Genomic DNA, 72,089 nt, shown 5'->3' with positions numbered 1-72,089 from the left:
AGAGCAATGTCAGCCCTTGTCAAACCAATAACAAGATTTGACATCTGTTAAATCATTAAAGATACAAATAAAGTGTTAACCAAGACAGTTTGAAGGGCGAGTGCTGATAGCATGTATTAGTACTAAAAGTAAAAGACCAGAAAAGAGGTGATCAAATCATGGATTTTGGAATATCACTACAGCTTGTTGGCAAAACTTTCCCAAGTTTCAAGTCACTGGCAACTACTTTGGTAATAAAAAGACTATGGAAATCTGTAATAGAATGGCTTTGGGGGCTTTTAACACTGATACGGCTGTTACCACAATAAGTGGGTATCCCTTAGTTCTTCACATCCTCATCTTCCTGCGGACACCTTGTTTCAATTCCATGACATGTATTTCTCCCCGACCTCAAAGAGAACTTTGTCCTTGAACCAGTTCCATAAGTGCAAAGCCAAATAATGGCCTATAGCACTCCACCTAGTTTTTACACCTGATTCAACAGTAGATTCTACTTTCTCTGTCATTTGAGTCCAGGGGCATACTGGCCTTGGTGTTTCTCCAGCACAGAAAAGATAAAAGTTTCCCTTTAAAACTTATGACAGACAGAAAGCTAGGTAGTCATCAAATTGTTTTATTTCCTTTTTCCTGGGAACAAAGAAATGCTACATTTCTCCAGATTCTTCTGCAGGTACATGGGGCTTTGGGGATGATTTCTTGCCAGTAGAATGTGAACAGAAATTACAATGTCACTTCCAGGCTGAGGTAATTAAGAACAGGTGCACTTTCTCTATACTCTTTCCTCCCTTTCCACTGCAAACATGGAAGTCAAGTTCCATGGAAGTCAACTCCACAAAAAGGAGTTCCATGGAAGTCAGCTCCACAAAAAGGAGTTAACTTCTGGGTCCCTGAATCACCAGTTGAAAGAAGGATGCACAGAAGAGCCACCTGATTCACTCGGCTCTTAAGTGAGAAGAAAACTATTGAGTTATTCCACAGTTATTCAGGGATTGTGTTATATTGCGGTTAGCATTAATTTTGATGACTAATGAATAACCGCTAGAATGTTGATAGCTTCTAAAATAAATAATCCTAAGATTTACAAGATAAATGTACTGAAAATCTACCATATAAAGATTTAGATGATACATTGATGGGAATAAACATACATCCAATTGAGCTCAAGGAAACCTAACTGGCCTGAAGGGGAACAGAGATCAGCTTCCATGTGTCAATACATGGAGATTCCTACAGCTACAAGGGGAGGTACAAAGGAAGTACTATTTCACATCATACCCCACCACACCCTTGGACCTGGCAGTCAAGGAAAAGATCTTCAGCAAGAATAGCCAGAGTGCGTTAGCTCACTGAAAAGGACTTTCACTGCTGTGTGGGGATGGGGCTAGGAAAAGAGAAGCAGGAGAACCCAGAGCAGGAGGGAAAGGCAACAAAACTGGACCACTTTAGCAATGCCTCCGACATGCAAGATCCAAGCTTGTACCCAGGCTCAGCAATGGGAAATCGGTTTGACCATGGAGATGGCATCAGTAACAGAGGCAACAGCAAAGTTCAGCCACTTGGTGGCATTCAGCAGTAGCAGCAGAAGCTCCAGAAGCACCAATCTTCTAGGGAAAAAGTGTGTGAATTCTGGGCCAGCTGGCTTAGGCTGAGGCTCTGGGTTGGCTACAGCATAAAAGGCTGCTTGGGGGAACTTCAGTTTAAGGTGAGTATAACGGCCTGATGGAGGCAGGGCTGCAGTCCCAAAGACCTCACTGGTAGAAGGAGTTAAAAAAAAAAAAAAAAAGACTCTTCATAGGGATTTATTGTATCTTCTCTTAGCAGTATTACTCTAAAGATCTAAAGAGCAGTCTACTGGTTATTCTGGAATCCATTACAGAAGAGGAATCTAGAGACATACATTTCAAACAAGAGTAGAGCTGTCTTCTCACTCCTTTTTTAAAAAAAAAATCTCCATTTCCCTGGGAGAGTTTTACAGAGTTGGCAAATATGGACAAAGAAACCATGCCACAGGAACAGGCAGGCCTCTCCGTCTGCCCATACTGGGGACTAGGAAGACACAACTCAATACCCACTACCTATCTTCATCAGATGAGAAAAAATTTCCCCCCATGTGTCTTTCTCCTTTCTGCCATCATAAAGCCTCCTTCTTTTCTGCCACATTCTATACATTAGCTAAGGGAAAGAGGTGAATAATTGTTCTAGACCATTCAGCCTGTACCCTTCAAACAAAAATAACAAGCACAAGCATGACTGTATATATCCTGGCTGACATGGAGACAAGACAGTAATACTTGACAGAGAAGGAGCCTATGTGTGCCAGTGCCCCCAAAGTCTAGCTGTCTGTGCCAAACAATGGGAGAGTGTTAGCTTGCTCTCTAATTATTTTTATTTTTTTGAAGCAGGGTCTTGCTCTGTCACACAGGATGAAGTGCATTGGTGCAATCATGGTTCACTGCAGCCTCAACTTCCTCGGCTCAAGCGATCCTCCCACCTCAGCCTTCCGAGTAGTTGAAACTACAAATGCATGCCACCACAACCAGCTATTTTTTGAAAAAACAGAGACAGGGTCTCACTATGTAGCCCAGGCTGATCTCCAACTCCTGGGCTCAAGCAATCTTCCTGCCTCAGGCTCTCAAAGTGCTGGGATTACAGGTGAGAGCCACTGTGCCCAGCCATTGCCCTCTTTTTAAATCAAATTAGTGTATGTTATAAAGGGTCAGATTTTATTCACTCGAAACTACTTATTGAGCACAGTTGTGCAAAACATGGAGCTGGCTCTTTTGGAAACACTGATGTAGACACCTGTCCTGAACTCATGGGGCTTATGCCTAACAGAGAAGATAAGAAATAGTTTGCAATCACTATAATACAAGGTAGGAGTGCTATATCCCTTAAAAGACGAAGACAGAAAATGCCATGGCAGTTAATTCAGAGAAAGATGAAGTCAGTCTCAGCTATAAAGTGGATTCAGGACCATAAAATGTTGGTGCTATGTGTCACTATTGGGATCATCCTGTCTAAATACTTCAGGTAGAAGCTCAGGATGTTGAGTAGTTACTCAAATTCATAGAGCCAGTGACAGAGCCAACAAGCCTTGGGCACCCTCTTCTGACTCCAAGTCCTTGTCCTCCCTGCTATGTCATGTGGCTTCTTGGAAGTTTAGTCATGGGGCTGCATCAAGCTGAAACAAATTATCTGCTGTTCTAGATTTGGCCAATCAGTACATAAACATCATGAGGTTTCTGACCTTAGGAAGCTTACAATCTACTAGAATACATCAAACATGCACATATACTTCTCCATACTTTTCTAAGATACAGCTAACCTTGGGAAATATAATATAGGGTCTTAGATACACTGGATTGATAGTTAATCTATTATCAACCCACAAGTTTTTGCAGGAAGAGAAGGGTAAGAGTTTAGTGGATGCTTAGCAGGTGAAAGAAGGGAAGACAGAAGAGGAACAAAAACAGAAGACCTCTCTGGAGGCCAATTGCCTGGATAGTCTTAGGTGATAGATCCAGAACAGAGAGCTCATCTCCATAAAACCTGGCACCACTGCTGGGTCTTAGCAAGTACTCAGTTTAAAAGCACTACACAGGAAGTGGCAGGATGAGGAAGGATGGTGGGAAGAGAGTGTGACCTTTTTTAGGCTCCCCCAAATCCCCAGTACTGAATACTTTAAAAGAATATTGACTTTCTGTAGTGACATGCAAAACCTCCCACTCCAAAATAATATTCTTTACCTTCTTTTGGATATACTTACCTCCTTTTGGAACTAATTCATGCCATGACTTATCCCAATATTAAGGTGATTCAGCTAGCTGCCATCCCCACTGGTGACTAGGAGTGGGGCTGCTACAGAGAGCAGTCAGGGACTGGCCCACTCCTGTACTTGCTGATCTAAGGCACATCTTACCAGCACTCACTGCTCTCTCCCAGAAACTGGCTCCACTCTTTAACCACTACAGACAAGCAGGGAGCGTGAGGGAGCTCAGAGATCTTGCTCATCTGTACTGACAGATCTTGGAGCTCAAATTTTAGCATTCTCCTTTGCTCTGAGGTCCAAAAGAAGAAGTACCCTTGAATGCTATGAAATTGTGAAAAAGGGAAAGGAAACTAACATTTGTGGTACATTGATGACAATTAAAACAACAATAATAGCCTAACACTTATAAAAAGTTTCTGACATGTCAGGCTATAGAATAGTCTCTCTTTCAGCTAATAGGATAGATTTTTTCCATTTTAATAAAAATATGGGGTCTCAGAGAGAGAGTGAGAGAGAGAGAGAGATGAAGTGCCTTGCCAAGGGTTACAGCAGAGCAGGAAGTCGGCACTCAATCCAGGTCTGATTCCAAAATTCAGACAGCAAACTGCCTCTCTATTATAGAGAAGCAGCTTTAATCTATATGTAACAAAGTAAAAATAGCCCAGGAAGAACAGCTGTGTGTGTTGAGGTGAGGCAGGGACAGTTGGTTTCCCGAACAGAGCAGCATGTTAAACATACTATTGCTACTGCAGCAAATATCATATCGTCGTCATCATCATCATCATCATCATCATCACCACCACCTTAGGGAATATATTGCTTTCTGTAAGTAACTGATATAATTTCTTCTTGTCTTTTGATAGGGTCATGTTTTGCTTTTTACTTTTGCTGCTAGGAAGCTCTGAGACAAATTTAAAGTTCCTCTTTAACAACTATCTAGTATTTTCCATGCATATCAGAGTTCTTATTTTCTTCTAATCTTGACTCTGGATTGTGATTTCAGTTTTACCCGGTTTTAATCATTTACTCACCATTTACATATTTATTATATGTATTCTCCAGAGACTCCTCAAAACCTTAGTGGAATAAGGTAAGGTATGCATGACATTAAAAAGAAAAGTAATTTACCTGGGTAGGGCTTTCATCTGTAGCATCACACAGATTCTTTAATCCTTTTAATTCTATTGCTAAAAAAAATTCTGAAGAAAAATCAAGACACCATCTGGCTGCCTTTGGAAAGACAGAGGTACTTCGGGTCTTTGATCTGTTCTGCACATGGACTGGGAGAGGGAGAGAGGACCAAATCTCCCTGACACAGACAATCGTTTGCTTTATTAAACAAGTGTCTTGTATTACACACAGAGAGTATGCATTATGTGGATGCACACAAAAAAATATGATGAAAAGTAGATACTAAGCATACTGAGTACTTCGGGTTTTGAATCATTAACATCACAGCTGTTTCTAATAATTTTTCCCTAAATGCAAGCTTATTTCCACAACATGTACTAATGTAACTGTAACTGCCCCAAAATGTTTCATTTTGTAAAAAATGAAGTCTTAGAAATAACTATGCAACTGAGAGTCCGTAAGCACTTTAGATCACCACCCTATATGCCTTTACTTTGCTTTTTTTTTTTTTTTTTTTTGGTCAGCTATCATTCAAGATGGGGGCAGTTTAAAACAGTTGATTTACTGATAAACTTGTGAAATGTGCCTTTCTAAACAAAAAAAAAAGTGGGGGGGCAAAAATAACTTCACTAATGAGAGAAGTCAAAGAAAGTTACAGGTGGAGTGTCCTGGGATTTTAAATGGAAATGCAATGGAGGAGTTGCTCATTCATCCACCACTATATGGAGCGATGATAACGGTAATGGGTCTTGGGAACTTGACTGGGAAATATCCCTTAGCTGGCCAGGGCTTGAGGATACTTGGCATTTTTGTTTGTCGGTTGGTTCGTTTGTTCCATTAAAATTCTGAGGTTTAGACAGAAATTCATAAAATAAAATCTGGGGTTATCTCACACTCAAGCGCAAAGAACATTTACGTTAATATTCCTTTCAGGTCCCTCCTCCTAATTACCTTTTATTTTTAATTATTTCCCTCCATCCATGTGGTTGCTCGCTTTTCCAGATGGCTTCATATTTTTGTAAACGGTTGGGAGACTTAGAGTCTATCTCGCGGAGGTTCGGCGCACAGAGGCCAGTGCCTTCTTTAGGTCGCTTCTGAGCGACTCGAGACGGCCTCCCTCGAATCCGCAGCAAAGAGCAACAGACAGGGCTTCCCTTTCAGTCTGGGTTGCCATGGGGCACAGCTCCTGCTCCGGCCCAGAGTGCCAGAGTCTCCCAGGGCTGCTGCCTTCAGCCAGGTGGAGGGGTCAGCGCGGAGCCAGGTACAGAGCTCCTCCGAGCCTGAGGCGGCGGGAGGTGCTCGGCTAGGCTGCGCCTCCCCAGGCAGGACGCCAGGCAGTGCGGCGGACGGTCCCCAGAGGGCGCCACGTGCCCCCGCCCGGTGCCCGGCGGCGCTCACCCGCCCGCAGCCCGGGGAGTCCAGCGGAACCTAATTGCCCATGAACCCCTTTCTGCGGGGTCTGGAGAGGGGGAGCAGGCCGGGGTCCGAAAACCCCCCACCCCACCCCTAAATCTGGGCGGATTGTGAACAGCCACACAGTGGGACAGTTAAGTGTCTCTGCCAAGCTCGGTCCTTCCCTCACCGGGATATATTATCCCGCCACCATCCGGCAGGCCGGCCGGGGATTATTATCCCCGTTGTAACGCAGAGGAAGTTATGGCCGGGACGCGGTCAGGGTCACGAAATAAAAACATGTGGACCCACGGCGCGAGCTGAGCTCTGCCGGCCTACCCCGCCCCCGAATCCTGTAGAGCCAGGCGAGGCCCAAGGCCCAAGGCCGGGGCGTATTTGGGTTTACGTCTGCGGGAGAAAGAGGTGGGTGGTGCGGCTGGCGAAGTCAGTGAGGGACTGGAGACAGCCGGGCCTGGAGAGAGCCGGGACCGGAGAGTCGGGGCGCGGGCGCCGCGGAGGCTCGGAGCCGCAAGGAGGCCCAGGCTCCCCGGGACGCGGCCACTGTACCTCCATAGCCAAAGCGGCGGGCGCCCAAGGCCAGAGCGCTACCGACGAGAAAGTCGGGGCCGCGCCGCCCGGGAACTAGAGCTCCTCGCGGGGACTTTTAAGTTTTCACTCACTAGGCTCTGAACCTATTTTTAAAAAGCAATTCTTTATTCAGATATGTAGAAGACTATGAATGACAGCTCCTTCTCCCCAACACCATTCCCGCCGGAGCTGCCCAGGTACTCCACACCTACCGCCTGAAGCGAATCTGCGGGCGCACGCACGCTCGCCCGTCGCGCGCAGTCTCCGGGTCGGCTTCGCCTCATAGGCTGCCGGTGCAGTGCGGGAGCGCAGCCCGGGACACCGTTTGCGCGGTGGTGCGGTCTTATAGGTTCCAGGGTTTCTGAGGCTTTTGGTGAGCATTACGAGTTCCCCTTAGAGGAGTCGGGCGCCTTGCGGGACTAGTGGCATGTGTTGGCCGTGGCTGCGCGCCCTTCTCGGCCGGCGCTCGGAGGCGCAGGCGCGGCGCAGACGCCCGCACTAAGCTATAACCTTTGACGGGCTCTGAAACGCAGGCAGCTGAGAGGCGTTTTCGAGACAGCCGCCCCGGGAGATGATGTATTTATTCTTCGCACTTACTGTGCACTTAGCACCGAGAGGGCCGTACTTTGCACTTATCAACAGAAACCCGCGTTCCGCGCTCCCTGACTCCCAGTGGCCGCCGAGTGACGTGCTGCCGCCGCTGGCGCGGTTCTTGGGCCTGGGCTTTCCAACAGGTGGAGAGAGCTGGAAGCGACCGGTCGGACGAGCCCCGCTTAGCCTGACACCCACGCCTCGGGGGTTCGGGGGCGCGGCCGGCCAGGTCTTTCCAGGAACGGGGCGCGGGCTGGGCTGGAGCCGGGATTCCGGAGCGGGGGCTTACACTGGAAAGTGAATGCGCAGGCGGCCTCAGAACTCCAAGAAGCCGCGTTGTAGAGCTTCCCTAGGCGCCGCCTTTGATCTCTCTTAAAAAGGGTATCATTGTTAATCGCTGAGACGAATCTCCTTTTCTAGTGACTTAAGCAATCAGAGGGACTCGTCTGGGATCCAGATAAGTTGGGAATTATTTCGCCTTCCTCAGTGCTTCCCACCCAAGTTTGCCTCCCAAGTCTTTTTTGATTTTACACGCACACACACACACACACACACACACCCCACTGGAGAATTCTCGATGATGAATTAATTAGGAGGTCGCTCCTGCGTGGGCTTGCCTTTCTCTCCCAACACGCCCTTTCCCCAGAAGACTCCGAACCCCTGGCGGAGTCCGATTCCTGCCCGGGCTCCCGCGACGGAGCCCCGCTCTCTCGGACTGGGCGAACCCAGAGGCAGCTGAGTGCACCTCCGAGCGCTCAGCGTCCCGACGCCACCGCGACGCTGATTTATGGTCCAGTCGCTCGCTTGAACCCCAACGCTTTGGCTGGGTTAATTTTTGTCGATTGTTCCTCATCACACTCAGATAGTTTGTAGCTTGAGACGGATTTTATTTATCACCCTGCACATGTGAAATACAGTCAGACATAAAAATAACTGACTCTGGAACTCTGGCACAATATTGGAGCCGTCGGGGAATAATTTGGCTAAGCGATTTAGACGTTTCACCTTCTAAACAGAAATGCAACTCTCAGTCAAACTGTAAATCAGATTGTCTTCGGCAATGTAAAAAAAAAAGAAGAAGAAAAGAAAAGAAAAAAAAAAGCACCAAAACCAGAAAGAACGAAAACTAAATGAAAGAAAACGCAGATATTGCCCAAAACAATATGAGCTTCAGAAACCCAGACTGGATTTTAATTTCAGCTGTGGAACTTAGTATTTTACCAGTGGGAAATACGAATTCCTTAGTATTTTACCAGTGGGAACCGCCCCCAGGGATTTTAGGGTGTCCCCGGAAACTGGACTGACTTCTTTCTTTTTACTTTATTGAGAGTTTTGTTATTAAATAATATCAAGTAATAAATGCTACATAAAAAATTAATAATCCCGAACTAAGCTTACTCTCGGATGGAGTCAGGTTGGGGCCCCCTTACAAAGTTCTAATTATAAGTGGAAACAAGGGGACGTGGAATGGCCTGGACAGGGCAGGACAGGAGCTCAAGAAGCAACAAAAACTTGGAAAATAAAAAAATCAGAAATTTCTGCAGCGCTCTCCTTGTTTCCACCTTTCCGTAGGCAGATGGAAAAGAAGCTGATAGGTTTTTCTGCGCCTCATTCGTCTCCCACGTCTTTCTGGAAACCCATAATATGAAACGCTCGATTCCTCACTGTCTCACAGAGACCAAGTGATCCAAAGCCTGGCCAGGGGGAGCCCTGGGCAAAGCAGGAACTGGGAAAGAAGAGAAAACCAATACTGGCGACCACTCGATTGATCGCAAAGGGGAAATTCAAAACACAACCAAATAAAACTTCTGCCTGGGTAGGGAACATTTGCTGTAATTTTACATTATTCTCCCCTCAAATCCGTTTCATTCTTCTACAACAAAGTGGAGACCAATCTTGCGTGTTTCCCTATGCCTCCACGATGGAAATCTAAAGATGGTTTTCTTGAAGCGAACTCACAGCGAACTTACCTGTAGGCACCTGCCTACTTTCAGGGTATTTATTTGTTTGAACCCATTTTTGACCAAGACCATTTAGATAACTTGCTTCACAAATTTCTCCAAATAAACTGAAACAAGAGAGCTCTGACTCTTAAAATCTACAAAATTAAATGTAAATTTAAAGATAACAGGGTGCTACAGGTAGAAAATTAGAGTGATTTTTTTTAATCACTTTGAAGGTGAAGGGAAGATGTCTTGGTAGTTGATAGTACTTGATATCCATTGATAATACTGAGTATGTAGTATTACATTATTATTGCAATCAAAATGTTTCAAACGTGTTAAATGAAATAAATTGAATATTTTGATGGAAAATAAATCAGCAAGCACTTGGAATTTTTTCTCAAAAGCAAGTTTAATTGGTGTGTTTTTGACATATGCATGGTCCAGATCTTAATCTGATGGTTTTTATATCAGCCCCGAGCTGGCTTTCCTCAATTGATATCTCTGCTTCTTTGTATAGGGAATTCAATATACAGCACGCCCTGCTGACAGGTACCTCCCGTGTTGTGAGTAATTATTTGCCAATAGATGGCCTGATGTCCTTTTCAGTATAACAAGCTGAGAAATAAAAGAAAAATGTTTGCCACTCCACATATTTATTTTTATTTGTTAGGGTTTTTTTCTTGATTTTTAAAAATACAACAAGATAAGTTCTTTATCTTAGAATCTCAAACCACAAATATCTCAAAAAACATATATTTCAAAAATTAAATCTACAGATGTAATACATACTGTGAACCCTATAAAATGCGTTTACAATTCTGACTTAAAGAAAGAAATTTATAACTTTCATATGTACCTTCCTTGTGCAATAGGCAACTGCCATATGTTTCCGACTTCCATAATTCAGTTTTCCTGGACATCTGTAGCAGGTAGTGAGTGCTTCTTAAAGTACATTTTATGTAATTTGAGAAGGAACCCGCACTGAAGACTAGAGGTGAACATTAAAAAGCACAAGACTTTCTAGAAATGCTAGTTATTCTAAATTTACATCACCTGTTATGCATGGCCTGCGATAGGTTTTTTTTCATTCCCTTTTCTTCATGTGACTGAATTTGGAAATTCCAAAACATGTTAAGTGTTTTGGTAGAGTTCCTCTCATGGTGACTACTCTTTAGCCTTTTACTTGAGGATTCTCGTTTGACTATTTCTGAAAATTCAGCTTGGAAATATATTCCAGTATGATTATTGTATTTGAAATAAATTTTAAGAATTCTATATTGAAGTGGGAAAAACCCTAAGCTGTTTCATTTTTTAAATTTTTTCTTAATTGTTTATGATACACTTTTTAAAGGACACAATGGTTTACACAATTTAAAGTGAAGAAAAAACCAAACCAAAAGTCATGCTGAAAAGTCATAACTTCTTGTCAAACTTTTGCTCATGTGTTTAAATGCAGGGTTCATTCCTAATGCTAATACTCTTTTTTGATTTTTCAATAGCATATTTCTTTTTGCATAATTCCAGTGCTGGCTTTAAATTAATCCATTAAAAATCCTTTCATTCAGCTGAAACTGAAATGCCTCATCTGTCAGTACAAAAATATGAATAAATTCCAGCCACGTTTTTCATTGTTTATACTTTCAGCAGATTATATGAATGTGCACAAAATTTCCACTGTTTAAGAACTGTCGGTATCTACAGATGTAAAATATGAGAACAGGACCTAATTTACAGCCAATTAGAGGGTGCAATAATTTTTATTAAAAGCTAAACACTAAATCTAGTGACTCTTAAATGGGGCCTAAACGGGAACATTTATTTCCATTTTCAATTCATTTTGTAAAACCAGCAGACTCAAGGTAACTTTTTGTCTATAAGGAAAAATAACATTAAATATTTAATTCAAAGAATAGGAAGCTGTGTATTTTAAATATCAATTCAAACATGTTTTTATATAGCATAGACTATTAAAATGCTCATTATAACTAATTAGAGAATATTAGTTAGCTTCCCTATTGAATAGTTTGCTTTATGTCCAAATTGATCTGTTGCAATGTTGATATTAGCAATGTCCAGCTAGGCATCTTCGGGTATTCATTTACATCTGGGTGTTAATTTCAGTACTTCCTTCAAGCCATCTTACATGTCACATATTAGTGATAAAGACAAGTGTGGCCTTCTTGAACATTTCTGTTACTGATCCCTCAACACTGTAGTTTTGTGGGAGGAGTGTGAGTCAATAAATGAGGGAGATAGGGCAGCGGTTTTTCACCCACGGGGTGAAAAAAAATAATTGCAGTGTTGTTTGGAGGTAGAGCAGATACTGCTGGAGATACACCAAGCATGAATACGGAAGCTCATTTTCCCAGAGGGTGAATTTTCTTCTGGACGCATCACAGATTCATTACTTCCTCAATGTCCCTCGACTTGGTGGGCCAGAAGACCCCTTCTCCCCTTCCTTTCTCCAAGCTGGAAAACGGAGGGGGGGAGGGTGGAGAGAGAGAGGAATGAAGACAAGCTTACCCTGGGAGTATACTCTCATTTGACACTCCAGAAACCGAGCACCTCCCTGGAGCCCCAATGAGAAATGATCATTGATTTTAAAAAATCAGCGCTTAAAGAGATACCCCGCGGGCTCAGACCTGATTCTGATTCTTCTACCTGAGAACTGCGGAATTGTTCCGTGGGCTGCACAGGTCCTTTGTAGAGGGCTTCAGTCTCAGCTAATCGGAATTGAGAAGGACGAATTGTTGGGGGAAGAATGGAAAACAGTCGCCAACAAGTGGGGAGGCGATGTCTGTGCGTGCAAGTCAGCCACAGGAGTGAGCAGGGAGGAATTGCAGCTCCGGATCGCTTTGTTCACGGGGCCTGGGTTTGCATCTGCAGCACCAGACCCGGCAGAGAAATCCGCAAGAGTGCAGTCCTTGAGCCCTGGGACGCCTGAATTTACTACCGTAGGCTTTATAAACTTGTACAAGATAAAATATTTTCATTAACCCAGATCAGAAGGAGAGGCGAGAAGAAAAGTATGTGCAAAGAGAAGAAAGAGAGTGGGAAAGAGTAGGGACAGGAATCGCGGAAACGGGAAGCCCTAGCCCATTTGTGCGGCGCTGCCTGGTGACTCAGCGTAGGCTGATGTTCACGGTCTCCAATTAGGCTATGGCTCCTTCCCAGATTAAACTATAGAGGAACGCAGCCAAATAAGTACCCCTCTTGGTGTTTGGATTTGGCCGTTGCCCACCCATACTCTCTGTCCCATTTCTGCTTCTAGCTCACTTCATCTTTTACTAATAATAAACTTCTCTATGTGTGGCAAAGAAGTCTGGGTCCGGATTATTTGGAGACTCGGGGACCATTTGATGTGCCCTGAGATCAGGGGCAAAGAACCGATTCTTGTCTGAACAGACTCAGGGCTTACCTTATCGAGTCTGAGAAATTAAATATAGGGGTTAAATACAGCGAGTGTCAAGTGTAAAAGAAAAAAATTCAGTCTTTCGAAGGAATGAAGACCGGACGCATAGAGCTTTAACAATTATAACCTAAAAAAGAAAAATTGTTTATAAATAAAATGTAAGTATCTTATAAATCAGGTAAGATGAAATAGCAAACTATACACAACTGGCCATGTATCAATGCTATGTAAACAGGCTCCAGGCTAAAAAGCAGAGTGGAAGCCGACAGAGAATGAGTTTAAAACAACAACAACAAAAAAGCACTATTTCGGAACTGTCCAATTTTAAACTGCACCAAGAAAAATAAAGAAGAGACCGGATATGCTTTTTAAAAGTCCATCTCCCGCCCCTGCACGCCCCCTCCCACCAGTTAGTGTTGCTGTCCGGCAGGACATGGATTCCACTGTATATCGTTGTCCCAGATCTGGGAGCTCAAGGATCTTTTGCCCTTCTCTCTCTCCCCAAGTCCTTGAGACTGATTCATTCTGACAATATTCTCCTCTGGCTGACTTTTATTTAACATAGAATCCGGCTGGTCTTGAGAGAGGCCTGACAGTTTATTTCAGTTTTGTTTCCTCAATGTAGCTCAATACTGGGAAAAGACATTTTAATCTCCTAAAGCAACAGAAGACACACATTCTCAGGTACTTAGACCCCAACTGCCAACAGACACATTTACACTTGAGCAGGTGCACATGCTCACGCACACATGCAAACACAGACACGTGCACACGCGCGACCGCACATTGCGATTACGCGCCCTGTCCCCGCTTTCTTTGCTCTCTTGACTTGCAAAGTGCGAGGGCCTGGCGCTCTCCTCGAAAGGGCATGCCGCGCTGTTGGTAAAAGGCCTTGCTAGGACGAGGCTTTGCTGTCACTCGTCACTCTCAAGGCTGCCACTCCGCCCAGCCAACTCGGAATGTCTTTCCCTCCCATGCCCAAGAGAGATTCGACGCCCCTTCTCCAGGAGCCGAGGTTGGAGTGGGCTGCAGTCTGTGACACACTGCCCCTCGGGACCTGAGTTAGCTGGTCCTGCTCAATCCAGTAGCCTGAGCCGAACTTAACGCAAGTTGGAGGCGGCGGCAGCAGTGGTGCGGCTCTACTGCTATGATTCTCCTTAGCCAGTAGCAGGACTAGGGGGCAAACGCCTTGTCCTGTCCTCGGCGCCCTACTCACACTTGAATTATTTCTAAGGGCCACGTTCTAGAAACATCGTGGATGTAGACGAGGCTCTGCTTTCCAGCCTTTCGGCTATGCGGACACCAGTCCCCGGGTGTCCCCGCCTGCTGGGGTCTGCTGCCCAGGGTGAAGGCGAAAGACATAAAGAAATGGCAGAGGAAAAGAAGAGGGCGTGAGGCTGTATGATCCCGAGAGCGCCTTGCAGGCCTGTGTATCCCTTTCTAAATCAGTTGGAGCTGCAGGACATATACAGGGAGAACTCCTTTGCAGAATAGGCTTTGCGTCAGCAAACAGTGTTTGTCCCTGGCAGTTTCTCCCAGGGTAGGGGCTCCCACTACCCCTGCTGAGCCCCAGCAGGCCCGAGGGCTCCGACGACTACACCCCTGGGCAGCAGCAGAGTCTCCAAAGCTGTAAGGACCGCTCGGAGAAGCACCGGATATCTCCCTTCTTGCGGTCCCCGAGAGCCTGGGATTGGGGCGGGGCACCTTAGCTGAATGGAACTTCTTACGGCGTCTACTCCTGCTAAGTTAGCTCCCGCCTTGTCCCACTCCCACTCCCGGCCCAAACTCTCTAGGCGGCCTCTCAGCTCTCCCTGCCGGCGCCCGCCTTCGGCTAAACTTCAGAAATGGGATTTGCGCTTCTTTTTAATGATGTAATACCGGCCTAGGGTGCCCCGGAGCTTGGAGACCCACTAGGGACCACACAGCTCTAAATCGGTCGCAAAGCCTTCATTTTGTAAAATGCAAAACACCTCCTCCCAACTGAGTTTGTTTCTCAGGCGTCTAAAAGAGGCTTCCTCCGCAAGGATATTACAAAATCATTTTTGACCTCAAGGCTGCCAGGTTTGGCTGGGCGGCTTGCTCGTGCCTCTGCTCATCGCCTGCCAGGTTCCTACTCCCGCTGTGGTGTCCGGCCTCCAGGAACGGCGCGTTCTCTTCTACAATAAAAGGATCAGTCTCAGTGGCGGATCTACCCCCAAATGCTACTCTACTGAAAGTTTACAGAGAAGTCAGAGATAAAAGGGCAGCCAACGGTTGCGGAGATTGAATTAAACGAGGGACGAGGGAGAGGAAAAAATTCCTTTGTTTTATATATATATATATATATATATATATATATGTATGTATGTATATACACACACACATATGGAGAGAGAGAGAGAGAGACAGAGACGGAGTCTTGCTGCGTCGCCAGGCTGGAGTACAGTAGCGCGATCTGGGCTCACTGCAACCTCCGCCTCCCGAGTTCAAGCGATTCTCTTGCCTCAGCCTCCCGAGTAGCTGGGACTACAGGCGTGCACCACCACGCCCAGCTACTATTTGTATTTATTTACTTATTTAGTAGAGACGGGGTTTCACCATGTTGGCCAGGATGGTCTCGATCTCTTGACCTCTTGATCCGCCCGCGTAGGCCTCTCAAAGTGCTGGGAATACAGGCGTGAGCCACCGCGCCCGGCCTGCCGTGTATTTTATACAAAAGATGGAGTAATATGCACGATTAATTTTATTCCACAAGAGATTTGCTCTATTTATACCAAACATATATATATATATTTGTTAATCCTAACAAAAAGTCGAGTTGAAACTACAAAACAGATTGTACAAACAAATATATATGGTGTCATTTAATTAAAAAGCACTGATTTTATTAAATTTGTTTTAAATAAATCAATGGACTCCTTAAAAGCCTGAAGTAACGATCGTAAATTGTCAAAAGTAGGACAAATATAAAGTTACTTAAATCACAGAGAAGTTTTTCAAATGGGGAATTTTATTGCGTCTTCATACTTATTTCATTTTGCGAAGTTTTAAGGGGTTTTAAAGTTGTCCATATCGTTAAAGACGTACAGAATGAAAATCCCATGACCTACGTTTAAAAATAACTACCACTCTTTGAAAGAAAAGGGGGGCTGCGGAAAGGGCGTGCTTTTTCTGACATTTATATGACGGACTGAGCGTTAACGTAACATTTTGCACTCCTAAAGAATTTACATATTTCTTAACCTGGTATCCCCTAAGAAAAAAATCACGGAGTAAAGTTTAAATAAGCCTAAGCCATATCTGGCGCAGACTGAGTGCAGGAACATTTAAATGAGAAAGGAGGGGCCTGCGAATTCTTCCCAGCTTCCCAGTATTCTGAGTTGTAGCAACATTATGCGATACGGAAGTGGGACGGCAATTTACGGAACCTTGAAAGATTCCTGATTTTCTAACTTGTTGAACGTCTAGTTTAAAGCCGGGAACTTCCGCCTTTCCAGGTCCTGGTGAGGAAAGCTGGAGACTACGGGGCTGGACTCAGCTACGGACGTGAGAGACACAGAGTTCAGCGTCCGTGTGGTTGGCACATCCAAGCCAGACGGCGGCGCTTTTCACTCCTGGTTTTTCGCTACCTTGTAAGGAAGTGGGCGCGGGCTGCGCGGAGTCGGCGCCTCCTGATTGGCCGGCCGTCTGGGTGATGGACAGGGACCCGGGCTCCGCCCCCGCCGCTTTATTGACACTAATGAGCAAGTTCTTCCCACCGCTCTCCTGCCTGGAAGTGCTGACAGATCAAGGCAACAAATTTCAATTACAATCCCTAATTTGTGTCCACAGAGTGTTTTTTACCCATGTTAGTCCTCTCTGGCGCATCAGTTGAGGCAGACCTCGGAGCAGCAGGAGGAGGTGGAAGGGGTGGGAGCAAAGGAATGCATCAGTGAGAGAGCGCGCGAGAGAGACCCAGGAAAGGAGACTTGGCCGGCGCGTCGCCGGTTCCTCGGATCCCAACACAAGCGAGAAAGCGGAAACGCCAAATCTGTTTTTTGCCCGCGGTGGGGAAGGGGGCAGATCTCGGGAGGCCCCGAGAGCCTTTTAGTTTTTGGTGGGGGAAGAGCGAGAGCGCGCGTGTGCCCGCGTGAGTGTATATGAGAGAGGGGCGGGCGGGCGCGGGGCGGGGGGGATGGCCGAGAAGCGAAGGGGCTCGCCGTGCAGCATGCTAAGCCTCAAGGCGCACGCTTTCTCGGTGGAGGCGCTGATCGGCGCCGAGAAGCAGCAACAGCTTCAGAAGAAGCGGCGAAAACTGGGCGCCGAAGAGGCGGCGGGGGCCGTGGACGACGGAGGATGCAGCCGCGGCGGCGGCGCGGGCGAAAAGGGTTCTTCTGAGGGAGACGAAGGCGCTGCGCTCCCGCCGCCGGCTGGGGCGACGTCTGGGCCGGCTCGGAGTGGCGCAGACCTGGAGCGCGGAGCCGCGGGTGAGTGGGCCCCTTCCTGCCTATAACGTCTCTCCGGCGCGAACCTGAACTTCTGCGAGTCTGTGGGTGTGCGTGCGCGCCGCGTCCCTACATGGCCAAGGCCACTCAGCCACTAGCGCATTGGCCGTGTCAGTCGCAAAGCTCGCTGCACAACCTGGTCACCCTCCAGACGGTTCAGATACTGCTTCCAGCCTCGCCTCGCGGGCGGCCGCCGCCCACTCGGCGACCCGCGCCTTCGGCCGCGGCTGTTTGCTGCGCCTAGCGGTGCAGCTCTGTGCTTCCTGCATCTGCCTCCCTTGGGGTTCCAGCCAATGGGTGCTCTTTTTTGTTTCCTAACTTTTAAAAGCACAGTGCGGGGAGGAGGGGAGCGACGGCATACCCCACCCTAAAACCGGAACGAATGCCCTAAACCGTTTGTGCAAACCAGGAAGAGGGCGGCGTATTTGGAAACTTGGTTTCCCGAAGGGTAGTTGAGCGGTTCCCTTCCCTTCTCCTCTTGATTTCTCTGCCAAGGCCGACGGCGACCGCGGGCTTGCTTTTCACACTTTTCTCTGCTGGGCTGGAAGCGCAGGGCGCCGGGAGTTTGGCGAAAGCGGGGTCTGAAGAGCCTTCTAGAAGATGCCTCTGGCCCGGCCCAAAAGGAGGCCCAAAACGAGGCGCCGCAGACACTTATGGCTTAAGGAGGCCCAGGCTCTTGGGACCAGAGTCCGGGCGCTTTTGCTGCGTGCGCTTCGAGGCGCAGGTTGCGTCGGAGTTTGCACTGGGGACTCTGGACCCGGGAGCTCCTCTGACTCCGTCGGGCAAGCTTCCCAGACCCCGGCGGCGGCGTGAAGCCTTTTCTGCTGGGGCCTTGGCCCTGCGGAGGCCCAGCGGGTGGGGTGGACGCTGCCCGCGCGCCTCTCCCGGGCTTGGGACTTGGGGACCAAGCAGGCCACACTGGAGCTCTGAATGCGCCCCTTCGACAGGCAGAATGTGGGTGTCTATCGACTGGCTTGTTCTTTAGGAGGACCTGATGGCACCAAAGCTTCCCCTTTTCTCCCGGTCATTTTCCTCTTCTCAGCCACCCGGTGGGCCCGTCTCCGCGGCTGGCTTCCCCTCTGTTTCCCTCACCAGTTCCCTTTCTCTGTCCTTTGCTGTCCAGGCGGCTGTGAGGACGGCTTCCAGCAGGGAGTTTCCCCTCTGGCGTCACCGGGAGGCTCCCCCAAGGGGTCCCCGGCGCGCTCCCTGGCCCGGCCCGGGACCCCTCTGCCCTCGCCGCAGGCCCCGCGGGTGGATCTGCAGGGAGCCGAGCTCTGGAAGCGCTTTCATGAGATAGGCACTGAGATGATCATCACCAAGGCCGGCAGGTAATGGGCAAGCTGGCGTGGATGCCCCTCCCTACCCCAGACCCTGTCTTCACTCACCTCTAGCTCAATCAGGAAGAAGGGCCTGCAGCTCGGTGGGGGTTCTGGATAGCAATTTCGGTCAAACGGGACCAGGCCCCAGACCGTGGTTCACTTTGGAGGCTAGCTTTGTCTACCCACCACTAGTGCAGTCGGTGCACAGTCCAACTGCCCTCTGGTTGAATGCCAGGGAGAAAATTACTGTCGCCGCTGATGCCACAGCTGTCGCGGTTGATGTTCTGCGTTCAGGGCGGTTATAAATTTGAGGTCATATTTACCCTTGTCCAGGTATTTAGGCTCTAGTTGTCAGTTCTGGAACTAGGAAACATTCTTTTTTTTTTTCCTTTCTCTTTTATTTTTAAACAGCAGTTTACTCCAGTAAACTATGATTTGCTTTTTCAGATTTGAAACTCCCAGGCAGATTGGTTCTTTATCAGAAGATATCCTGGCAATTTGATAAGATGATCTGTCCTGCTATTTCATATTAGACTAGGAGGAAAAGTCACTGGACTCACCCACAATACATGTTTAATCATGTATAGGTGCAAGAATAATTACCCTGATTTTTAAAAAGCATCCTGTTTATAGATTTAGAGTACCTGGTTATTTATTTATTTATTTTTGTCCTAAATGGAATCCAACACAGCCTGAATTTGCTGAGGAATACTTAAAAAATTTTTATAAAAAGGTACATAGGTTTTTTAAAAAGTGTGAAATTTTCCCATCCATTGGTTAGTAAAATAAATGGATTTGTTGGGCAGATCATATTAATTTGAGGTAGGCACATGAATATTTGCATTTTAAAGTTTTCAGTTTATTTAGTGCAGTGAAATCTATGAATAATGAGCTTCCTTAAACGGAACTTTAGAAAGCACACACAACTCTTTCAGGGAGTACACATGGTAAAAACCTGGATAGCATAAAAAGTATCCAAACTTATTAGAAATTACAAAAAAACATATTTTATTGAATCCACATGCTACCTTCTACATTTTCACAGAGCTTTTATTAATGATCCAAATTCAGTCTTCACCAACACAAAGCAATAGTTGTCTTATAAAGGATGTAGTTAAAGACCTTTACTCTTTATCTTACAGGTGCACTGAAATAATACTAAAACAGCCAGCGTATTAAACTGTTCTCATACCTAGTTAGGAGTAATAGACTTTATTTTTTTCTAGAAGTAGTCTTTCATGGTATTTTTGTTATAGAAAAAAATTTGGTAAATAACTACTAAAATTTCTGTTATAAGGTTAAAATTAACAAAAATTAGATTTCCTTGGAAGGGACTTAAACGTAAGTCATTAAATGATATTTAAAAATCAAACTGCTGTATTTGTTTTTTATATACAATAATTTACTGTTGTATTCTTTGCTGCTGTGCCTTTTTAAAAGGATGGGTGCATTTACTCTAGCATCTCCTTTGATATGCATCTTTGGGAAGCCAGGATAAATGCAAATTTTCATCTGTTTTAATTAGCAAAGTTTTAAGTGTGGTTAAGTAAGAAAACATTTCCATGGTATGGCGGGGGAAGAAATGATTTGGTAAATATACGTTGTGTTTAGTTTCTGCTTTCAATAAAGAAGTTTTACTATACCTTTCAAATTTAGAGCAACTTTTGCACTTCACCTTTACCATGCTGCAGACAGGAAGTCCTGTCTCAATAAAGAACATATTGTTTGGTTATAGCATGGCACATTGGCTCCTTGTGGTTTTTTATAACCCTTTAAAAATTTCACATTATAATGTATTTTATCACTTTCAGAGATCCAAATTTTATATTTCTACCATTTGTTACATTTTATTAGTTGTATTACTAAAGTAAATATGCTTATCAATTTTGTTTAAAAAATAAGATGCTTTCTTTTGTGCCATTACTCCCTCAGTGTAAAATTATTTTACTTTTAGCTATACTGACATTTCAGTAAACACAGAACACATGTACACAGGGTGCAACAAATTACATTTAAAAATCTCAGTTCTGATATGTTCTATGTCCTGACTCCTTGAATTACATTGGCAAAGTGAATACTATAAATTTATCCATATTAAAAATAGAGATCCAAGAGGTTTCTTTGCTTATTCACGCTCCATCCTTAGTCACAAACAAAAACCCCAAACCCTCTTTCTCTTCGCCTTTTTAAATAGGCGCATGTTTCCAGCAATGAGAGTGAAGATCTCTGGATTAGATCCTCACCAGCAATATTACATTGCCATGGATATTGTACCAGTGGACAACAAAAGATACAGGTACAGTGATTAGATACTGAACAATTAAAAAAAAAAACACTAGGATTTTGCAGGCTAGTGCCTGTTTGATCTGTGAGGACTGTGATCTTTGCTTCCAGAAGTCTGTAGAATTTCCAGATCCATACTCTAACGCCCATGGGTGCCAGCGGCCCAGATGGTGCCTTTTCTTGCGGCAAATGTGGAAACTTAATTTTTGTTTTGTTTTTAATAGATAGAGAAATGTTTTCAAATACTGAGAACTTTTTAAAGGGGATAATTTGGTGTTGCCAAACTAAATGTGTCTTTTATATTGACTTACACTTCAATTCGAATTTTGAGAGGAAATGTTATGTAATGTTTATAGATATAAATTATATTAAATGGAAAGTCATAATTTCTTTGTGATCTTTTGGTCATGTAAATTTCCTTTATCTTGTTACATACAAAACCATCAATGTTTGTAGGCTTTTTTTAAAATTTCAGAATATTATTTAAGGTTTTCTACAAGTAAGAAAAATTAAAATCTTCTAATTTATGTGATATTAAGACATCACTAAACTGGTAATAAATTTTTACCTTTCTGTTGTTTTTTTGGTATGTGTTATAACTTTTAAAAACTTCTAATATTTGGATTTTGAAAGAGGACATATTTATGTAAAGATCAAGTAAATTTTGAAAATATACACGTTCTTCAGTTTCAAACCAATCTTTACTCTTTTTTTTTTTTGCAAGAAAACAAATCAGGAATTTTCAGTGACAATGCTTTATATTTTTCTGAAGAGCTAAAAACATTAACATTTAAATAAGGAAGTTTTGTGTGTTTGGAACATTCGAAGATACTGTTTTAAATTTTGCTTGTCTTCGTTTCTTTCTCGCTTTTTGTTGTTGCATGGGACAGAGCTTTTAATAAGTTTAAACAAAATCAGATTTGTTTTTTATCACTTCAACAATTTAAGGAGTCGCTTTTTTGAAATAGCCTACTGGTATCAAAAGTACACAGATTTTAATTAGTACATGGACATATGGAATATTACAAAAAGGGGTAATAAAAAAGACAGTCTTATTATTTGTTTTGTGTATAAGTTATTTTAATTAAATAAGTCATTAGGGAGTTTTGCTAAAATGATCTACCACATGACAGAAGCTAGAAAACATTAAAGTTCATTTTTTAAATATACTTGATTTAAAACCCATATTCCAAATGGGGTTTTGTGCTGAGGAAGATAATACAATTCTTAATAAGCTTAATAATTATTCCTTTTTCTTCTAAGTTTGTCTCCTATTTATTTTCCCAATGTCTTCCCTACATTTTGGTTGGTTTATTTTACTTAATTGATTCAAATTTACTCTCATAGAAATAAAGAAATTTCAGAAATTAGTATTAAGATGTCAGGTTTTAAAAGATCAAATTGTAAAACATAATTTGTTTTCACTTATATTGCTTCCCAAGAAGAAATTTGTTTGTACTATTTGTATTTAGAATGTTTTACAAAGAATGTGTAACTTGTAGCTTTTATTTTGTCAGTGGGTGTGGAGTTTTGACTATTCAAAATGCATACTTTTTCAAGGTTTTGTTAGAGCCTATTACTCTTTGTTTTGGCAGTAACTCAATTCATTTCCACAGTGTAATTTTTCTTGAATCTCTAAGATTTTCATTTCATTTATCAATGTTTTCAGCAATATTAGGAAAAAATTTGGCTTATTTTCTAATGTTTGAGTGGTATTTAGTCAAGTTAAAAATTATTGTCACTTATTAGAATGTAAAATTAATATTCACAAAAGCCCACAGTTAGGAACTTATTGAAATTACATCATACCAATTAAAAGAAAAAGGTTTCTTTTTCTTTCTTTCTTTTTTTTTTTTTTTGAGATGGAGTCTTGCTCTGTTGCCCAGGCTGGAGTACAATGGCGTGATCTCGGCTCACTGGAACCTCCGCCTCCCAGGTTCAAACCATTCTCCTGCCTCAGCCTCCCGAATAGCTGGGATTACAGGCGCTCCCCACCACACCCAGCTAACTTTTTGTATTTTTAGTAGAGACTGGGGTTTCACTATGTTGACCAGCCTGATCTCGAACTCCTGACCTCATGATCCGCCTACCTCAGCCTCCCAAAGTGTTGGGATTATAGACATGAGCCACCGCCTCTGGCCTAAAGGAAGATTTCTGAAAGACTATCCCTAATTTTATGATTGTATATGTTTTCCCAAGAAAAGAAATGAAAGACTAGAAGGCATATTGAGCCCAAAATGAAATATGTGACAAAGAATTGAAACAAAGGGCCTCATCAGAGACATTCTGAAAATATTTTATGCTCTTATAAAAAGAAATGTGTATATAACACAGGTAGACTTTTCTGAGACTATTTGCAAATTATAGCTTTAAATTGTATGCTAATCTTAACACACAAATGGAAGGAAAATATCTAAGTATATAATTTTATTTTATAATTTTTTCTTCATTGTTATACTAGTTTCTAGTTTTTTAATTAGCTTATTTTAAATTATTAATAAATGGTAATCTTAATATAGTTAAATATTAATATTTCTTACTTGAGGCATTGTTATTCAAACGTATTATTCTTACTGAGTCAATATATTTGTCATGTAAAGAAATAGAAAGGATGTTTTGTTTCCTAATTAGAAAAGTAATATTAATTAGATATACCATTATTTTCAAAGTTTATTTTTTGGTTAGCAATATTTGAAAATGATTTGAAAGAATTTTTTATAAGGATCAAGAAAGAAATATAGGAGATGAATAAGGGGCTACATTTTATGATAATACAAAATTTTCCAATTAAACTGAATACTTTGTCCTCAATATATAGTATCATAGTATTAGAAAAAATACCAAATGATAACAGATAAAACATTTTTTCCTATTAAAATAAAAGTTTCTAGAACTTCTGACTATTTCCTCTTGCCTTTCTACTGTCTGTTCCATAAGCCTTTACATAGTCTAACATCAGAAATGATCTTGAAGGAAGCGGGGCATTTTAAAATGTAACTCTCAAGTATTTTTGAGATTTACTTAAAGGTGAACTTGACAAGCTATTTGTTTTTTCGTGTCGATGGAATATTCAGAAGAAAAGTGGAAAATATCAGAGATGGAATGTCTAGGGTGAATAAGTGTCATTCATAAGAATGAATATGCTTGCATTTATGGTGGTGATAGTATGCATATTTTTCACTAAGCCCTTAACACGCCCCTTAGTCTGAATTATCAGTAGGCCACTGCTGCCTCAGAATGGTTTGGAAAAGCGCTTGAAATTTTATTTTTAGTGTAAAGAGGAAATTGATTTATTTTAAAACTGAAACAAAATAGGCACACATTTTGTCTGATTCTACTGAGTTGGACATGCCAAGATAAAAACAGTATACTGAACGCCTGGTCATTGCCTTCTAGGTATGTTTACCACAGTTCGAAATGGATGGTGGCAGGTAATGCTGACTCACCTGTGCCACCCCGTGTGTACATTCATCCAGACTCGCCTGCCTCGGGGGAGACTTGGATGAGACAAGTTATCAGCTTCGACAAGCTGAAGCTCACCAACAATGAACTGGATGACCAAGGCCATGTGAGTAGATGGCCTCTCTAATGTATCTGTAGATGGCACAGCCACATCTACACTGTGCCTGACTAAAGGAAATGGATGCTTCTAAGATCATAATGTTCATTGCCTGATTGATTAGTATGTACACTGTCTGTGCAGAATCAAGTTTATATTGCATAGACTGTGCCTGTTGCCAGAATTATCCGATGAGGCATTTAATAGGTTAAAACTAGATACTGCATTTTTATTGGAATGAAAGTACTGGAAGCAGAGATGTTGTTAGGCAAAACATTTGTGTGAAATCTCTTGAGGTGCTAATTATTATACTGTGAATATGAATACTTTGGAGTTGGGTTAATAAGGATAATGATTTATTGTGTCCTGCCTGCATCCAGCTTTGTCAGCTGAGGCTCATTGCTTCTCAGTAATTGTCTAGGCTTATGCTGTTTGTGTGTTCCATCTGCAAGTTCCCAGTTGTTTTGTAATGACATCTAATGTGTCAAAATGTTACAACAATCATTCCTTTTATTCTTAAAACTGCTGAAACATGATACATAAGTCAAAGTTCAGCCGTTCCAATAATGCAGTCATTTTTAACACCTTAGTAATTTTTATGCAGTATTGTTCCCAGGCAAGATTTCTACACTATTATTTTAATAAATAAGTAACTGGATACATGCTGATTTCTGTTCAAAGCCAGCATTTTTAAAATTAGGTTTCTGTTATTTAAGATAGTTTTGATTGAGGCAGGATTAAAATGCCTTTCGAAGAATATATCATACATAAAAGAAATACCAACTTGTTTATTTCTCAAAGGAGTGATATAAAGATAGCATATTTATGAGAATATCTTTTAAAACAAAATGCAAGTTGTCATAAACTAATAATATAGTGATGACAGGATATGGTTTGGAAGTTGCTAAACAATGTCTTAAGAAATTGACCTTAATGAGAACATTCCAGTACAAATTTCACTGTGATACAAATGCAGTAGGTGGATTTTTAAGATGCAACTAGTAAGATCTCACACTGCCAGTGTTTTTGTTTCTTGATTGTTGCCTTTTATGACTTAAAATGGAAATAAAAAAGTAACATAGTAGATTTCTTTTCTGTACCCAACTTCATGTCCTGTATTTTAGTGCATTACTCCTTGGCTTTCCTTATTTTTATTCCTTATTTTTACAATTTAACACAGTCAAGTTGTAACAATTATTTTTCACAGGAATTCAGTGAAATAACCGATTTCTTCTGTGTCCCTGAGGCAGCTGACTGTGAAATATACTCAGCACATTCATTGAAGGACTTTTTTTTGGAATAGAACATTTTAGACTTAATGTTTTTAGTGTTACTTGTTATCAAAACCTTAAGTACACTACCATTTTTTGTGAGTTCTACAGTTTAAAGAATGTATGCTCTAAAGAGATAAGTGGGGATAAAAACTATATACCTTCATGTATATTATAAACTTCTTAATAATTTAAATCAATATAATCATTTTACAGTTCTAGTTCTTTCCGTTCAAATTACTGGTTTTCTATCTAATATCTAATGTACTAAATATTAGATATAGATCTAGTAATTTATCAACCTATATGATATTAACTTTATGATTTCAATAGACTTTATTTAAAACAGCATTCTTCAGAAAATAGGGTGTGTGCATGTTTGTGTGTGTGTGTGTGTAGAGAGGGAGAGAGAAAGAAAGAGAGAAAAACAGACACAGAGAGAACAATTTATTTTAAGGAGCTTACCCAGGAAAATTTGGGTCCTGACAAGTCCGAAATCTGCACAGCCACCTGGAGACCTAGGGAAGAAGTGATGTTGCAGCTTGAGTGTGAAGGTAGTTTTGTAATAGAATTCCCCCTTCTCCAGGGATTTCAGTCTGTTTTCTCCTACGGTCTTCAACTGATTGGATGAAGCCTACCCACATTATGAAGGGTAGTCCACTTTTCTCAAAGTCTGCTGATTTAAATGTTGATCTCATCTAATAAATACCTGGCAGCAACATCTAGACTGGTGTTTGACCAAGTATCTGGGTACTGTGGCATAGCCAATTTGACACATAAGATTAACTGTCACATAGCATTTGTTTAAAACACAAAATAATAGATTACAAATGAAATTCAGTTACTTAAACCTAAATAATTATAATATTTTACTATTAGGGAAATAAATAACATAGCAGAAAATAGGCAAAATATAGAGATGTATATTGTCTAACTGCTGAAATTTTTCTTTTAAGGTTGTAGCAGGATGTACTAGTTGAATAAATACAGGTACATTAACATGTGGGGAGCAGGGAGAGAGATGTACCTGTACAATTTGGAAGCAATTGAATTGCCTTTGGTAATGGTAAAAATGTACATACGTATTACTTGATACTAGAGGATGATGTAGGAGGGAAAGTGCTCTTTTCCATTATTCATTTAGAAAAGATACTTCGGAAGATGTTATCCTGTGTGGTAAAAGATGCAAAGCTGGGCACGGTGGCTTGGCCTGGGCATGGTGGCTCACGCCTGTAATCCCAGCACTTTGGGAGGCCGAGGCAGGCAGATCACCTGAGGTCAGGAGTTTGAGACCAGCCTGGCCAACATGATGAAACCCCGTCTCAACTGAAAATACAAAAATTAGCCAGGCGTGGTGGTGTTTGCCTGTACTTCCAGCTACTTGGGAGGCTAAGGCAGGAGAATCACTTGAACCCGGGAGGCAGAGGTTGTAGTGAGCTGAGATCATGCCACTGCACTCCAACCCAGGTGACAGAGTGAGACTCTGCTTCAAAAAATAAAAAATAAGATAAAAGCCATGATCTCTGCTTTCTGTGAGTTTCTAGCCCATGTGGGGAGAGAAGAAACCATGAACACAGATTATCATCCTGACAGCTCAGAGAAGTACAGATGCCAGTGTCACCGTATTCCAGCCAGGAAAGATGGGAAAGGCTTTATGAAGAAAGAATCTGTTTATTTACTCAGCTTGATGACCCTAAATGAGGCTAGATTAAATATTAGGAATTTGTTTCTGATTTTATTGTTGATTGTGTTCAGGGTATAAGAAGACAGTAGTATTGTTATGGTAGGACTTTCTAATTCAAGTCCCTTTGCTGATGCAGAGACCTCTTGGGAACTTACCCCTCTACCCTTACATAGTTGAGGTTCATCCCATCTGCCCCTGCCCACCCTCAGCCCTCAATTCCAAAAGAAGTAACACTGATCTCTAATTAGTAAAGCTATTGACTCAAATGAGAGGTGATTTTCTAGCTTGCTTTCTAAATTGCTTTTTTTTTTCTCTTCTCAGTTCCTAGTTTTACTCTGCCAAGTCTGTGCAAGTGTGCAGCATAGTGACTTGAGAACTCCTTAGAGACCTGGGACTTTATTAATTTAACACAAAATGATTGCAGGAATCAAATCTTTGCAGTGCTTTGACTGGACGTAGGAGCACATGAGACATGAGATGATGTGACATTGAGGTTTTCCCAAAAGTGACTTTTCAGTTGTTCAAATATCATGAATTATTTGGAGAGGAATAGTGGTGAAATTCCAGAGTGGAAATGTTCCAGCACTCCACAGCTAATTTTTGAATGTTTTGAAGACCTTAATCTCTTCCTGATCCTTGGTGAATCCATAGCGAGCTTTATGCTGGCTTTTATACAAATGAAGACTGGTCCTTGAGCTACCCATATGCAGAAGAGTTAGTATGCTTGAGTAGGGTAATTCCTTCCCATCATGTACATGTTTCCCAATTCCTCTGGAATTTTCCATCTGAAGGAAAACATTTAGTTGACCATTTTTATTAAAAATTAGAAGACATTTAGCAGGTAGTGGTGTACCTTAAGCCTCAGAAGGATTTGTACCCACGGTGCTGTGGTGCTTTGGAAGGAAGCATGGCCAGACAGCCACAGTGGGACCTGTGGGAAGACCTGTACTCCCAGCTGCTGAGGACTCAGTGATACTGATGCCTTCACTCTTTCTGTTTCTCCTTGAGAATCAGGTGTGGAAGCAGCAAGTTATAGGGGAGGTTGCTGAGGTCTCCCTGGTGGAAGGACCTTGCAATTACTTAGAGGTATGACACATTTGTGTTTGTTGGCAAGTCACTTTCATTCTCTGAGGGTTGATTTTTCTCATGGGTTATATTGGAATCAGAGAACTTAGGGTGAACTAAATGAGCTAATGAACTCGAAAGGACGTATTTGTAAAGAGTCCATTATATACAGCATCATGCGTAAAACAAAAAGAAGGCTACCTTGCTATGGAGTTTGTGATTCATTGTTACAGCCTTGATTCCTACCATTTAAAGGGAGTCAGTACGTGGTGTTACCAAAAAATGTAGGGAGCAAGGTTTTTGTTATCTGTTTCTTGTTGGTCCTTTGATTGACTTATTATATCATGGGAATTTAGGTCATCTGGAAAATTTCCAGTCAGCAGGGAGTGTTTTCTTATTGAGCTATCCTGTAAGACTAGACACAGTTGCCTTTCTGTCAGATTTCAGGCTCTTTCGACTCATCAGATGAGAAATAAACAATATTATGCTTTTTTTTTTGACTCAAATCTAGGTGTCCTTAAAGTAGAAAAATGTGTATTAGCCTGTACTGCGAATGCAGTCTGTATTTATGGACTTCTGTGACTGTAATACTAGCTAAACCCGAAAGAAAATAATCATTCTAAACAGATCAGAGAGCACTGAACATTACACATCACATAGAATTATTTGAAATTATTTGTGTTTTGGAGATGGGCATCATATCATTGTGGTCTTCTTGTTTATACGACCAGTGGTTCTCCTGGTTATATTTGCTCTATTAAATAAGCAAACTTTTATTGAGCATTCGTGATTGTAAGTTTGGTAGTTAATAATCAAATGGTTCATCCCCTGTGCCCCTGCCCACCTCAGAGCCCCCAATTCCAAAAGAAGTTAACACTGATCTCTAATTAGTAAAGCTGTAGACTCAAATGAGAGATGATTTTCTAGCTTGCTGTCTAAGTTGCTTTTGTTTCTCTCCTCAATTCCTACTTTTACTCTGCCAAATCTGTGCAAGTGTGCAGCATGGTGACTTAAGAACTCCATATAGATCTGAGACTTTTATTCATTTCGCACAAAATGATTGCAGGAATGAAATCCTTGCAGTGCTTTGACTGGACGCATGACCACATGAGACATTAAAAAGCACATAATGCTATCATAAAAAGAGGAACTGAGGCTTGTTTCTCCATCCCTAAAACATTCCAGGGATACATAAAGTTCTTATAGATAATACTGAATACATATTATTTTTCTTGAGCAATCTTCAGATTACTATTGATAGTTGCTTCTTAACATGCAAACAAAGACATACATCAGCCATTTCTGTATCCTACTCCAATATACCCCACTTGAAGTCTTTTTTGAAATATGGTAAGGATATTTTGAAAAGTAACCTTAAAATATATACAACTATATGGAGAAATCTGCTTGAGAGAACAGTCTTCATAAAACAAGAACCTGCTTTTCATTGACTAGTAAAAAGAAACCCAAATGAATCTTTGTTTCTTTAATTACAACTCAGTCCAATCTTCTGAAATTGGCTATGCATTTATTTTTGTTTGTTTAATGTAAAGTAACTTTTCTCCAATTTTTCTTCTGCTTAGAAATTTGTTTCTAAAAGATATGCTAATTCTCCCTGGGAGTTTATAAATGTCATTGTTTTGTCCCTTGTTGTTTGCTTACCAGTGGCATTTTGTTTCTTACCTTGGAGAAGAGGAAGGGTTCTCCCTTAAACTCCCCTGCTCCCCAAAATATCAAGTGAATCTCACTTTCTAATGAGATAAATTAATTAAGAAATAAAGAGGGAGGGGGAAAAACAGAGTTAACATTAATGGTTGCTATGATATGATTGGTCATTTGCTGTTTTATATTTATATTAAAAGAGTGTGTTAAAGAGTATGTTAACTAATGAGACACCAGGTGGGGCTTAATTAACTGCTTCTATAGGCTGAGACCCTTTTTTGTGTTTCCTTTGTTGGACCTGGCCCTGTGATGATGCCTGCCCAAAAAATACGAATTTATAATGAATGCACATGAACGTGGTGGTGGGAGGACGAGCATGGGCCAAGGGACCCAGCTTCCAGGTTCAGCCTTGAGGATTCAGAAGTCTCTTGCTTGTGTAGACCTTAGTTTTCTATCTGTAAATTGGAGTATTAATGTCAGTTTTTTCAGACTTAAATATATCTAATGTAATGTCACACAGAACCCTGCATATCAAACAGGGAAGGGAAGCACCTCTAATTGGAGGGCGGTAAATAGACCTCAGAATCCATCTTGCCTACTCCTTTTTCCTAATGTAGTTCTGAAAAAGAATATCTACTGGGTCCACATGTCTGCAAGATACCTTTCAACCCTGCTGAGATATTGTGCTTCCAAGAACATAAACTTAGATTTAGATTATGCCTTTTTTTTTTTTTTTTTTTTTTGAGATAGAATCTCGCTCTGTCACCAGGCTGGAGTGCAGTGGCATGATCTCGGCTCACTGCAACCTCCGCCTCCCGGATTTAAGCTATCCTCCTGCCTCAGCTTCCCAAGTAGCTGGGACTACAGGCACGTGCCACCACGCCCAGCTAATTTTTTGTATTTTTAGTAGAGACAGAGTTTCACCATGTTGGCCAGGATGGTCTAGATCTCTTGACCTTGTGATCCACCCACCTCGGCCTCCCAAAGTGCTGGGATTACAGGCGTGAGCCACCATGCTCGGCTGATTATACCTTTTTAAATGAGGATTAGTGAACATATTACTCAGGTAATATACAAAAGAAATGAGAAAAATATCCATATTCACCAAAAATCTGTTTAGAGTGTGCTGATCATTAGAACCATTAGAATTAAATGTTGCTTCTGTGTTTTTCAAACTTTCTACCTAACAGCAAGTTATATATTTTATTTTCTACTTTATTTTGTACTTTTATTTATTTAAAAAATTTCTGGTTGCAACCCTTCATGTTGATTTCATAAGTCACTAATGGGTCATTAAAATTCTTCCCTTTACATAGAGCAAAGAGAAATTTCCAGAATTTCTAGAATTCTGGAAAGAGAATTTTCCTGAGATTGCAGATTTGCTTGTGTCCTCAGGTGATGATGAGGGCTGTTTTCCCCTGTTGTCCTTTCCTCATACTCATGCTTCCTCTCCTAGTGTGTCTGGTTGGCATGATCATGTGCTATCTAGGCATTTCTTTCACTGATAGAAGGAAAACTGCAGGGTAAAAAAAAAAAAAAAAAAAAAATCTTAGCCACAGCGCTGCCAGAAAGTAAAGAATCTTCTTGTGGCAGCAAACACACTTTCCAGATATAGGACAATCTGTGTTTGGGCTGACCAAATATTCTGAATGTGTCTTATTAAACTGCCCACATCATAAACACAAGGCAGGCCAACCACTACATTTCCCTAAGACTTTTCTGTAAACATTTGTTCTATAAATTCATAATGGCTCAGAAATTGAATTCAAATCTTATAGCTCAGGAAAGATACAGGTTTCTCAAGGAAACTCCTTAATGAGTACCTGAATATGGAATCCCAGCAGCAAACAGAAAATCCCATTGGATGAAGCTGTTTCTTCACCCTACCCCATCAGCCTTGAAAGCATAGAACATACAAAGAAGAAGAAAAAATTCACTCACAATTCCATCATCTAGAGGCAATCACTGTTTATATCTTTCTATGGGTCATTTTTACTCTATTTTTATGTAGTTTTAACAAGCTTATAAACAATTTAGGTCATTTTTTAAATTTAAGATTTTAAAAGTATTATTTCATTATATGGTAAAAAAAAATAATGCTGTATTTCATTGTGTGGATTTCATTCACCTAACTAATTTACTCATGTTGGATATGTAAGTGGTTTATAGTTTTTCTACTGTTACAAATAATCTGATGCCCGTCTTTGTACATGAAAAGCTTTTCTGAATTTGTAATATTTCCTTAGGATAAATTCTCAGATGTGGAATCATTGGGTAGAAGGTAGTTGAACCATATTATCAGATTTCCCCAGCAGCATCTGAGAGGGCCAGCTTTTCTGTTCTCTGCAGTCTGAGTAATGGAAGCCTCATTGTGATAGAGGCACAGATACTGGGCGCTCCCAGCAAACCAGAGACTTTGTGAGCCACACAAAAAACAGATGCTGGAGTGTCCTTAAAATTCCCTTTGCCCTTGAATAGACATATGTAGTCACGAACTGGGGAAACATTTCCTCTGAAAAAAACCTTGTCTGTGAATACTTATTTTTTAGGGGATGGGTGTGGTGCAATTTAAATGATGATTTCAGTCTCATTTGTAATTTTATTGGTTTGGACTCTGTGTTCCATTGGGCTCATTATAAATAAAATGCTTATTAATTTATTCCTGTGTTTTTAGCAACAGAAAATTTGATATTAAGTTCACATGGTTGTACACAGGGTTTCACTAAAATAGTGCTTTTTATTTTGTATTTTTATGTACATTTTACAAATAACTTCTTAGCCTTCCTTCTCCAGTTCTGATATTTCTTATTAAATTGACACCTCTGCATCCTTGGAAATGATTTCCAATCAGAATTGATTGTACACATTAAATATTTAGTCAGGTTGTTGAGGTTGGGCAGAGGCTTCTGATAAATTCGGCTTTTCCTTCTTTGATATAGATTATTCTTCATTCTATGCACAAATACCAACCGCGAGTGCACGTCATCCGTAAAGACTGTGGAGACGATCTTTCTCCCATCAAGCCTGTTCCATCCGGGGAGGGAGTAAAGGCATTCTCCTTTCCAGAAACTGTCTTCACAACCGTCACTGCCTATCAGAATCAGCAGGTATTGTTCTCAGAATTGGAATCTTTGTAGACTTTTCATTTCAAGTGAAGAGAGAAAGTTAGCTATCCTTCTCACTCTAAATATTATGAATTATAAAGCATTGCCATATATGACATTCAAAGTGTATATATATGAATAACAGTTCTTTATCCATGATTTTCCAAGTAAGTCTGCTCTAATGTTGACTTCTTTAGACAAACCATGTCTTGTGACCGACAGTGTAGGTTTACTTTCCATTTTGAGCTTTTGAATTATGATATCATAATTAAAATTAGAATGTATTTTTATTGCCTAAAAAATAGACATGTAGAATATTAAAAATGAATTGTATCATAGAGCATGGGACTTGATAGCTCACTTTATTTTTAAACTACATTCTTAAAATAGTTCAGAAACATTTATCCTGTATAGTCATTTTGGTACATATACAAAAGGGCTATTTCTTTCAAGATATGCTTTAATTGTGATAGAGGATGATAAACTTGCTTATAGTCTGAGAGATCAGCAATGGTAGAATACTTATTTCATAAAGTTAGAAATAGTTTGAGAAGTGAAATATTTCCTTTCTATATGGGTAAATATATATATTTCTCTAAGGCTATGTTTATATGTGTCAGTTAGGTAGAGAATTGAATCAGAGGCAATATGTAATCCATGCTGGAATTCCAGCTGGTTTTCATAAGAAATATCCATGTAATATAAGCCGATGTGGCCTGTGGTAGATTTTTTTTTTTTAATTTCAGTGGTCAGCAGAATTGTTCTGGGTCTCCATTTCTCTTTACATTTATATACATTTCAATTACAAATTTAAGGCTTTTAAATCTCTCTGTTGTGGTTTCTGTTGTTATAAAGCTTCTTAGAAGATTTGGATCCTATCCCATGTGTTCTTTGGGCTGAGAGGCTCAATAGCTCTTATCCGTACGGAGACATCAGTATCACAACCGAAGCTGTCCTGTCCTCTCACACTCATGTTGCCACTCTTTTATAAGCTTTTAGGAAGGAACATGAAATGTAATTTTTAAAAGATCCATGGATAATATATTTATTATCTATGCTAATAGATATAATTTATTATCTATGCTAATAGATATAATTTATTATCTATGCTAATAGATATAATTTATTATCTATGCTAATAGATATAATTTATTATCTATGCTAATAGATATAATTTATTATCTATGCTAATAGATATAATTTATTATCTATGCTAATAGATATAATATAGGACCATGCTAATAATATAATTTATTTATTATCTATGCTAATAGATATAATATAGGACCATGCTAATAATAATAGGACCATGCTAATCTTCTCTGTATTGTTTCAATTTTAGTATATGTGCTGCTGAAGCAAACATATTTAATATAGCATATTTAACGTATTATATATAACATATGTAATATGTTTAATATAGTATATAATTATAATGTATTTATAATTTTAATATATTTAATATAATAAATATATAAGGTATATATACATTATATAAAATATATTTCTAATGTATGTAATTATAAATAAATGTATTTATGATTTTAATATATCAACTATATTAAAATTATAAATATCAATATAAATATATAAATAGTAAAATATACTGTACAATAATATATAATATATGAAATGTTATATAATATATAATTATAATATACTTAATATAATTATATTTAGTATATTATGAGATATAATTATATATTTAATATATTAAAATATATTAGGGACAGAAAACGATTTTTTGGGAGAAAAAGTAATACATGAGAAAATAGCAGAGGCATTTAGTATTCTTTTAACAATCTCAATTCGTCGCCTCTTTCTGTCTCTCTTCCTCTCTTTTTGTCTCTCTCTCACAAACAAATTAACTGTGCACTTTGCATATTTTCTTCCACCCTCTGTGGTACAGTAAGTGCAATGCAGTCAGCTTTTGGTACATGTTGTGACTAACACAAATTAGTGAACATTGAGAAGTTGATTAAGATGATGGACAAATTAGAGGAGAAATTGATAATGATAACATGCAATCACATTTACTTTTTAGTTTCCTGGCTACTATTTTTAAGAACTTAACGGAACATTGTTAGCAGATTAGTGGTTAATAGCATGAGCTCTGCAGCCTGTGGTCCTGGCTTACTTAAGCTTCAGTTTAAAATAAAACACAAAACTGAGATAATAGCTATACATAAGTTGCTCTAGTAATTAAATGAGTAGTATGCCGAAAACTTAGCACAGTGTACATTTTATGCACTCAATACATATGTTAGTAATAAAAATGATGATAGTAGCAATTGTGTTATGTCTCTGTTTTAACAAGGCACCATTATATAAATCTGTACTTTTTAAAAAACAACATTTTAAATGAACATTTACATTGCTTAATGTTTTTAAACATTATTAAAATAAACAGAAAATTGAGCTATATTGATCTGTAAAGAAGAATTCCTTCAATGACAGAGTGGCAGACATGATGACTTAATTAGCAAACCCTTTCATTATATCATTTATAATGTAGTTTTATCCACATACTAAGATAACATCATATGGAACACATATGTCTTAAGTGTTGCGTGGCTGACTGGAGGGCGTGCACAAGCAATGTAGGGGGACTGCAGATGACTTTTATTTAACAGTTTTTGTCCTTAGCCAAGATGGTGCAATTAGAAGTATGTTCATTAACTTTGTAGAGTTCATTAAGCCCAGGAATTTAGAAGCCAAAACATGATGTGTCTCTTAGAAAATAGTCTGTAAATTCCTCTGGGCAAAGTGGAGATCTGGTAATAAGCAGATGGGATGGTATTTATTAGTGTCAAGTTCAGGATGGCATAACTAAAAAGACTATTAATGGAGATAATTAAACCATTTGTAAAAAATTTCCCTCTTAATCTTGGTGTCTTAGTGAGCAAAAAGTTGGTTATGAGTCAACAAATTAGAATTCTTGTTAAAACTAAAACATCATATATAGGAACCATTTCACTACCTATACATATTTCATAGTATGTTGTGTACCTCCATATAACACAATACAATTTATTTTGAAAGAAAGTTAAAGTGAAAGCATCATTTATTTTTACTCCATTTAGTATGAGATTTGATGTCATTAGAACCTTCAAGTAGTGGTTACCTCTGGTTAGACATTCACTGTAGTGCTCTGACCAGGTTAGGACTCCACAGATAAAAGAATAAAACTTTCAGATAAAAGCCACAAAGAATATTAAAGGAGAGACAAAGAAAAATACAGAGACAGAAAATTAAAGGAATGTGTACATTATTAGCTAATTTTAAAGAAGAGAAAGCTGTGTAGGAGCTTAACAACATTTAAATGGCTGTTAAATAAAAGTTGGATACAAGTTATTCCTCATTAGCTTTATTGAGATAGAAACAGGATTAAACCACATCTCAGAGTTAAAGGGAAGAACTTCAGTTCAGAGGGAATTGTCAATTATAGGGCACATTACCAACAGATGATTCAGAATCTTTTTTTCCAGAAATATTAAAAAACAAAACTAACTTATATCTATTAATGCAGATTGAAAAGGAGTGAAGTATCTTTTTTAGAGCAGATGAATGTTCTAGATGATTTCTGAAATTTTCCTTAGCTTTACTGCTAGGATATTAAAATACTTGGGGAATAAAAGAGGCGTATACAATAGAGTCCTCTAACAGTTAACTTTTGACTCATTGTAGTTTTGCAACCAAGTAAAAACTTGCTTGACATTTATATAAGATTTGATATATTTTTTTCCTACTCTGCAGATTACTCGCCTGAAGATAGATAGGAATCCATTTGCTAAAGGCTTCCGAGACTCCGGGCGCAACAGGTGGGCCTTAGTGAAGACCATTCCGGTTATGATAAATATATTTGATATTTTATTATGAATTTTCTATTACAAAGTAAATGGCTAAATTTACTAATACGATATTGAAATCATTTCTGATGAGGACTGTTGTGCCTCGGAGATAACTTATTTTTGTAGTGTAATGGTGTGACCTACCCTAAGATGTGCGCTGCTGAGCTGAAAATCGAAGCTCTCAGGATGTACACTGCATGCTGTTTCTAAAGGGGCCTTGAAGAAACCTGCCCTTACAGGCACAGAGGCTTCAGTATCCTAATTAAATATCCTCTCTGCCTCTACTATTGGTTTAGAATTTCTTTAGTGATGATGCGACTATCTATTGATATTGTCTGTGGAGTATGATAGGGTCTTTCGTTAAGTCATATTTCCAGCTGGAATATGAAACTACTCTCCATTGCCAAGAGAGGTGATGTTCTTTAGTTTCCAAATTTGTCTTGGCTCTGCTGACAGCCACATACTTGTTTATTTTTTCTGTTTCACGTTTTGTGGTGTTTGTACTAAGTGGTAGAGCCACAATAATGAATTCCACTCTTACTTTTATCAAAAAGCAGATCACCTAGTCTATGTGCCAAAGGGTTTTTGAATTTATTGATATGACTCTACTCCAATATAGTTCAGTACAACATTTTCTAAAGTAACTGTTAGTAAGTAGTAATAGAGAGTAATAATAGACTACAGTTCTGCAAATGCCTTTTCAGAGTAAGGCTTCTACTTAAATGTTTTTAAAAGCAGCTTGTTTTTAAAAAGAAGTATTTGAACAATCTTTATGACTTTACTCCTGAAATTATTCTAATACTCCTTGAAAATCCCCAATTATTTTAGAGGCAGTTTCATTTGAAATTTTAGAGGGAAAACAATCCAGATTCTTAGTTCTTTCAGTTGATTAATTGAACAAGATGGGTGACAGAGACCTTTTCTCAGAATACACTCAAGTTCTTGCAGAGATGTGACGTCATTGTTATATGCAGTGGCATCATTGAAACACCACGCAACATGAGGACTGAAATGCAGCTAAATTGCACTGAGAGTAGAGTAGCCTTCAACTTAGTGCAGGTAGATCAGGAAGACTAATAGCAGGGCTTCCCTCTGAAATTTTTCACTCTGTAGGAAAGTTTGCAGATATTCCTAACACATGAAAGTTGTCTGCTGTATTGAAATTATTTTGTTTTTTAAATGTGTGTTTCAATGTAGAGAAAAAAATTGCTTGTCTTTTGTTTTGTTACATTAGCTCCTGGTTAACCTTGTTTTTCAGAGGTGTTTCTGAAAATTAAAATGCAAATTGAACCATCATTTAATAACTGGAGATGGCCACTTAGTGAGGTGACTGAAGAGAACCTTTGGGATGACTCCTATTCTACCTTGGCGAATGCTTTGATGGAATTATTTTGTGATTTTTGTTATAGCAGAATAGTATTTGTCCATTTAAGAGTCTTGTATTACTTTCAGTTTTTTTTTTCTTAACCAGAAAAGGAATTTATTAAAACACTGAAATTCCAGGAGAGAAATACTCAGGCTTGAAGAATATACAACTAGCAACTATGTCCAAGCTATCAATTACTCTAGCAAAGTCTTCACTGCTACTGACTCAGGGGTCACATGCTTGTAAATAGTCCATTTTTGAAGGGATAAATTTAAAATATTTGAAAAATACTTTATATTTTGAACAGATAATAGTGAACAAACCTCTACAAGAAGCGAGATGACAGATACATATGACAAGTTTTCAGGAAGAATTCTAGATACTCAGCATAATGAAAATACATTTGGATACTTAAATTTGGTCAGTGAAAAAGACAGTGGTGTTGTTGAATATAAAATACTAGGACTATATTGTTTGATATGGTGAGTTCAAAATGCTAGCTTTGATATGGATTTTTCTATCCCTTTGGCTATTTCAGGAGTATGTAAGCCTGACATCCATGGTGCTTGTTACTATTTCTTCCCTGACTCTAAAACTTTAAAAATTTTGGAGGAACATACAGAAGACAGTGAATTATGTTTTAATGCTTTTAAGATTTTGTTAAAATTTAAAATTTTTATTTTGTTCCAAGCGTTTAAACAATATTATAGTACATGAAAAGCACATTGAGCCTATATATGGCTTTCTTGCTAGTGAAATAAAGTTTCAACTTTTTTCCTTGCTGAAACTCTCTTGCTTATTATAGACAAGCTATTTACTAATACTTCTTACTTTGGAATGCTAAATATCTATAAATCATTATTCCTCTATTTAAAAATCTGATTGTAACATTTTCCGTTGACAAATGCAAAAGACACATTTGGAGAAGAGATAATTCAGTCACCTGAATTACATAAGTGAGCATTTCTAACTTGTGTATTAGTTTCCTTTAAAAAAGACCAAGTTATATGTAAGATTTGGTGGAGGGCACGGTTGTTTGGAGAGCATGGGCATGAAGGGGCATGATTTTTTAATTATATTAGTAGAGAAGTAAAGCTATGAGAAAAAGTTTAACATATTTCTTTATTACCCCTGGTTCTATTGTGCTGTTGTTAGTGGTTTTTAAAACAAATTCTATTTTTATTTCCCCGAGCCTGTACATGAAATATACAAATTGACCAGGACAAGAAATAAACATAGACTTGTGATTGTTTAAACTTTATGAAACAATTTGCCTTAATTAAAAATTATCCTTTTCTGGCTATTTATGGCTGCACAGCCTATTTTACAGGAATCAGTAGCTTCGGCCCTTAAGAGCTCTCCTGCAAGACATTTGCTATGTGAGAGAGAATTTATGTGCTGAGAATAGTTTCATTCTTCAGTTAGGCCTTAGGTTTGACCCTATAAAATTTTTTACTCAGGAAGGTACAAAAATTTCTTCTCTTTAAATACTTCGGGAAAAACATAACCATTTTACTAAATAAACTTGGCCATTTGATAGCATAAATTAGGGCAGTGATAAAATGTGGAAATTGTTCAAAGGCATCTTGTATAAATTATCGCCTTGGCTGCACTCCTGCAGGAGGTGCCTTTTATCTTTTCTTTAACTAGCCAGGAAAGGTCTCCATTACTGGAGAAAATGAAGGCTTTTTTAAAAATGTCCAGATTCAGCTAATAAACATTTTATAACTGTTTCCTGCAAAATATCTAAAATCCTTTCTGGAACTTGTAGTGTGAAACAGCAGCCTCAGGAAAAATATCGATTGCTCCAAATCAGATCACTTGTAGATATGTCACCTTCAGAGCATCTCTTTAAAGCTTAGGGTTATATATTTGTGATGATCAATAACTTCTCCCTAAGAATTTAGTTTATGGATTTGTATTTGAATCATAATAAAGTTTACACTGCTAAAGCAAATAATGCAGTAAGATACATCTCTGTAGTCAGTTTCTAAGTCCAGTGGTTGCTTGTTAATTATCTTAGTAAACTTCCCTCAAGACTGCTCTATAATCGCTTTAGTATTTTTAATATTTAAAACTACAATTAAACTCATCTATGTGGTAGTAAGAAGCTGTTTTATATTAAGCTGTGTCTTAACATTCTTTTGCATTTAAAATCGTTGTATTTCTGGAAAGTCACAAAATTTAGTATTGGTATAAATTGAATAGAGGGTGATCAGCTAAACAGGACCCAGAGTTCATTAGTCCAGTGTTAAACATACCCACAGGCAACATGGGGTTTGGAACTGACCAGGTCTGCCAAACTGCCCAGAAATCAATGCGCTAGTACAGAAAATACTATCAAGTGGCATGAACTTGGATTTGGCTTGTAGTTTGGCCACAGATATGATGACTGGTTTGGAAAAAAAATCTCTTAGAATGAAACAATGTTAGGATTAATAAGGGTTTCAGACCTTTTGTAATCTCATCCTCTCTTTGTGAGAAACTGAAGTCCAGGGAGATTAGCAAATTTGCTTAAGGTCAGACAATGAGTTTTAGTGAGTTGCAGTGCCAATGCAGTCTTTCTGACCCCAATCTAGTATCCTTACCACTAAATAATTCTCTCTCTGTGGCACATTGATTACATCTGAAGCCAGATTCTGTTCTCTCTCAGGGTAGGCCAGGTGGAGCAGGTGCAGGTCCCCTCTGTGCTCTGCTCTTTTCTTTGGCAATCCTGCACTATCCCCTCTGGGGCTGCAGACATCTCTTTGAAGTGCCCTCAGAGCTGCACCCCCAGAGCCTGTGACTTAAGAGATGAGTCAGGCTTATGTGCAGCCTCATGAGGTGTGTTTGTGCATGCAAGCCTGTGCATGTATACACACCACCCCTCCACACATGCATAGCTACATCATTCTGTCACTAAGATGGGGTAGGCATATTCCTCCAGAGTGAGTACAGAAATCAATTAACAGAGACTATACCCTGAACACTCTAAGGAAGTAAATTCTGTGTGTGAAGCCTTGGAACAGATGGACAAGTAGTGTAAGATAGTTTTATTGGCACAAATCACTTACCTCTGGTGTTTAGAGAGCTTTCACCATATTGTGTATGTGGTATGACTCTCTGGGGTGGATTCCTCTAGTCTTAGTTTGCAGGTTATGACTTGGGGTGCAGGGACTCCGGAGGTGGTAGCACCTTGAGTCAAACTATTAAAGGAGATGTCTATTATTGGACATCCCAGGAAGCAAGTATTTTCTACAGTGGAGCTACAGGTTTCATGAAAAGTGTAATGTTACCTAGATCAACAAATTACTTAGGGCTGAGGTGGTTGAAGGAAGAGTGATGAGGTCTCAGGTGTGGCTGTCTTGAGAATGATCTAGTTGAGTGAATGGCCTCATTCCCAGAACCCAGAGGACTTAGTCACTTGATATACAGAGGGGAAGTCTCTGAATCATTCGTGGTAGGAGATGGTTGATATATGTATTTAGAGTAGTTGCCCTTGTTTTAAAATATATGTATGTCATGTAAGTAGTCTATATGAAACTTACCCTGTCTCTTTAAGTATCCATTCATTAAGTGTATTTCAGGGTTTTAAAATAATTTGTGATTTAATAGTAACTCTATATACTAGATAGCCCTGTGAGGTCACCTTCCTGCTCTCCTCCCACACACTGCAGGGAGAGGCCAGTGCTGTTTCTTCATGGCCCTCCTGTTGCTGGTGGGAGCCCAGCCTGGCTACACTGGGTGTAGTAGAGATTGTGCTCCTGAGAGAGAAGTCAGTCTTCTTTGGAGGTGTGCTTCCCTGAGCTGGCTGCTGAGGCACCAGATGATGGGCAGTAATGACCCTTAGAAAAGAGCTGGTTTTCTAGGAATGTGCTTTTGTGGCAATGCCTTCCTCACTTAGAGGGAGAAGTAACAGGACAAGGAGAGTGGGTGTGTTCCAGATCACAGCAGAGCCTTGGACTCACAGCAGCCAGGAGGGACTCTCTTCATCTCAGCTCCTTAGCCCAAGGGAACAGCTTTTCACCCCTCAGGTCAGCTGAGTTTTCCTGAGAACATTAACAGGCATCTTGGGTGGGTGATTTCAGTTCTCTCCTGCTGCTGGTAACAGGATGTTGTTAGCCCATTGCTGAAGCATTTCTTCTTGCCAGTGGCAAGATCCTAACTGGACAGTGTGGGGGTACTGTCAATACCAGTGTTGTTTTGAGATGCTTGCTGCTGGTGAAAGATCCAAATGCTCCTAACTAGACTTCTTTTGTCCACCCCTATCCTGACCCTTTCCATTTAGAATGGGTTTGGAAGCCTTGGTGGAATCATATGCATTCTGGCGACCATCACTACGGACTCTGACCTTTGAAGATATCCCTGGAATTCCCAAGCAAGGTAACTCACAAAGTCTCCTGGGTCATATATACAGCCCGTTCCTGCCTAGAAACTCAGGCACTAAAAGTATACAAGTCATTATTTATACTTACAATAATGACCTCATCACCAACATTGTCCTACAGATTCCATCTGTCTTCTGCATGGTATGGGGATGGATCAGGAAAAAACGGCTCTCATGGTCACAGATTAAATCTTAGATGTCTTAGGTTGTTTATATATTTCATGACCTTTACCTCATCCTTAAATCTCGTATTAAAATTAGAGGTGCTCTGATGCCAGGTCCTGTTCACAAGAAATTGTTGATGGTGCCCCCAGTCCACCCTTTCTTCAGATCTTGTTTGTTTTGTTTCTTCAGCAGAATTGCCTCTGGGTAGGGTTCTCCTGTTGGGTTAATGATGAGGAAGGTCAGGCACATTCAGGCAGACCCTCCTGGGCTCATCTCTGAATATTTCTCAGCAGCCCAGGGCTGATTTCTTCTCAGAGGGAACTGCATGGAAAGCGATGTTGCTTCCTCTCTGGTCTGCTCCATAGGTAACACTCTCAGCTCACTTCTACATTCAGGCTTTTTACCATCATCCTGCCCAGATTCCAGTGAGAATTTGCTATGCTGGGTTTCAGATAATTATCATTGGTTGGATTGGGCTTTTGGATTATTTTGAGACACTATATAAAACACCATCAATACAGCAATGAAGGTTTTACAACCTGTCCAACCCTTTGGAATTCTCCTCTCCCCTTAAGTTCTGTCAAGTTTGCAAACATCAGTCTGCCAGCAGATCCAGAGGGGGCACCATCACTGCCATTGGTTGGACACAGGGTTAACTACCCTCTCTAAGTTTCACAGGACTGTTGATTTGTTGGACCTCTGCTCTTGTATTAGCATGTGATTCAACAACTTGTTTTCTAATTGGAAATGAGATTTTTCAACCAGATAATTCCTTGAAAGCTGAGACCATCTCCTTTTCATCTCTGTAGCATTCCTCCAACCCTTGCCTTGTAACAAGCTGTGTCTAGCTCATATTTACAAAATTGAAAGGAAAGGATGACTGTGGAGTCATTCTTTACATTTCAACTTCTTTTGTAGGCAATGCAAGTTCCTCCACCTTGCTGCAAGGTACTGGGAATGGCGTTCCTGCCACTCACCCTCACCTTTTGTCTGGCTCCTCTTGCTCCTCTCCTGCCTTCCATCTGGGGCCCAACACCAGCCAGCTGTGTAGTCTGGCCCCTGCTGACTATTCTGCCTGTGCCCGCTCAGGCCTCACCCTCAACCGATACAGCACATCTTTGGCAGAGACCTACAACAGGCTCACCAACCAGGCTGGTGAGACCTTCGCCCCTCCCAGGACTCCCTCCTATGTGGGCGTGAGCAGCAGCACCTCCGTGAACATGTCCATGGGTGGCACTGATGGGGACACCTTCAGCTGCCCACAGACCAGCTTATCCATGCAGATTTCGGGAATGTCCCCCCAGCTCCAGTATATCATGCCATCACCCTCCAGCAATGCCTTCGCCACTAACCAGACCCATCAGGGTTCCTATAATACTTTTAGATTACACAGCCCCTGTGCACTATATGGATATAACTTCTCCACATCCCCCAAACTGGCTGCCAGTCCTGAGAAAATTGTTTCTTCCCAAGGAAGTTTCTTGGGGTCCTCACCGAGTGGGACCATGACGGATCGGCAGATGTTGCCCCCTGTGGAAGGAGTGCACCTGCTTAGCAGTGGGGGTCAGCAGAGTTTCTTTGACTCTAGGACCCTAGGAAGCTTAACTCTGTCATCATCTCAAGTATCTGCACATATGGTCTGATGAAGCCTTTAAGTTAAATGACATTTGGATCTGTCTAACATATTTTCTTTTTCTTTTTTAAAAGCTATGTGGAAAGAAACTCTCTGTGGTTTATAAAATGTACATATAATAGAAAATGAAGGCTCACTGGGTTTTTTGACTTTATCATGGTGAGATTGTAATTATCTATGGTATATATGTATGCTGTATATACATAGCACATGGAGTATCACGGCCCCTATTGTTCCCCTGTTTCATCCAGTTGCACAGAGTATTGGCATGTGTGTAGTATGTTTAAGCAAAGTTCTCAGACTCTTTTAAAAACAAGATGGTAAACTTAAAACTTGGCAATGATACTATCCAGAAGAACACTTATAACTTAATTTATCAGAAAAATGCTCTAAACGGTTTCATACTTGATGTGTTGATAACCAGCAGTAACCAGCATGTAGAGTCTTGTGATTTCTGTTATTCTTGGACACAGTGTGAGAATCTAAAATACAAAAGCCAGTTGAAGTCTTAGTGTTAGTCCTGAGGTATTTGTAATCATGAAGGATCAGCTTTTTCATTCCTGCTTGTTATTTACCACACATACCATATGACCTTGGGTCTATAAAAAAATCATAACCCATAATAATTGTTATTTTCTTAAGGAAGGTAAAGGAGAGGCTTGTGATTTTTTTTTACACTTTCCATTGGGCACATAAGAGGTTCTTATTCATCTGTAGAGAACAAATTTCCAGTATTTTTGATTTTTTGCTTATTTTATATATCAAATAGACCATTAAAGAATGTTCTATAAACATTTTTAAATTCCAGTTTTCACCAGGGGAGGAATATGTGATATGAGTGGAATGGCAAAAGGAAAATAAATCCACCTCAAATTCATTGATTCCAATGAGAAATGTCTATCTTTTAAATCAAGAGTAATACTATTGTTAACTATACCTTATGTTTTTGTATAGTTTGTTTTTAAATTTAGAATATTTTTTCCATCTTGCTCTGAGCTTCCTGACCGATAGTATATAAGTAAAAAAAATGCATTTATGCTACTTATTTATATCTTGTAATTCCTACACATTGAACCCTTTTCCCCTTCTTAACCTTGTCCGTCTGCCTGGGTCTTTCCCAAAACAGATAGTTCCTAGGCCTGTATGGTGTTAAATAACGCGGTGAGGAATTTCAGTAGGTTATCTCCAGCAATCTGTCTTTTGGGAGCTATAGTGCAAAGGCCAAAGCCCATTACTATAAAGACCCTCTTGGAGGACTAAGAAGGAAGATACTAATTATGATAAAGGAACTATAAAACTTTTAACCTCAACAGAATTTGTAACGTCAGAACTGGAGAAATTAAAATCAGTATTAAATTTTTTAATTCCTAAAATAATATATGCATGGTTGAAGAGTTAAAAACAAGTAACTTTGAGAGCACAGTATGAGATAAATAAAAAAGGCTAAGAATACATGATGAGGCACATTCCCCTTCTGAGGAGAAAGTGAAATAACATGTCTGTGCATTGACCCATTCATTACATTTCATGTATCTTAAGCAAAAGAGCATGATTTTCTCTCATTGCTAAAAAGAGTTGCTTTAACTCATCCCTGGATTTGGTGGGGAAAGGGTACAACTCCTGATTTGCTGTTTCACTTTCAAACAACACAATTTGTTAGATACGTAGGGAGATATACTGTTGAATTTGCACAGGATGTGACTCTGTTTATACATATTAACAAATTTCCTTTTGGATTCCTTAGCAGTTCATCAAATTAGTATTAAATTTTTAAATTTAAAACTAGCATGAAGGGACATGAAATATTTGCAGTAGGTGGATCTATGTAAGATGTTTGGGTATGGCATTAATAGCTAGACAAAGATTTGGGGAAAGGTGTTAAGAATGAGTCCATCTCAGCCAATAGTGCTTGGTGTATAATTCAAGAACAGAGTTTTCCATCTTGAAAAAACATGGAAAGTAATGCTCTATACCCATATGTATTAATAAGAGCATTTTCCTTCTTGCTGTTGATAATTTCAGATGATACCACAATATGAGTATAATTTTTTATTAATCTTTTTTCTGGTAAAATTTTAGCAATATTGTACAAATGCTTTTTTTAGGTTTTACTGTAAATATTAATCACCATGTCACTTCAGAGACTAGCCTTTTATTGCTGAATTAAATGACATGCATACATTGATAATTATATATCTGTATTTTATTAAAAAGTACTTAAAATTATATTAAAATGTGTTATTAAACCCTTTTATGATTTTGGAGGGTAATCATTTTAATGTCTAAAAATATTGATCCAAGAATAAGCACACACATGCATACCCCAAACGCAAATTCTGTACCTCTCAAATACATGGCAGAAAGAAATGGGCCTGCTGTTCATGTTTCATGTGTTAAATGTAATTTCTTGGTGTGTTGACCATGTCATTGAAGGTGAAGGCCCTGACAAATGTTGAACACATGAAAATTTGAATGTGAGAGGAGAGGGATGGGGTGGTATGTTTTGTTTTGGGTCCAGGGGAGAAAGGCAAGGTTACAAGAATGAGTGGCTTGCACCACTGACTAGTGATGACAGATTACTTCTATGCCCCTTGACTAGTAAACATTCCAAGGGACATCACGATGGGGTGAGGTTGCTGCTATCAAGACCAGTCACATTTTGAAAATTAACACTTGCTTCTTTACAAGCTGCCTTCCAGAGGTCAACAGCTTTTCACAAGTGAGGCACCCAGTTGCTGACCCTTGATTTCTGGAATGTAGGGGGTCAGGAATCCTTGGTGGCCCCCAGAGAAGGTTGGGGCACAGTGTAACCTATATAAGGAAGGATCATACTCACTCTTTACATCAATTAGCAAAATTTTGAGGAAAAATAATCTCACTTTTAAAATGTAAATAGCTCTTCATCACCCCTCCAGACTTAATCCTACCAGTAACTCACACCTTAGTGTGAAATTAATAAACAGCAGCTTTGGAGATAGCTGGAGGTTTGACTTAGAGGAAAAAGTAATTTTTGTAGCAGGACAATTCTGGGAAGATTTGTATGGGAAGGAGAAGGTGCAAGAAGAGAGATCCCTAACTAAACTCTACAGTGTCCCATGAAGTCCTGGTGTAGAGCATTAAAAATAATCATTTCATAAACTTCTTTCAGGAACCTTGGTAGAGGTGGTGGATGCTACCTACCCTGATGCTGTCTCTAATTAGAGAGGTTTGTAAAGATTCCTTTGTTGCAAAGTGTAACACAGTGTTATTTCCTCATGAGAAATTTATTGGCTCATCTACATGAAGGTTTTTCTAAGCTTTCCCTTAAGAATTAATTGTATTAAATTATTACCATGTTGTGTTTTAATCTCATTGTTCATCCTTTCTAAAAAGAAATGCTCAGATAAGTTGAGAGTAAGGTTAAATATATGAGCAGTTAAGTACTCATACATGATTACAGCATTCTAAGAGTTCAAACCTTAAAAATTATCAGTGCTAGAAATTGACAAATATATTCAAGTATACAAACATTCAACAGATATATAAACTTAGTATCCCTCTACATGCTGATATATTTTCAAATAATGTGCTTTCTTTTCATTGAACTTTCGTATGATGAGAATAACATGTCCTCGGGAATTAGAGAACTTAGTTTGAGACTATGGATTTCTCAATCATGATTTTGGGTAAAAAAATTAGCTGCTTTATGTCTCAGTTTTGCTATGTGTGAAAGGAATGGATGGGATGATAATTGTTAGTATTCCTTTTAGTTTCCAATTCATATGGTCCTATTATATAAATATTTAGCTTAATATTGGGAAACTAGTTTTATAAAACTATTATATCTTTTGGAATACATTCTGTTTATTTTTGGATATATATATATATACTGTATCTGTGGCTTTACAAAGAATATAACACTATCAGTATTATTTTCAACTTGTTGAATTATGTGAAATTTATCCTTTAAATGGAACTGTGCTTTAGTTTTACAGGATAAATTTTAGTATTTTAATATCAGAAGGAAGTTATACTTAGTAACGTATTTGCTTTTATAGTGAATAGTAAAAGACATTAATAAAATTTCTTTTTCATGATGCTCTTAATTGCATGGCATTAAATTATTTTGTTGTGAAATAAGTATAGCAGTCTATTACAATATATGGAGATCATTCCAAGTCCATTCAAAATACATTTAAATCCTCGAGAAAACACTTGTGTCTTTTTGAATAATTTTATTCCTACTGAGACTCAGATACAATAATATGAGGCAGTTTATTACTCTGCAATTCACTGAGTTTATACAAGGCTGAATCAACACACACATCCTATGTCCATATTTTTAAATCATATTAATTACATCACTAGAATTACTTAATAAAAAGACAAAGAGATTTTTCTAAATAACACCTATATTGAGATACAATTAACATGCCATATAATTCATCTATTTAAATTGAACAATTCAGTGGTTTTAAATATGTTCACAGAGTTGTGTAACTATCACCACAATCAATTTTAGAACATTTTTATCACTGCAAAAAAACTCCGTGCCCATTATTAGTCATCTTCCTTTTCCCTCCATTCCTTCCTTATCACCAAGTCCTAGACAACCACTGATCTGCTTTCTGTCTTTATAGATTTGCCTGTTCTGGACATCTATGTCAAGGGAACTATACAATATGTGGTCTTTGGCACTGACTTCTTTCACTTAGCATAATGTTTTCAAGGTTCATTCATGTTGTGGCATGTATTAATATTTCATTCCTTTTTAGTGCTGAATAATATTTTGTTGTGTCAATTTACCACAATTTGTTTATATCTTCGTTAGTTGATGGACACTTGGGTTGTTTCCACTTTTTAGCTGTTATGAATTATGCTGCTATAAAAATTTATGTACAAGTTATTGTATAGACATACATACACTTTGATTTCTCTTGGCTATATAGCAGTGGAATTGGAAGGTTCTGAGGTCACCTTTTGAGGAACCACCAGACTGTTTTTCAAAGCACTTGCACCATTTTGCATGCTTACTAGCAATGTGTGAGGGTTCTAGTTTCCCCACATCTGCACTGACTGTTGTTATTATCAGTCTTTTTTATTACAGCCAGCCTAGTGGGTGTGATGTCTCATTGTTTTTGTTTGCATTTCCCTGATGACTCATGACGTTGAACTTATTTTTCTGTGCTTTATTGGCCATTTGTGTATCTTCTTTGGAGAAATATCTATATAGATCCTTTGACCATTCTTTAATCGGGTTGTCTTTTTATTATTTAGGTGTAATAATTCTTTATATATTCTAAATACAAGCTTCTTATCAGATATATGATTTGCAAATATTTTCTCCCATTCTTTGAGCTGTCTTTTAGTTGTATTGATTATGTCTTTTGCAGCACAGAAGCTTTTAATTTTGAAGAGGTCCAATTTATCTATTTTTTTTTTAATTTTGTTGTTTATGTCTTTGGTGTGAGGACCAAAGCATTTTGATGAGCTCTTTCAATCAGCCTTTTGACATTCCTAGTAGTAGTAGTAGTAGTAGTAGTACTAGTAGTAGTAGTAGTAATATAAATGTATTTTGAAGGCGCTTTTCAGGTGTATAAATTTAATAGTACTTGATAAATTACCCCTCTTCCCAACACACCTGAATAGTCTTGGAGAAATAAATGATTCCTTCAGTATCTTAAAGGAAGACAGAAGGATTCCAAAGCATCAGAAACATTTTATTACCATAAGAAATGGTAGGCAATTTCAATATTTATTAAATTAATAAATATTAAGTATTGACTATTTCCTTGGCATCATTTTAGTCATTTGGGATACAATAGTGAAGAACACTGTTGGTATAACCAAACATCTTGTAAAAGCTGATTTGCTGGCAAAAAACATGTGTATATATATATATATTCATACTGCAATATATCACAGTTGGCAGGAAAAAAAAATTATTTCCTCTTGGCTTTTCTATGAGTTGGTGCCCTCGCCCTTATTACTATGTTACATATCCCAGATGGTCACTGCAAAATGTTTGCTTCTGTGCCAGGGTACAACAGGGATGCATTATGACCTTAACTCTGAGTTTGTTTTGTGGTTTTCTTTGGAAACCCTAACATCGTTTAAAATTCATTTTTTTGAATTTGGCTGTTTACAGCACTGTAATAAGATATTTCTCTATTAATAGCAGGAAGTGAAAACCGTGCTTTTTAGGGCTTGGGAAAACTCCTGTACATTTTTCTTAAAGGTATTTGGTGAAATGGATTGCAGAGATTTGCAGATTCCTTTTTCTTAATTTGCCTAAATGAATTTCAAGGGAAAATTTGTTGAACCATATGTTTTTCAAACAATTGAAGCTGTCACTCAGCAGTAATAAAGAGAATCTTAAAAAGCACTTCTATCTCCGGGCACGGTGGCTCACGCCTGTAATCCCATCACTTTGGGAGGCCGAGGTGGGTGGATCACCTGAGGTCAGGAGTTAGAGGCTAGCCTGGCCAACATGGTGAAACCCCATCTCTACTAAAAATAGAAAAATTAGCCGGGCATTGTGGCACAAGCCTGTAATCCCAGCTACTCAGGAGGCTGAGGCAGGAGAATCGCTTCAACCCGGGAGGCAGAGGTTGCAGTGAGCCAAGATCGTGCTATTGCACTCCAGCCTGGGCTACAAGAGCAAAACTCCATCTCAAAAAAAAAAAAAAAAAAATGGCACTTCTATCAAGTAGTGTACAAAGCCCTAGTAGTCCATTGCCTTGGGGAAGTTTGGCCAAGAATGAATGAACCTTATGGTGGACCCATTGTAGCTTTTGTTCATTTTGTCTTTCTAAGTTTGATAACCTTGGTATATGGGGAAGAAAGGAACTAGAAATTGTGTATGTTTAAATATTTGCGGTCTACTCAGTTTAACCTTGAGGATACCAAGAAGACAGACAGACAAAAACATAAAAATATAGAACTGGAAGGTCCTTAGAGATCAAATAGGAGATAGTTGTGTGGAGACCCATGTGACCTTCAGAGGTCACCATTGTGACCCATCTACAAGCTTCAGCAACTTCAGTGACAGTCCCCTTGGCAGGCTTCATAAAGCATTTTCAGGCTGCCTTGTCTTTCTTCATATTTTTTTTTCTTAGTCCTGGATGTCCTTTCTCACCCACCTTCTTATTTTCAAGGACTTACTCAAGGACTTTTGTCCTCAGCAAAGACTTTCCCAATTTCTATTTCTCTCATCTACCTTTCCCCAGGAGAAATCAGCTCTCCATCTAAAATATTGTCACAGTGCTCTGTGCCCTCTTGAAGAACATACCTAAACATCCCCTTTTCATTTAGATCAACCAGCCCAGCTATAATGGGAGTCCTCTGGGGCAGGAGCTATATCTCATTTACGTATTTGCCACAGGACCTAGCAAAGATAAAATGATTAATAAAAGAGGGAGTACATAAATAAATATGTGATTAAGTGAGTAAAGCAATGAATTTTGTAGGCTTTGGAATAAAACCTCAAATTGGGAGGTCTGGAGGTTTTAATTGGTCAGCTGCCCATTTGCCATATCAGAAGAGACAAAGAGGACTATAGATTCCTCACAAAAAGACAGGAAAGGAAATGCTTCTTTTTCTTTTCTTTACTTTTTTTTTTTTTTTAATTTGTTTTTTCCCCCTGCTTGAGCAGATTCTTATGAACAGAGGGTTGGGCCTGACATCTAAATAAGATACTCCTCCTAAAATTGTAGTATTTTATCATTAATATCTTCCAAAGCCATTAGGATGTTACATGAATCTAACAGAGAACTACTCCTAAGGGAAGAAGGTAGTTCTCTGTATGCAACTTGGACATCATTCCATCTAGGGAGAACTTCAGCTGTAGTTTCAGGAATTGACAATTTCTGTTGCAGGTACCCCCTAGAGTCTAGTTTAGGAATAACATCAGGAAAGAGAGGCTTTTTATGTCCTAGGGCATCCAGCTTGCCACAGATGTATCATTGATAGCAGTGAGACAGTTTATGTGACAGAGAAGCCCAAGCTTCACAAGAGATGGACATATTATATCCTGGTAGGTATGGGCCCAGGGTCTCTGAAGGGATCGATGTGTTAGGTTACTAACATGGTTACTTCTAGGTTTTCTCTGCAAGTGAGTTGATATTGCAATAAATATTATTTCATCTAGAAAAAAGTACTTGTTTTCTTATATAGAATAATAAGAGTATCTAGACCACTCTCTAATACCCCATAGATTAGAGGTGCTCTGTCAGACAAAACATTTTTTTCTCTCTAGGGAGGGATCCAAGACATTTTGGAGAAAACCTCTCTTCTGAGAAAAAGCCACATTGGTGGTTGTGGACCCAGAAACTTATGCTGTGTGAGGATACATCCTTTAGATGAGTGAGGCACTCCATATTGGGGTTGTTCATTTTTTGATGTTGTTGAGTTGTAGTTCTTTATACATATATGCATGCTCATTCTTGCTTTCTGCCTCATTCCCTTTTCTCTGGAACGTATGGGACTACTTTGGCTTAGTATTTGCTCAGGTTCTTATGGTAAGAGCACCTAAGAGATTGGGGATAAAATAGGCATAGACTGAGAAGAGGAGATATAGAGTAGGCAGGAGGCCTTCCAGAGTTCCCTACCGCAGCTTTTACTATAGCTCTGTTTTGTGGGTACCAGATATCTGCCCAGATTAATAAAACTGTATTTGGTTTCTACATTTTTTCCCTATGCTTCATGTGTGTGATGCATCTGTCAGAATTTCAGGGGGAGGGATATGAATGACACCTTAAGTTCCTAACACATGTTTACTTGTTTACTCGAAGTTCAATCATTCATTTATACCTGCATTTAGCATTTGTTGAGTACTTGCTAAGTGCCATAATCTGTTGCTGGAGATGTGGTGATGAGCAAGGAAAGTTGTTCTTTTGGAAAATTTCAGACTCATCAGAAGGTCACATGTGCAAACACATAATCATAATACAATGTGATAAATATACAAAGAGAGGTGTATTAGTTCCTTTTCTGTTCCGTATACAGAATACCTGAAAGTGGGTAATTTATAAAGAAAATAAATTTATTTCTTACACTTATGGAGGCTGAAAAGTTCAAGGTCAAGGGACCATATTTAATAAGAGCCTCCTTGCTGGTGAGAGCTCTCTGAAGATTTCTGAGGCTTTGTAGGACATCACTTGGTGAGGAGGTTGAGTGTGTTGACATGCTAACCCAAGTATCTCTTCCTCTTCTTATAAAGCCACCCATTTCTTTCTCATGATAACCCATTAATCTATTTATCCATGCATGGATTAATCCATTCATGAGGGCTTTGCCCTCACTTCTTTTTTTTTTTTTTGAGATAATAACACATTTTAATTTTGTCGTGAACTTAGCAGAAATTTTATATTCATAAATTTGACAGTCTTGGGTTTTTTGCCATAATTTTTTTAAATTTTACTTTAAGTTCTGGGATACATGTGCTGAACATGCAGGTTTGTTACATACGTATATATGTGCCATGGTGGCTTGCTACACCTATCAACCCATCATCTAGGTTTTAAGCCGCACATACATTAGGTATTTATCCTAATGCTCTGCCTCCCCTTTTCCCCCACCCCGCAACAGGCCCCAGTGTGTGATGTTCCCCTCCCTGCGTCCATGTGTTCTCATTGTTCAACTCCCACTTATGAGTGAGAACATGTCGTGTTTGGTTTTTTGTTCCTGTGTTAGTTTGCTGAGGATGATGGTTTCCAGCTTTGTCCATGTCCCTTCAAAGGACCATGAACTTATTCCTTTTTATGTCTGCATAGTGTTCCATGGTGTATATGTGCCACATTTTTTTATCCAGTCTATCATTGACGTCTTCCCTCACTTCTTAAAGGCCTCACCTCTCAATAATGCCACACCGATGATTAAATTTCAACATGAGTTTTGGAGGGGACATTCAAACCATAGTAAGAGGTATTTACAAAGAACAGTAGGAAAATTGGAGATTGTGACTTAGGTTATATGGGGGAGATGTGAGGGATCAAGAATCAAGGAGAGCTGTGAAGATGGGGGACCATTTGCTAATAGCTAGGGAAGGGTGATGGAAATGGTAAGTGAGTATTCTAGAACAGTACTATTCAATAGAACTTACTGCAAAGATGTAAATATTCTTTGTCTACACTGGCCAGGACAGTAGCCACTAGACCATGTAACTACTGGGCACTTGAAATGAGACTAGTCTGCCTGAGGGTCTAAATTTCAAATTTTATTAAATACTAATTAATTCAAATTTAAATGTAAGTTTAGCCCCATGTGGCTAGTGGCTACCATGTTGGGCAGTGAAGCTTTAGAAACTCTGCAAAGCAGAAAGTAATATGCACCCTAAAAGAAATGTGAACAATGACAATGGGAGAACAGTTCCCTGAATGCACAGCTCACCCTCTGTGTGGATGATGCTTCTGGAGGGTTACTATGAGTAGTCATGACTCTGTGACTATATGAAAACTGACTGATAATGCTAGGTGACTCTGCCAGGCAACTGCTTCATGACAAATCAGTGTATTGAATGCCTAACCAGTTCTGTCCTCCATAGTTAGTCTTATCACACAATTGTCCAGAAATGACCCAGGACACATGTCATTTCCTTTCTATAAGGTAGTGGCCAAAAAGTTTCCTTGGGGGAGTTATACATTGTAATCTCCTTTGACAAGGTTGGTTTTGGGAAGAGCAGCCATTAATTCTGAAGAGGGGAGACTGACACAGAACACGTACAGTGTCTGACTGACCTCCTAGATGAGGAGATGCTGATGCCCTGCTTTTTTCTCCTGGTCCTATGCTCATTATCTCCATTTAATGCCCACTGTTGAGCCACTGGAGAAAAGCTTCTCTGCTGTTGCTTCAGCCTCTTCCCTTCTCAAACCAGACCAAAACCCAGCTAATCATTTGCTGGTGAATGTGATTCTTTCTCTTGCCTTACCTCTATTAAATTAAATGCATTAAGAAGACAATGCCTCCCAGGGGAAGACAGAAAAAAATTAATGCAGAATTTCCCTCATATGAGGTACAAAAAAACCCCACTAGAATTTACACAGCATTTTATATTACACACCACAGATTCCCATGCATTATTTCATTTTGTCTTTCCAACAATCCTGTGAGATGTTTTTATCCTAACTTTGTATGTAAGAAAACTGAGGCTCACAGAAGTTAAAGACTTACCCACAATCACTTGGCCATCAAGGGAAAAGTTAGGACTCAGCATAAGTCTTCTGATGCCTAAATGGCATCTGTAAACATGGAAGGAAGGAGATTAGGGCAATAATAATTATTAGGGAAATAATTCTTACTGAGAGAGAAGGAGGGAGAAGAGAAGGGAAGGGAAGAGGAAAGAGAATGAAGGTTCTTTCTCCTTGCTGATTTTTCCTGTCTTGTTGGAGATCCGAGACACTTTGGGGAAACTCTGCTTTGCTCTGAAAAAAACCATGTGGATGGCTGTTGACCCAGCAGCTAGTGGGTGCCATCTTAGGGGTGAAGTTCCTGTCAGTGAAAGCATTGATTGGTAGAAGCAATCACCAAAGCATATCCTTCAACAAAACTTCCCTTCATCTAGCTACTTATTTCCATCCAGTAAACAACACCCTACCATGAGTGGGGAGCTGAGGAATTCAGAGCTGGGGCACAGCCAGTGGGAAAGTCTTGGTGATTTTTTAAGAGTTTACTATTAAAGATTGGAAAGGGGGAAATGAACCTGTCAGCTTTTGCTCTTACGATATTAGTTCCCCTAGAGATATATATATGTACAAAACTTCCAAATGCTATGATAAGTTATTTCTAATGGTGAGGTTTCCAGAGAAAACTCTTTTTTCCAGACCTCTGTAAACATTTTTATTTTATTTTTTTGAGACAGAGTCTTACTCTGTCACTGATGCTGGAGTATAGTGGCACAGTCATGGCTCACTGCAGCCTCCACCTCCTGGACTCAAGCGGTACTCCTACCTTACCCTCCCAAATAGCTGGGAGTACCAGTGCAAGCCACTATGACTGGCTAATTTTTGTAGGTTTGGTAGAGATGCTGTTTAAACATATTTTTAAAATATGTTGCGATAGTAAAGATAAAGATAATAATAATATAAACTTATTTCTGGGAGGGAAATCTTATGATTGTTGACATTAACTAATATTCATATAACATGAATTGTGACCCCAAAGCTACTTAACATATTTTAGTCCCCAAAACCTAAATAAGGAAGGTACTATTTAGTATGATTTTATAAATATGTGATTAAAACAAAAATAAGGGACTGACCTACCAGGGCTACCCAACTGGAAAGGAGCAAAATCAGGATTTGAACTCAAGTCCATCTGATCCCAGACTTGTTTTCACTGTGTTGTAAAACATAATGCTAGGTAACAAGAGAAAAAAACAGATAAATTGGACTTCAAATTTAAAATCTTCAATGCATCAAATGACACTATTAACAAAGTGAAAAGGTAACCCACAGAATGGGAGAAAATACTTGCAAATTATCTATATGATATGAAATTAATATCTAGAATATATAAAGAACTACAACTCAACAACATCAAAAAATGAACAACCCTATTAAAAAATAGGGAAAGGACTTAAATAGACATTTCTCTGAAGAAGATATACAAATGGCTGGTAAGCACATAAAAAGATGCTCACCATCACTAATCACTGGGGAAATGCAGATCAAAATCACATTGAGATACCACTTTATACCTACTTGGATGATTAACATAAAAGCAAATTAAAAAACTAAAAAATAACTTTTGGTGAGGATATGGAGAAATTAGAACCATTGTGCATTGCTGCTGGGAATGTTAAATGATGCAGCCACTACGGAAAATGATATGAGGGTATTTTAAAAATGGAAAATAAAATTACCATATGATCCAGCAATTTTATTTCCGGGTATACACCCAAAATCATTCAAAGCAGGGACTCGAATCAATATTTATATATTCACATTTATAGTAACATTATTCTCAATAGCCAAAATTTGAAGAGACTGAAGTGTCCATCAATGCATGTGTGAGTAAACAAAATGCAGTATTCATGTCTACGAATTCCTCATCCATGGATTCAACTAACAATGGATCAAAAATATTTGAAAAAAAATGGATGCTTGCATCTGTACGGAACATGTAGGCCTTTTCCCTTATTATTCCCTAAACAATACAGTGTAACAACTATTTACGTAGCATTTACATACACTGATTAAGCATTATATGTAAACTACAGATGATTTAAAGTATATGGGAGAATGTGTACAGGTTCTATGCAAATACCACACCATTTTTTATAAGGGACTTGAGTACCTGTGGATTTTGGTATTCAAGGAGAGTACTGGAACCAATCCCCCAGAGATACTGAGTGATGGCTGTACATACCTTGGAATATTATTCAGCTTTAAAAGGAATGAAATTCTGACACATTACAACATAAATGAACTTTGAAAACATTATGCTAAATGAAATAAATCAGACACAAAATGACAAGTATTGTATAATTCCACTTACATATACCTACAGTAGTCAAATTCACAGAGACACAAAGTAGAATGGTGGTGGTCAGGGGTTGGAAGGAGAGGGGAACTGGGAGTAAGTGTATAATGAGTACAGAGTTTGAGTTTGGGAAGATGAGAAAGTTCTGGAGATGGATGGTGGTGATAGCTGCACATCAATATGAAAGCACTTAATTCAATAGCACTGTACACTTAAAATGGTTAAGATGCTGGTGCAATCAAAGCACTGTGCTAATTTTAGTAAGACAGACTTAAAATAATCCTCATGGCTTTCTGAAAGTCAGTTGCACAATTATCTGCCTATTAATATTTTCAATCTTTAACAAATATTTATTGAACATCAACTGTGAATCAGGTATCATTCTAGAGATCAGGAGTATTGTAGTGAACACGATGTAGAACTTCTCTGCACACATACAGTATAAAATCTAGTGGAAGAAACAGTAATCAAATAATAACTCAAATAAATGTAAACTTACCACAGTGTAAGTGTTCGTGAAAAGGGCATTGATGGTGCTATGAGAACAAATGCTAGGGAGAACGTGATTGATGGAAGAAACACTTTCTAGGTCTTGATTCTAAACAGAAGACATAAAAATGTACACTTCCATCCTGGACACATTGTATTGCTGCCTCTAATATAATATGAGTAACAGTATTTTCTTGAGTCCCTCATTTTTGCAAGCCAAGTGTATTTGTGATATTGCTTTACTAAGAAAGCATGGGAAATGTTTCTTGTGTGGCTGCCAAAGTATGGCATTAAAAACAGAAGCCTGATACACAAATGCAAGTGGTATGTATTTGATCCTCACCTAACTAGCATTTAATTCTCCTGGCAATCAAAGCAGGCTATCAACATTCTGTAGTAAATCTCGATAGTCATTTCTATTAGATCATAAGTAAGTAAGAAGGGGAAATCATTTGATTTTATTTGTAGGTAACAAGACACAGGAAAATTCCATTATTTCTGTACGTAAGTGTTGCTCACCTGTAAGAGACCAAATGATTCATATATATATTTTTTTTCATTTTCAGCTTTTATTTTAGATACAGGCGGTACATATCTTAAAACAATCATTTGAAAAAGTATATAAGAAGATATGTAAACTTTATCCAAACATTCCCTATGTTAGAAAGGAGAGCAGGAGACAACTTATTATTTACCAAAAGAAAATTAAGTCCCTTATAAATGGATCACTGTAGCCCCCCAAAAAACTGAGAGCACAAACTCTTTCACAAGTCTCCATTTACCTGTTTACTTATATATTTAACTTTTTAAAATCTAAGATGTGTCATTAGTTATTGAACCAGGAAGAAAACATGATGTCAATTAAACTTGATACAATGCCTTATCCATAGTCCTGTGCAGCATGTCATCAGTCACATCAGTCCCTCATTACTTTGAAGTCTTCTGCTTTCCATTGCATTGTTTGGCATGCAATAGTCTATCCTTTTGCCTATGTCTCAAACAAACTCTAAGTTGATTTCTACTAGTTTGGTTCCATAAAGTGCTTTATTGTTGCTGTAAGAAGATGTGGAATTGACACCATTCCTTCTGTGACCTTCATTAATGTCACGTTTATGCCCCACCTTTTTCTTTCTAAGCCTTATGTGCACAGTAGTCTTTTGTTTCAATGCTGCTATGTAACCTCGTTGAAGACATTTTATTTGGTAAATTCAATCCTTGCTGTACCAGCAGTGCAAAGAACTCAATGAAAGTGATTAAAATTGAACAAGCATGCTGCCTGCCCTACAGTGATTGTAAGATGCCATCAACTCTGAAAAGCATTCCTATTTGGAAGATTTTTGAAATTATTTAAAAATTACATAGCCTGAGGCTGGGCACAGTGGCTCATGCCTCTAATCCTAGCACTTTGGGAGGCCAAGGCAGGTGGATTGCCTGAGCTTAGGAGTTCGAGACCAGCCTAGGCAACATGGTGAAACTCTGTCTCTCCTAAAATACAAAAAATTATCTGGGTGTGGTCATGTGTGCCTGTAGTCCTAGCTACCTGGGAGGCTGAGGCAGGAAAATTGGTTGAATCTGGAAGGCAGAGGGTGCAGTGAGCAAAGATCACACTGAGAGACAGGACTAGCTGGATTTCCTAGGCCAACTAAGAATTCCTAAGCCTAGCTGGGGAAGGCAATAGCCCTACCTTTAAACATGGGGCTTGTGACTTAGCTCACACCCAACCAATCAGGTGGTAAAGAGGGCTCACTAAAGTACAAATTAGGCTAAAAGCAGGAGGTAAAGAAATAGTCAAATCATATTGCCTGAGAGCACAGGGGGAGGGACAATGATTGGGATATAAACCCAGGCATTCAAGCAGGGAGCGGCAACCCCCTTTGGGTCCCCTCCGATTGTGTGGAGCTCTGTTTTCACTCTGTTAAATCTTGCAACTACACACTCTTCTGGTCCATGTTTGTTCTGGCTCGAGCTGAGCTTTCACTCACCATCCACCACTGCTGTTCGCTGCCATCACAGACCCACCGTTGACTTCCACCCCTCTGGATCTGGCAGAGTGTCTGCTGCATTTCTGATTCAGCGAGGCACCCACTGATGCTCCCATTTGGCTAGAGGCTTGCCATTGTTCCTGCATGGCTAAGTGCCCAGGTTCATCCTAACTGGGCTGAACACTAGTCGCTGGGTTCCATGGTTCTCTTCCGTGACCCATGGCTTCTAATAGAGCTATAACACTCACCTCATGGCTAAAGATTCCATTCCTTGGAATCCATGAGGCCAAGAACCCCAGGTCAGAGAACAAAAGGCTTGCCGCCCCATCTTGGGAACTCTAAGAACAAAGACCCACCGGGTAACATTTGGTGGCCTCGTATGGGGATTCTCCAAAGTGGTGAGTAATATTGGACCACTTTCCCTTGCTGTTCTTTCCTATCCTTCCTTAGAATTGAAGAAAATACCAGGCACCTCTCGGCCAGTTAAAAACAATTGGCATGGCTGCTGGACTTAAGACTCAGGTGTGAGGCTTCCTGGGAAAATGCTTTCTAACAACCCCCAACCCTTCTGGGTTGGGAGCATTGGTCTGCCTGGAAGCAGCTTCCACTTTCACAATTTTCCTGGGGCAGCTGAGGGCCTACTAGAGGCAGAAAGCTGTAGTCCCGAACTCCCGGCATTGGCCGACATCATGGTGCAGCCAGAAGTCTCTACTCAGTCGCCCATGCGTGCGCCCCTACCTCTCCTTCTGACCCTTACCTCCTGGGTCGTGACCATGACTTTCTTGAAAGTGTAGCCCCAAAATTCTCCTTACCTTTGAATCTACTTCCTCCAATCCCTGCCTCCTAGGTACTAATGCTAAAGACTTTCAATTCCTCTCCCAAGTATTAGAGCAAGTTGTATCTCCAAAGGGATCTAAGGAAGCTCAACACTGTGTCCTTGGGCAACTAGGCCATGAACCCAGGGAGTCTTGCCCCTGGTGTCCCTCCCAACTTAGATATACAGCTCTTGAATGGGCAGTTATGTGAGACCCATTCCCCACCACCTTTTCAGGGCCCCAAGTTTGTAAATGGCTAGGAGGATTGTTCTCTCATTCTGTAAGATGCTCTCCTCCCCAATTTCTACCCAGCTTAACATCCCCTCCCCTCCCCCACCCTGGCAATACAATCTCCAAGCCTTGGCTCCTTGGCCAGGGCCTTAGAACTGATGACCCAGTACTTTAATAACTGGAACTGGGTATACAACAACATAATAGATTAGGATGAAAACGAATTGAGTAAATTTAAGGGAGGCACATATTCCTACAGTGGCAAATGGGGGCAATGAGCAAACATCCTCCTGCTGTTTTCCCAAAATCCATCTACAAAAAGAGAGAGAGAGAGGAAAGGGAGGGGAGAGAGAGAGAGAGGAAGGAGAGAGAGAGAGAGGAACAAGAGAGAGAGGAACGAGAGAGAGGAAAGAGAGAGAGAGGGGAAAGAGAAAGGCAGAGAGAGAAGTAGTAAAGAAAAAAACAGTGTGCCCTATTCCTTTAAAAGCCAGGGTAAATTTAAAACCTATAATTGGTAATTGAAGATCTTCTCTGGGACCCTATAATACTCCAATACCAAACAAGGTCATAGCCTGAATCACTGAGACCACTGACAACCAGTAGCCTTCGTATCAAAAATCCTTAACCCAGTAACCCACGGATGGCCCAAATGCATTCAATCTGTAGCAGTAACTGCTTTGCTAACAGAAGAAAGTAGAAAAATAACTTTTAGAGGAAACCTCATTGTGAGCACACCTCACCAGTTCAGAACTATCCTAAGTCAAAAAAAGCAAAAAGGTAGCTTACTAACTCAAAAATCTTAAAGTATGGGGCTATTCTGTTAGAAAAAGGTGATTTAACACTAACCACTGATAATTCCTTTAACCCAGCAGATTTCGTAACAGGTGATCTAAATCTTAATTACCATACAAAGGTCGAAACAAACCTAGGAGGAACCCCCTTCAGGACAGGACAATAGATGGTTCCTCTCGCGTGATTGAGGGGAAAAAAACCACAATGTGTATTCAAATATTGATAGGGAAACTCTTGTAGAAGCAGAGTTAGGAAAATTGCCTAATAATTGGTCTGCTCAAACGTGGGAGCTGTTGGCACTCAGCCAAGCCTTAAAATACAGAAACAGAAAGGAACCATCTATACCAATTCTAAGTTAATTTAGACTAAACAAGGTCTTATTAATAACAAAGGATAATTGAAATTCCAGACTTACAAGGTTTTCAACAAAAGTAAATTTTGCTAAAAGTTCACAGTGTAACCTGTATTATCCTAATTTCTAATCTTGTGGCCTTAGACAGTTTAGTCCACACACATAAAGGAAGTTTGCTTTGGAAAAAATGGTTATCATCTTTAAAAAAAACTCTATCTCAATCCTGACTCAGAAGATTACCTACACCCTCTCTGAAATGAATTTGCATAAGAACTGTTGTTTATGGGAATGCATCTTGATGGGGCAACTGGGTTGTTACGAAATACTCAGGAACCCAGCCCAGCTCTAGAACTCACCCTGAGAGCAAAGGCTATTGCCAATATTTTGGGCATGCTGGTAAAGGACCACAAGAATCCAGCAGCCCAGAACCCTTTCTCTGTGGTCAATAGAGGTGGGAAAACAGGTGCAGAACTGCTACATCGGTGAGCATAACTAATCCGATAAGCAGAGGTCCATGGTTGGTTACACACCCTGGAAAGGAGTAAGCATTAGGACCATACAGGACGCTCTAGGACTAATGCTCATCAGAAAATAACTAGGGGTGCTGGCATCCCTATGTTCTTTTTTCAGATGGGAAACATTCCCCCCAAGGCAAAAATGCCCCTAAGATGTATTCTGGAGAATTGGGACCAATTTGACCCTCAGACGCTAAGAAAGAAATGACTTATATTCTTCTGCATTACCGCCTGGCTACAATATGCTCTTCAAGGGGGAGAAAGCTGGCCCCCTGAGGGAAGTATACATTATAACACCATCTTACAGCTAGACTTCTTTTGTAGAAAGGAGGGCAAATGGAGTGAAGTGCCATATGTACAACCTTTTTTTCATTAAGAGACAACTCGCAATTATGTAAAAAGTGTAAATTTATGCCCTACAGGAAGCCCTCAGAGTCTGCCCCCCTGCCCTGTTGTTCCCCCGGCTCCTTCTCCAACTAATAAGGACCCCCCCCTTCAACCCAAATGGTCCAAAAAGAGATAGACAAAGGGGTAAACAATGAACCCAAGAGTGCCAATATTCCCTGATTATGCCCCATCCAAGTGGTGGGAGGAGAATTCGGCCCAGTCAGAGTGCATGCAACTTTTTCCCTCTAAGACTTGAAACAAATTAAAATAGACCTAGGTAAATTCTCAGATAACCCTGATGGCTATACTGATGTTTTACAAGGGTTAGGACAATCCTTTGATCTGACATGGAGAGATATGTTACTGCTAAATTAGACACTAGCCCCAAATAAGAGAAGTGCCGCCATAACTGCAGCCTGAGAGTTTGGCGAGCTCTGGTATCTCAGTCAGGTCAATGATAGGATTGCAACAGAGGAAGGAGAACAATTCCCCACAGGCCAGCAGGCAGTTCCCAGTGTAGACCCTCACTGGGACACAGAATCAGAACATGGAGATTGGTGCTGCAGACATTTGCTAACTTGCATGCTAGAAGGACTAAGGAAAACTAGGAAGAAGCCTATAAATTATTCAATGATGTCCACTGTAATAGAGGGAAATGAAGAAAATCCTACTGCCTTTCTGGAGAGACTAAGGGAGCATTGAGGAAGCATACCTCTCTGTTACCTGACTCTATGGAAGGCCAAATAATCTTAAAGGATAAGTTTATCACTCAGTCAGCTGCAGATATTAGAAAAAAAACAAAAGTCCACCTTAGGCCCGGAGCAAAACTTAGAAACCCTATTGAACTTGGCAACCTCAGTTTTTTATCAGAGAGATCAGGAGGAGCAGGCAGAATGGGACAAATAGTATAAGAAAAAGGCCACTGCTTTAGTCATGGCTCTCAGGCAAGCAGACTTTGGAGGCTCTGGAACATGGAAAGGCTGGGCAAATCAAATGCCTAATAGGGCTTATTTCCAGTGCGGTCTACAAGGACACTTTAAAAAAGATTATCCAAATAGGAATAAGCTGCCCCCTCGTCCATGCCCCTTATGTCAAGGGAATCACTGGAAGGCCCACTGCCCCAGGGGATGAAGGTCCTCTGAATCAGAAGCCACTAACCAGATGATCCAGCAGCAAGACTGAGGGTGCCCAGGGCAAGCGCCACCCCATGCCATCACCCTCACAGAGCCCCAGGTATGCTTGACCATTGAGGACCAGGAGGTTTACTGTCTTCTGGACACTGGCGCAGCCTTCTCAGTCTTACTCTCCCGTCCCAGACAACTATCCTCCAGATCTGTCACTATCCAAGGTGTCCTAGGACAGGCAGTCACTAGATACTTCTCCCAACCACTGAGTTGTGACTGGGGACCTTTACTCTTTTCACATGCCTTTCTAATTATGCCTGAAAGCCCCACTCCTTTGTTAGGGAGAGACATTCTAGCAAAAGCAGGGTCCATTATACACCTGAACATAGGAGAAGGAACATCTGTTTGTTGTCCCCTACTTGAGGAAGGAATTAATCCTGAAGTCTGGGCAACAGAAGGACAATAAGGATGAGCAAAGAATGCCCGTCCTGTTCAAGTTCAACTAAAGGATTCTGCCTCCTTTCCCTACCAAAGGCAGTACCCCCTCAGACCCGAGGCCCAACAAGGACTGCAAAAGATTGTTAAGGACCTAAAAGCCCAAGGCCTAGTAAAACCATGCAATAGCCCCTGCAATACTCCAATTTTAGGAGTACAGAAACCCAACGGACAATGGAGGTTAGTGCAAGATCTCAGGATTATCAATGAGGCCGTTGTCCCTCTATACCTAGCTGTACCTAACCCTTATGCTCTGCTTTCCCAAATACCAGAGGAAGCAGAGTGGTTTACAGTCCTGGACCTTAAGGATGCCTTTTTTTGCACCCCTGTACATCCTGACTCTCAATTCTTGTTTGCCTTTGAAGATCCTTCGAACCCAACGTCTCAACTCACCTGGACTGTTTTACCCCAAGGGTTCAGGGATAGCCCCCATCTATTTGGCCAGGCATTAGCCCAAGACTTGAGCCAGTTCTCATACTTGGACACTCATGTCCTTCGGTATGTGGATGACTTACTTCTAGCTGCCCCTTCAGAAACCTCGTGCCATCAAGCCACCCAAGCGCTTTTAAACTTCCTCACCACTTGTGGCTACAAGTTTTCCAAACCAAAGGCTCAGCTCTGCTTACATAAATACTTAGGGCTACAACTATCCAAAGGCACCAGTACCCTCAGTGAGGAATGTATCTAGTCTATCCTGGCTTATCCTCATCCCAAAACCCTGAAGCAATTAAGGGGGTTCCTTGGCATAACAGGCTTCTGCCAAATATGGATTCCCAGGTACGGTGAAATAGCCAGGCCATTATACACACTAATTAAGGAAACTCAGAAAGCCGATACCCATTTAGTAGAATGGACACCTGAAACAGAAGTGGCTTTCAGGCCCTAAAGAAGGCCTGAACCCAAGCCCCAGTGTTAAGCTTGCCAACAGGGCAAGACTTTTCTTTATATGTCACAGAAAAAAACAGGAATAACTCTAGGAGTCCTTATACAGGTCCAAGGAACCAGCTTGCAACCTGTGGCATACCTTAGTAAGGAAATTGATGTAGTGGCGAAGGGTTGGCCTCATTGTTTATGGGTAGTGGCAGCAGTAGCAGTCTTAGTATCTGAAGCAGTTAAGATAATACAGGGAAGAGATCTTATCGTGTGGACATCTCATGATGTGAACGGCATACTCACTGCTAAAGGAGACTTGTGGCTGTCAGACAACCGTTTGCTTAAATATCAGGCTGTATTACTTGAAGGGTCAGTGCTGTGACTGTACACTTGTGCAACTCTTAATCCAGCTGCATTTCTTCCAGATAATGAAGAAAAGATAGAACATAACTGTCAAGAAGTAAATGCGCAAACCTATGCTGCTCAAGGGGACTTTCTAGAGGTTCCCTTGACTGATCCCAAACTCAGCTTGTATACTGATGGAAGCTCCTTTGTAGAAAAAGGACTTTGAAAGGTGGGATATGCAGTGGTCAGTGATAATGGAATACTTGAAAGAAATCCCCTCACTCCACGAACTAGCGCTCAGCTGGCAGAACTAATAGCCCTCACTCGGGCACTAGAATTAGGAGAAGGGAAAAGGGCAAATATATATACAGACTCTTAAGTATGCTTACCTAGTCCTCCATGCCCACACAGCAATATGGAGAGAAAGGGAATTCCTAACTTCTGAGGAAACACCTATCAGACATCAGGAAGCCATTAGGAGATTATTATTGGCTGTACAGGAACCTAAAGAGGTGGCAGTCTTACACTACTGGGGTCATCAGAAAGGAAAATAGAAGGGAACCACCAAGCAGATATTGAAGCCAAAAGAGCTGCAAGTTGGGACCCTCCATTCAAAATGCTTATAGAAGGACCCCTAGTATGAGGTAATCTCCTCCAGGAAACCAAGCCCCAGTACTCAGCAGAAGAAATAGAATGGGGACCCTCACGAGGACATAGTTTCCTCCCCTCAGGATGGCTAGCCACCAAAGAAGGAAAAATATTTTTGCCTGCAGCTAACCAGTGGAAATTTCTTAAAACCCTTCACCAGACCTTTCACTTAGGCATTGATAGCACCCATCAGATGGCCAAATCATTATTTACTGGACCAGGCCTTTTCAAAACTATCAAGCAGATAGGGCCCGTGAAGCATGCCAAAGAAATAATCCCCTGCCTTATCGCCATGCTCCTTCAGGAGAACAAAGAACAGGCCATTACCCAGGGGAAGACTGGCAACTAGATTTTACCCACATGCCCAAATGTCAGGGATTTCAGTATCTACTAGTCTGGGCAGATACTTTCACTGGTTGGGTGGAGTCTTTTCCTTGTACGACAGAAAAGGCCCAAGAGGTAATAAAGGCACTAATGAAATAATTCCCAGATTTGGACTTCCCCCAGGATTACAGGGTGACAATGGCCCCGCTTTCAAGGCTGCAGTAACCCAGGGAGTATCCCAGGTGTTAGGCATACAATATCACTTACACTGTGCCTGGAGGCCACAATCCTCCAGAAAAGTCAAGAAAATGAATGAAACACTCAAACATCTAAAAAAGCTAACCCAAGAAACCCACATTGCATGGCCTGCTCTGTTGCCTATAACCTTACTAAGAATCCATAACTCTCCCCAAAAAGCAGGACTTAGCCCATACGAGATGCTATATGGACGGCCCTTCCTAACCAATGACCTTGTGCTTGACTGAGAGATGGCCAACTTAGTTGCAGACATCACCTCCTTAGCCAAATATCAACAAGTTCTTAAAACATCACAGGGAACCTGTCCCCGAGAGGAGGGAGAGGAACTATTCCACCCTAGTGACATGGTATTAGTCAAGTCCGTTCTCTCTAATTCCCCATCCCTAGATACATCCTGGGAAGGACCCTACCCAGTCATTTTTATCTACCCCAACCACAGTTAAAGTGGCTGGAGTGGAGTTTTGCATACATCACACTCGAGTCAAACCCTGGATACTGCCAAAGGAACCCAAAAATCCAGAAAACAATGCTAACTATTCCTGTGAACCTCTGGAGGATCTGTGCCTGCTCTTCAAGTGACAACTGTGAGGAAAGTAACTAGAATCATAGATCCCCATGGCCCTCCCTTGCCATATTTTTCTTTTTACTGTTCTCTTATCCCCTTTCATACTCACTGCACCTTCTCCATGCCACTGCACTACCAGTAGCTCCCCTTACCAAGAGCTTCTATGGAGAATGCGGCTTCCCGGAAACGTTGATACCCCATAGTATAGGAGTTTTTCTAAAGCACACTCCACTTTCACCGCCCACACCCATATGCCCCTGCACTTCAGGCCATACATTTCAATCCCTGTATCTTTAACCTCCTTGTTAAGTTTGTGTCTTCCAGAATCAAAGCTGTAAAACTACAAATGGTTCTTCAATTGGAGCCCCAGATGCAGTCCATGACTAAGATCTACTGCGGACCCCTGGACGGGCCTGCTAGCCCATGCTCCAATGTTGATGACATCGAAGGCATCCCTCCTGAGGAAATCTCAACTGCACAACCCCTACTACACCCCAATTCAGCAGGAAGCAGTTAAAGCCGTTGTTGGCCAACCTCCCCAACAACACTTGGGTTTCCCTGTTGAGAGGGGGTACTGAGAGACAGGACTAGCTGGATTTCCTAGGCCAACTAAGACTTCCTAAGCCTAGCTTGGGAAGGTGACTGCTCCCACCTTTAAACACGGGGCTTGTAACTCAGCTCACACATGACCAATCAGGTAGTAAAGATGGCTCACTAAAATACAAATTAGGCTAAAAGCAGGAGGTAAAGAAATAGTCAAATCATATATCACCTGAGAGCACAGGGGGAGGGTCAATGATCGGGATACAAACCCAGGTATTCGAGCAGGGAGTGGCAACCCCCTTTGGGTCCCCTCCGATTGTGTGGAGCTCTGTTTTCACTGTTAAATCTTGCAACTGCACACTCTTCTGGTCCACGTTTGTTCTGGCTCCTGCTGAGCTTTCGCTCACCGTCCGCCACTGCTGTTCACCGCCGTTGCAGACCCGCCATTGACTTCCACCCCTCTGGATCTGGCAGGGTGTCTGCTGCATTTCTGATCCAGCGAGGCACCCACTGACGCTCCCGTTCGGGCTAGAGTCTCACCATTGTTCCTGCATGGCTAAGTGCCTACGTTCATCCTAATCAAGCTAAACGCTAGGTGCTGGTTTCCATGGTTCTCTTCTGTGACCCCATGGCTTCTAATACAGCTATAACATTCACCACGTGGCCCAAGGTTCCATTCCTTGGAATCTGTGAGGCCAGGAACCCCAGGTCAGAGAATAAAAGGCTTGCTGCCCCATCTTGGGAGTGGCCCGCCACCATCTTAGGAGCTCTAAGAACAAAGACCCACCCAGTAACAGCACCACTGCACTCCAGCCTGAGCAACAGAGCAAGACTCTGTCTCAAAAAAAAAAAAAAAAATTACATAGCCTCAGACCTCTGAAATATGGCACATTATAAATTATTTAAAATATTTTACAGAATATTTATGGAAAGTCTATCTGATTGAAAGTTAGATAGAAATGAAAGTCATGTGGTATCTGATCTCAGTTTACTTGCTTCATGTTCCACCTCCATTTTGCCTCTCAAACTCATCAAGCCTTTTCTTCCCTAAGAAAGCAGCGGCTTTGCAGACACAGTATCTTTGAGGTATTGTCATGAACTTAAACCTGCTATTCATATTCTTGACTAAGCTCAGTGAGAGAGATACCTCCAGTAGAGGTTAGGCAGCTTTTCTTCATGATCTGTGGACACTTGGCAGAAGTGCTGATGACAGTTGCAAGAACATGATGCACAGCAGTATTCTTTACAGCAGTTTAATCTGTGTCATCAAATCCCCAGAAACCATGATTAATAGCAGCACTTTAGTTTGTTCTCAAGTTGTATATTTGACAGTGGTGAACTTTGATCTACAGTCCCACTTTACAGAATCATTTTGACAAAAACATTTTGTGTAATCCTTTCATCTCATTAAGCACCCCCCCAAAAAAATCACATACGGGACATTTAATGCCATTGCTGTAAGCTGTGTGTTTAATATACCATTTAAGTACTTTTAAAAATGTTTGAAACTCAATTTATTTATTATATTTGCATGCCAAATTGTGCTATCCAAAAACATGGACCTCAGATCATGTAGACATAAATGAACGAATGAATGAATGAATGAATAAAATTTTATCTTCTATAACCTTCTACTGGATTACTAAAGGATAGAGGGGTAAGTTGTGATCAGACATTGAGTAGTCAGCATCACACAAGGCAATCTTACCACCCAGAAGTGGCCAGTGAAGGATTTCTCAAGGTCAGATTTAATGAGGAACATGGAATGGAAAATTAATCCTATGGGGAATAATGAGTCCATGATTTAGTCTCAGATAAAATTATTTTTCTTTCATGTAGTTAGCTGGGTTAAATTAGTATTTTTTCATTTTTTCCCCCTCTATTCTTCACCCTATACATTCCGGGTGTAGAGAATACTCTTTCTATTCTTTTTATAATTCTCTTTCTGGAGCATCATTGCCCAATAGAAATAGAAGATGAGCCACATATGCCATTTAAAATTTTCTACTGGCCAAATTAAAAGAAAAAACAGTAAAATTAATTTTAATAATTGATTTAACCCAATGTATCTTAAATATTATTATTTAAACATATAACTAATATAAAACTTAATTCTGTAGGATTTTACTGTTTTTGTACTTAGTCTTTGAGCTCCAGTTTCTATTTTACACTAACAGTAAGTGAATTTTCACTTTTTACACTGCTTTCGGTTTAAAATGTAAACTTATGTTAATTAAGATTGAGCAAAATTTTAAAACTCTAGTTCTGCAGCTACATTAGCCACACTTCAAGTGCTCAGTAGCCATGTGTCTGGTGGCTACCATACTGGACAGAGTTCTGAAGCATCAGTCAGAGAAATAGCTCTATGACTGGGGAACGTAATGTTATTCTGTTGAATACTATAGCAAATGTAGTCTTACCTAGGAATTACTGGAAAAATGAGAAGTAGGAGCATTAGGATATCTGGTACCTGTGTGTACTTTGTACCTGGTAGCGAAACGGTATCTTTTGTTTAAAATGTAAGGACTGAAAAGAGAAGCACACAGAGATGGAACGCAGGATCATTGGAAAGCGCTTTAAAAGTGGTAGCCACTACTGTGAGCTTGTTAGCCTTAGATTAACAATATGAATGTAAGATCTTTGAAGTCACAGAATAGGTCTGATATATAATAGGTATTTAGTAAGTGCTACTATCCTTTACTTCTTTCCTTATATTCATTGTAGTAGCCATATAGTACTTCATCAGTCAAAGGAAAAAATCGAGTCTTTCTTTATAGATGGTTAATTGTTGTGACCCAGGATATGTTCTCATATAAAGACGATCTTTAGAGGATTGTTGGAGAAAAGAGGAATTTCTTTCATACTCCATGGAAATGATTATTGGTTAATAATAAGCAGTAAATACACCAGGTGTATTAGTGTTACGTATATTTTGGAAAGAAAGTGCAGTTGAAATTGGGTATCAGATTTATTTGCCACTTTAATAGAAGTGTTAGGGGGGCAGGTGGTGTGGAAGCAAGTGAAATTGCTCAAAAAAATGTGCACTGGCCAGTGGAGTATTTCTGAGCATGGCTGGTCCCCTGCTGCTTTGTCCCTGGAGAGCAGAGCTTTCGTCCCAGCCTGAGTCTTCTCAGGATGGCCTGTCTGTTGTTTCTCCCTCTGCCACATGGTTTTAGATGCAATCCAGGATTTCCAGGAAGGCACTATGCCAAGGTTTCTAAGCTGGAAGACAAGATAGCAACTTTTGATGGAAATATGTCTGGCCTGTGTGAT

At 40.1% G+C, this 72,089-nt stretch overlaps 1 protein-coding gene and 2 pseudogenes across 1 annotated transcript; 2 read left to right on the top strand and 1 right to left on the bottom strand.

Annotated features, from left to right (window-relative positions):
• The first annotated feature begins 16,564 nt into the window (after nucleotides 1-16,564).
• Nucleotides 16,565-48,705, top strand: TBX18 (T-box transcription factor 18). Its single transcript, XM_003822836.6, has 8 exons — nucleotides 16,565-17,274; nucleotides 18,416-18,620; nucleotides 20,806-20,907; nucleotides 24,291-24,462; nucleotides 33,075-33,242; nucleotides 36,996-37,060; nucleotides 42,724-42,818; nucleotides 43,906-48,705. The coding sequence occupies exons 1-8, from the start codon at nucleotides 16,983-16,985 to the stop codon at nucleotides 44,628-44,630; spliced, it is 1,824 nt and encodes a 607-aa protein (XP_003822884.1). The 5' UTR covers nucleotides 16,565-16,982; the 3' UTR covers nucleotides 44,631-48,705.
• LOC112440224 (U6 spliceosomal RNA) lies at nucleotides 34,544-34,601 on the bottom strand (annotated as a pseudogene).
• A 17,306-nt stretch (nucleotides 48,706-66,011) lies between the features above and the next one.
• On the top strand, nucleotides 66,012-66,976 carry LOC134730610 (uncharacterized; annotated as a pseudogene).
• The last annotated feature ends 5,113 nt before the right edge of the window (nucleotides 66,977-72,089 follow it).

This window comes from Pan paniscus, chromosome 5, assembly GCF_029289425.2.
Source record: "Pan paniscus chromosome 5, NHGRI_mPanPan1-v2.0_pri, whole genome shotgun sequence".
Lineage (NCBI taxonomy): Eukaryota > Metazoa > Chordata > Mammalia > Primates > Hominidae > Pan > Pan paniscus.
Note: the sequence above shows the minus strand (reverse complement) of the source record. Positions and strands in the feature narration are given on the sequence as shown.

Bases quoted from the DNA above. Each gene is read 5' to 3' on its own strand.
- TBX18 (XM_003822836.6), top strand. From the start codon at position 16,983: ATGGCCGAGAAGCGAAGGGGCTCGCCGTGCAGCATGCTAAGCCTCAAG. The intron at 24,463-33,074 runs GTGAGTAGATGG...TCTTTGATATAG, and splicing joins AACTGGATGACCAAGGCCAT to ATTATTCTTCATTCTATGCA. The intron at 42,819-43,905 runs GTAACTCACAAA...CTTCTTTTGTAG, and splicing joins CCCTGGAATTCCCAAGCAAG to GCAATGCAAGTTCCTCCACC.